We start from the raw sequence: 61,444 nt of genomic DNA on the forward strand, positions 1-61,444 counted from the left end.
ACTATATTCACATACAGCGAATGCGGGGCAAATGTACGGGCCGCGTATGGGGTCTCCCAGGACCTAGACACCTCGGTGTGTAGGTCGGAAAGAGTCGTAGGCTTGCTAGCATCCGACAATTCTCTCTCCTCTGGGAGTTTGGCCCAGCAGGAGAGTATGGAGAGGACTCTTCCATCTTTAAGCCACGTGCTAGGCCAGCCTGTGAGCCCCTGACCCTCGGACCTGAGCCGAGAGGGAGAGGAGAGCGCTCCTCAGAGGAAGAAATACTTGGACTCCCTCGAGAGCTGACTAAGCATGCTGGTAAGCTAAGCAAACAACAAATTGGAATTCACGACTTGCCTATTGGCCGGATTTCACACAGGGTTCAGAGAGTTGACAACGCAAGCGTTCCAAGAGCCTTGCAACGCAGCTCGAAGTTCCCGAATAAGGAATTATACTATCATGTGGTAACCATTTCATCTGGAAAGGTTAAATGAATGTCACTGTTTGTCAAATTTTGAAAAGCTCTTAATATAAGCATTTATTTTTTACATTTTTAAGCCAAAGAACATTAACAGTTTTCTGCTTCAAACAGGTATGTCTGACTTTAACTGCTAAACGTATGGCCAAGAAGAACTGCCTGGTCAAAAATCTTGAAGCAGTGGAGACACTTGGCTCTACCTCCACCATCTGCTCAGACAAGACAGGAACTCTGACTCAGAACCGTATGACTGTGGCACATATGTGGTTTGATAATCAAATTCATGAAGCAGATACCACAGAGAACCAAAGCGGAGCCTCTTTTGACAGAAGCTCTGCTACATGGTCTGCTCTTGCTCGTGTAGCCGGGCTGTGCAACCGTGCAGTCTTCCTGGGCGATCAAGCAAATGTTCCTATCCTTAAGGTGTGCAAAACTATTTAATCTTCTATCATTCTTAGGTCCTTTTCATGAATCTGTTTGAGAAATATTTTTAACCAACTTATCGGATGTTCACTATAGTAATATACTAAAAAAAGAGGCCAATAAATTATTGTTTTATGACAAATATTCCATTATAAATCAAATGACTTCCGCTTTTACAGAGAGAAACTGCTGGTGATGCATCAGAGTCTGCTCTGCTGAAATGTATTGAACTTTGCTGTGGTACAGTGAAGGACATGAGAGACAAATACCCCAAGATTGCTGAGATCCCTTTCAACTCCACCAATAAATACCAAGTACTTATTTTATTCTTTTTGTCTTTTGATGAAAAAGATATTGTAAGACAATTGTAAGTCCTAACATCATCTGATTGTCCCCAGCTTTCAATCCACAAGAACCCAAACTCATCAGAGACAAAACACTTGCTTGTAATGAAGGGAGCTCCTGAGAGAATCCTAGACCGTTGCTCAACAATTATAATTCAAGGAAAAGAGCAACCACTAGATGATGAGATGAAGGATTCTTTCCAAAATGCATATGTGGAACTTGGAGGGCTAGGAGAAAGAGTTTTAGGTGGGTCATACGGTATATTTGTACTATGTCTCTACTTTATTATTTATTTTTTACATTTTCTTTTCTTTGATGCTGTGACATAGAAATGTTCCCACTGAGGGACAAATAAATGTATATCTTATCTTATCTGGTCTTAACGTATTTGCGTTCTTCTGGTATAAAAGGAAACCTGCAGCATACCTGAAAGTATCTTCTCTTGTATGAAGTTTTACTTGTTCTTCTTGTTTCTTGTTTGCTTTTCCATCTCCATTTCAGTTTCCTCCGGTTCATCCAACCGCTAAAAAACATGCCATTAACACAACATTAATAGACTGATTGCTCTATATTGACCTTAAGTGTAAATGTGAGAAATTCTATGTGCTAAATCCAACATGATTCTGACCAGGATAAATCATTTACTGGAGATAGATGTTTTCATTAATCAGTACTAATTAAAAAAATAATTAAATAGTTGATTTCATTAATGGTGTTCTTTTGCAGGTTTCTGCCATTACAGCCTGCCTGATGATCAGTTCCCTGAAGGCTTTGCATTTGATACTGATGAAGTGAACTTCCCCACTGAGAACCTGTGCTTTGTTGGACTCATGGCTATGATTGATCCTCCTCGTGCTGCAGTGCCTGATGCTGTTGGCAAGTGCAGAAGTGCTGGAATTAAGGTGCAGTGTTTTAGATGCTCACATTATCAGTGTATATATTATGTCTACCTAGATGATTAATTTAGTCTAGAAAATCTTAAATCTTTTTGTATTTCCAGGTTATCATGGTTACAGGAGATCACCCAATTACAGCTAAAGCTATTGCCAAAGGTGTGGGTATCATCTCTGAAGGCAATGAGACTGTGGAAGACATTGCTGCTCGTTTAAACATTCCTGTTGGAGATGTCGACGCCAGGTTACTGCAGTTTTTAATGTGTCTTAATAAAATCATATACTGTAAAAAAAAATAAATAATTTTTTTTAATTGGTCAGAAGTTGTTTAGATAACAGTTGAAGCAATGCTTATTTCCAGGGATGCAAAGGCTTGTGTTGTCCATGGTGGCGATTTGAAGGACATGACCGCAGAAAAACTGGATGATATTCTAAGTCATCACACAGAAATTGTGTTTGCCAGAACGTCTCCACAGCAAAAACTGATAATAGTTGAAGGCTGTCAGAGACAGGTACGATAAATACAGCGTAATTAATCTCCTTTTGAAATGTCCAACATTGTTGGTTTGGTTACATCATTTTTACATAATATACCTTTTTTTTTTTTTGATTAAAGGGTGCGATTGTAGCTGTGACTGGTGATGGTGTTAATGATTCTCCTGCTCTGAAGAAGGCTGATATTGGTGTAGCGATGGGTATTGCTGGATCTGATGTCTCCAAACAGGCTGCTGATATGATTCTCCTGGATGACAACTTTGCTTCTATTGTTACTGGAGTAGAGGAAGGTAGGAAAAGCCACCAAACTAACTAAACTAACTAAGTAAGACTAGACTAACTAAGTCTAACCGTGCCATTCTGCAATTTGCTAAAATGCTATTTTGTGTCCAGGTCGTCTGATATTTGACAACCTTAAGAAATCTATTGCATATACTCTGACCAGCAACATTCCTGAGATTTCCCCCTTCCTGCTCTTCATTATTGCAAACATTCCTCTTCCTTTGGGCACTGTCACTATTTTGTGTATTGACCTGGGAACTGACATGGTAAGTCCCCTGTCAAAGTAGAAACAGTATTTGATACAGCCAATATAAGCATATGAAAAAATAGTGAGATAATTGTGACTCTTTTGATTATATTTCAGGTTCCTGCTATTTCTTTGGCATACGAAGCTGCTGAAAGTGATATCATGAAGAGACAGCCCAGAAATGCTAAAACAGACAAACTGGTGAATGAAAGGCTTATTAGTATGGCATATGGTCAAATTGGTAAGAGAGTCATGCATTTACTTATACATTTTTCAATATATAATACAATAAGTGTGCAAAAAGCCAACAGAACATTTTCAGTGGACCTTGACCTTCAGTGGTCCTAAGCCTGTAGCGCTAAAATTGTTACCAACAATATTTGAAGTTAGTGTTTTGATGTAAACTCCTTTACTGCAAAGGCCATAGTTTTCCTGCCCTGTGGATGGGTATGATATTTCATTATATGATACTTGATCATCCAGACTTCATCAGCAGTATTGATTTGTTTTTTAACTTGACAAGTGAACTTTAATCTGACCTGACATATTTTGGTGCATTTGTGATATAGCAGGAATAGCTTTTGAAAAATTTGGTGGTTGTCTTTATTTGTGTTGGGGAAACCCATTCTAGCCCTCACCATCCCTTACACATTTTAATGTCTTTATAGGAATGATGCAGGCTACTGCAGGATTCTTCAGTTACTTTGTGATTCTAGCTGAGAACGGATTCTTACCTGCAGACCTAATAGGAATGCGTGTCAAATGGGATGATAAATATGTCAATGATTTAGAAGACAGCTATGGCCAACAATGGGTATAAAATCCTAAATTTACAGCAATTATTACTGTAAAGAGTTAAAATACAAAATATACCAGCGCACTTAATGTTGTCTTTTCTTCATTATTACTACAGACTTATGAACGAAGAAAAGTTGTGGAGTACACATGCCACACTGCATTCTTTGTGAGCATAGTAATTGTGCAATGGGCTGATCTGATCATTTGTAAGACTAGGAGGAACTCCATCCTACAGCAGGGAATGAAGTATGAACTATGAACAGTTATAGAAAATATTTAGAAAGTTTTAAAATGATATTAAGCAATCATTCAGTTTTGGTGAGTTTACTTAACTCTTTTTATTGTAATCGCTTATAATTTTTTATTATTCTTGTTTAGAAACAAAATATTAATCTTTGGGTTGTTCGAGGAGACTGCTTTGGCAGCTTTCTTATCCTACTGCCCAGGCATGGATGTAGCTCTTAGAATGTATCCAATGAAGTAAGTTTTCTTTACTCATATATATTTATAAGATTATAAGTACAGAATATTTGAGTGTATATGGAAAATACTTCTTTTTCTACAAAGTGACAGTGTAACCAGTTACATAACTTATTATTTATTTAGACCAAGCTGGTGGTTCTGTGCCTTCCCATATTCACTGCTCATCTTTCTTTACGATGAGGCAAGAAGATACCTCCTTAGAAGGAACCCAGGCGGTAAGAACAAATAACCCTTATGGCTATGAAAATTATGTGACCTTGTAACAAATTAATTAATGTGTGTTTCTGGTTTATGGATAAAAAAATCTAATATGCATGTTCTTTATTTTTAGGATGGGTGGAAAAGGAGACATACTACTAAGAAAACACCCTTCACACATATAAAATTCATCATGAATGCAAACTTTCATAGAAATGAAGAAGCATACAAAATATATACTTTTTATATTTTGCATTCATAGTAATATATTACTAATATTTTAATAAAGGCAAACTAACACAGTAAAAATGAGAAAAGGTTGTTTTCATAATGCACAAGCACATCTTCTTCTTCTGCACTGTTCCTCTAATAAACTTGTTTTTAATCCTGTCCATCGTCGTCACTCCCAACGTAAATCTCAACATCTTCAGCTCTGCTACCTCCAGTTCCACCTCCTGTCTTTTACTTAATGCCACTGTCTCTAATCCATACAACATCTCAGGTTTTACCACAGTCCTATTAACTTTCCCTTTCACGCTTGCAGATACTCTTCTATCACACATCACTCCTGCTATCACTCTTCTCCACCCACATCACCCTGCCTGCACTATTCTCTTCACTTTTTTTTCACTCTAACACACTCTTTATTACTTTGCACTGTTGACCCCAGGTACCTGAACTTCTCCACCTCTTTTCTCCCTGCAACCGCATCACTCCACTGCCCTGACTCTCATTCACACACATGTACTCTGCCTTACTCCTACTGACTTTCATTCCCCTTCTCTCCAGCATGTACCTCCATCTCTCCAGGCTCTTCTCAACCAGCTCATTACTCTCACCACAAATCACAATATCATCTGCAAACATCATAGTCCACGGAAACTTCTGTCTGACCTCGTCCGTCAACCTGTCCATCAGCACTGCAACCAGGAATAGGTTAAGCGTGATGCAGTCCAACCTCCACTTTAAACCAGTCTGTTGTTCCTACGGCACACTTAACTGCTGCCGCACCTGACTTCCTCATACAATACCACAACTCCTTTCTCTGCACCCTGTCATATGCGTTCTCTAAATCCACAAACACACAATGCAACTCCTTCTGACCTTCTCTATATTCTACATCAACATTTAGGTATGTCATCTGGTCCTACTGACCTTCGACTCTTCATCCTCTTAATAGCTGCTCTCAGTTCCTTCTTACTAATCCTATTCACTTCCTGCTTCACCATTTGCACATCATCAAACCTTCTCTCTCTCTCATTTTCCTCGTTCATCAGCTGCTTAAAATACTCCCTTTATCTTCTCAACACACTCTCCTCACTAGTCAACACATTTCCATCTCCATCCTTTGTTGCTCTAACTTGCAGCACATCCTTCCCAGCTCGGTCCCTCTGGCTGGCCAATCGATACAAATCTTTTTCTCCTTCCTTATTGTTCAACCTCTCATACAGCTCCTTGTCTGCCTTTTCCCTGGTGTTCGCCACATCCCTCTTTACCTGCTACCACATCTCCTTGTATTCCTGCCTTCTTCTCTCATCACTCTTTACACTACAGTCTTCCTCCTTTAGTTTCCACCATCTTATTATTTTTTCAGTCCTCACTCTCCTACTCCTATTCTTCACCTCTAAAACCACCTGCTGTCTAGCTACACTGTCCTCTGCCAACACCTTACAGTCTCCAATCTCCTTCAGGTTGCATCTCCTACATAGAACATAGTCTACCTGTGTGCACCTTCCTCCACTCTTATACGTCACCCTATGATCCTCCTTCTTCTTAAATATGTGTTCACCACTGCCATTTTCATCCTTTTAGCAAAATATACCACCATCTGCCCTTCCACATTCTCTCCTTAAAACCATACCTACCCATCACCTCCTCATCACCTCTGTTCCCTTCACCTACATGCCCATTACAGTCTTCCCCAATCACCAATCTTTCATTCCTAGGTACACCATCTACCACTTCATCTAATTTACTCCAGAGTTTTTCCTTCTCCTTCATCTCACAACTCACTTGTGGAGCATTAGAACTGATGATTTGATTTGAAATTTGATTTGGCACATGTTTTTACGCTGGATGCCCTTCCTAACGCAACCCATCCCATTTATCCGGGCTTGGGACCGGCACTAAGAGTACACTGGCTTGTGCAAAACCTTCACAGACACTACTGTGAGAGTAGTGCTGAGAAAATAATTCTGCAGAATTATATATATATATATTATATTATTTATTTTTTTTCTAATCTTTATTTGTAGCTTTAGCCTGTGTTGTTTAAAAAAACGTATTGCACTTAGTACAGTGAATAAGCTCAATGACATACAAGCATCAGGTAAGGCTGTATACCAGATTTATCGTATGTGCCATTACATTCTCAACTCAAAATTGGGCAAAAGTAAATGGTTAAAAATGCATTAAAGATAAATGCTTGGTCCCTTTACTGATAAATACCTAGCAGTTAGGTAGCTCTGTTTAAGCTACCAGTAACGTTTTCACATGTAACACATTTGGAACTGCATTGCTGAAAATTACAAAATAAAAACTAAAAGCTGGTTTTGAACTGGACTAAATAAAAAATAATAAAAATAATAAATAAAAAAATTCACTTCGCCGGAGTCCAGTGCACATCATGTAGACTGGTTACAGTAGAAGATTAGCTCGTGGCGGCTCTCCTCCGTTTTGAACTTTTTTCGACGCTAAACTAATTTCACTTTGAGGACAGGATTGTTCGAATGTTTGTAAACTGGGGAGAGTCTGTGTATATAAAACACAATTAAAAGAAACATTATAGAGAAACAGAACAATAATTCCCTAAGCACAGTGAAGCTGGTTGATGTGATGGTCATGAAGCATAACGACAAAGCTAACATCGAAAAAATAAAGATGACTATAAAATCAGCACATTCCCATGTTGATTTCCTGTTAAAAACAGGACAGAGGAAAACACGTCCGATCTCAGTTAAAGTCAGAGTTCTAATTTATCAAAGAGTGTAAAAATTTTACATCTATTCACAATAACAGCTGATATGCACAGGAAATTCGTTTTTATCCCATGGCTGGTGATCAATCTCACATATTATAAACTGCTGTGTTTGTACATGGCCACACTCATTTACATAAAAAAAAACACAATCCAGTTACAAAACCAAAAGAAATCATGTTGCCTTCTTATGATATTGCTTGTTGTGGATGACATGGAGGAGAAAGTTTAAATAGCATATATGTAGAGTGCAAATAGCAGAATACAGCAAAGATGGTTTTTTGGTTTAAAAAATATTGAATATAAATAAATACAAAATGCATTTATAATGTGCAACAATAAATTAAATGCTCCTGCCAGCAATGCTGAAAGAATGATTCCACTTTTCTACCACCAGGGGTTTCTCTATTAACATGCTTAGGGGCACGTAGATCTTAATAATCAATTACTACTTTAACTAATTTTTTTAAATACTAATTACTTACTAAATAATATGAAAATGCCCCAATAAACACCACAATCGGAATAAAAATTCCTAAACTGAATTACTTTGTATTACTGCTGCTATTGATAAGACCCATTACTTAAAGGACAAAATCTGCTTTCTCAAGCTTTAAATAAAAATAGCACAAAAGAAATAATGAAACTTCATGTTAACAGTACATACTGTAGGCTAATGTGCGTATGTCACAGTCATTCCAATTGAAAGCGCATGTAAACACCATATCGGATTAAATAACGTCTCATGATGTAAACAGTCCACCGAAATCTTTCAATCTAAATGATTTTTAGCGGAATGACAAAAAAGAACATGTAAACATGTCTATCTCTTCACTGAAATGGTATTTTCCAATGGCAGTGGACTCTTTCAGCAGGATACTGTGATCTGCATTGTAATAATGTTCAGGTAAAGTTTGAAGAACATGATCAAATGTTCAGTGTTGACTTGGCCTCCAAATTTCCAGTTCTCAATCTAAACTCTGGGATGTGCCCAGTGAGAGCTATACCTCAAATTGGCAACTAAGTTAAAGTTACTGTCATTATTTAGAACAAAATCAAATAGTAACATAATTAAAAACAGGGAGCAACGTAAGAAATAAATAGGAAAAATACAGCAAGTAGGAGACATAAATTAGGAATAGAAAATTGAATAGAAAAGGAAATAAAAAAAATTAATAATGCCACATTTTAAAATAAAGTAATAACAAGGATATTTAAAAAATAGCACCTATCAAATAGAGGTCAAAGGCTATGTTAAATATTTGTATTTTACTGCTGCATTGCATAAAAAAACTACTGGGCCCCTGAGTAAGGCCCTTAACTCTAAATCTGCTCAGCTGTATGAATTAAATATATGTAAGCTGCTCTAGATAAGGGCATCTGAGTAAATGTAATATTTTCAAATTTATTCCACATTAGCAATATCCCCTATTCCTATAGATTCATTATTTAAGTTATTCAGCCAGAACGTTTTAGTCCTTATTTAAAAGTGAATCAGTGACAATAAAGAACACCTTATAACACTAGCCTTATTAAAGGGTAAAGGGGCTTTGTACTTGTCACATGTACATTACAGCACAGTGAAATTCTTTCTACACATATCCCAGTGATGTTAGGAAGCTGGGGCCAGAGTGCAGGGTCAGCCACGATAGAGTGCTACAGGAGCGTGGAGGGTTAAGAGCCTTGCTCATGGACCTAAGAGTGACAGTTTAGTGATACTGGAGCTTAAATCCTCAAACACCTGATCAGTAACCCAGAGATCTGCATGAATTGAATGTTGACTGGGAGAATGGGGGAGGGGTAATAAGGGGTAAAAAGGGGTAACTAGTAATAAGAATAGTTACAGGAGTGATACATGTTGATTCCTTGACTAATTTAGTAATACAGTAGATATAATAATGTTTGTGCAGATATTCAACCCGAGAAAGTCATTTACAATAAATATGACAAAATATAATAATGCATATATTAGTTTTTAATTTTGAAATTGAGACGCAGTGACAGTGAATATTACAAATGAAAACAAGAGCTATAAGTGGTTATAGTGTTAATGTGTGGCTGAAAATTGAAATTCTGGTGAATGATGAAGCCAATGGGAGAAATGCTCTGTTTTTATCAAATATTTTATTATTATTATTATTATTATTATTATTATTATTATTATTATTATTATTATTATTATTATTATTATTATTATTAACAGTTATTATTAATAACTATTATTTTACTTTATTATTATTAGTCTTTTAGTTCAAATTAATTTAATAATTAATGTTTGTTGTTTAGTGCATCAGTGGACATGCTTGCAAAACAGCTTTACAGAAAGTCTTAAGTCTGAAATTTGAACAGTGAGTCAGTCTATGTTAAGTCACAAATCCCTACCACTAAATTATATTAAGTCTAGTACAACATGTAATATTAATTATATTAATATATTAAATGTTGCACTTCCATGAAAGGGCAGAATTAACTGTATAATTTATAACCTTTATGTTAAAGATAACTCTTTAAAGAGACTAAAGTGTAGATCATTATAAATAAAGATAATTATAACTGGATGATTATAAATTATGTATTTTCATTATACATTATATTACTTACAATAAATGGATTATAAAAAGAAAATCTAAAAAAAGATATTCTCATTATCTCGAAGGACAGGAATAAAAAAAATTGCTTGTGTAACCTGTCTCTTTTTCTTCTGTAAGAAAAGACCCCAAACATGTATGTCTCATCTTCACTTTCAGAAGAGATTGTAACAAATTCACACACTGTTCCCACATCTGCAGAGTTACTAATGTACAGTATCAAGGTATATTCAAATCTACTGTAAGAATAATAATGTATATTTGGAAAGATTGCTTCTGACATATGAAAGTGCAAATATTTTAAAATCAAACTTTAAAATTGCCTTTAGAGAAATATTTTGTCCTAAATGTTGTTTTAACTTGATTTAAGTGTGCAGCTATTCAGCCAAAAATGTATTTTATTTAGACAAATGACCTGTATAATAGAATAATAAAACAGTAAAAAATTAAAAATAAATTAATAAATTAATAATAATAATTATAATAATTGTTATTCAATAATTCATTCATTTTCTCCCGCTTATCCGTTTGGGTCGCGGAGGCAGCAGTCTAAGCAGGCCTTCGACTGCTGCCCAATCCTCACAGCACCGTCCCTTACGGTCCCTCCTGCAGGTGGAGAGCCCACAGGAAGGCGGCCCCACGTCACGGACTTTGATATTTCCCTCGTAAGGGACCCCCGGAGCATAGAGTGTTAAGGGCCTTGCTCAAGGGCCCAAGAGTGGCAGCATGGTGATACCGGGGCTCAAACCCCAGACCTTCCGATCGACAACCCAGCGCCTTAACCGCTGGAGCCACCACTCCCCCTTGTTAATATTATTATTATTATTATTATTATTATTATTAATAGTGTGTTGAAGCTGTTTGTTTAAATCCAAGCACTGACCATCTTTCATAGTTATGTCCCAAAACAAGACCCATTGAGAAAATGCAACTATAAGTAGCTTTTTTAAAAATCTATCAATTTAAGGTTAATACCTTACATTGCATAATAAAACAATCTAATCTGCTAAATTGCATAAAATCTAATGTAATCTGCTAAATTGCAATAATTAACTTTATTATTGTTAACATAACTGTAAATATGTTTACATGTTTTAAATAATAAATGACTGTTAAGGAGGCTGTAAATAAAATTAACTGTTAAGGAGCCTGTTCATTGGTAAATGACATCTTGTTGTCAGTAGAAACATATTGTCTATTTTGAATATCTATTTATCTTTTTATCTTATGCTTTTTCCTAGGAACTTATAGACTGAACATTTATGACAAAATTGATCGGTAAGTGAAACACAAATAATAATTCCTTTTCTACTTCCTAAGATAACAAAAAGAAAACTCTTAAAAATATATAGATACGAATTGATATACTGTCTATACAAGAAAAAGATTACAAAAAAACCCTCTAAAATAGAAAATCCAACAAAATTCTTTTAATTCTTTGGCTTACTTGAGAAATTCCAAAGTTTAAAGCTGAAACGTATTAACTATATTTCCTGTAAAAGGCTTTATACCTCGCCAAGACCGGTTTCAACTTTTAATGCACAACTTTAATTACAAATTGTTTCTGTTTATTATTTTATGATTTAAAAATGAAATTCACTCACCACTAAAAGCCTTTGTGCACAGGAACTCTTTCCTCCCATTTTCATGTGTCCCCTGTTAAAGAGGTGTATTAATAATCAGTTTGATGTTAACTGGTGATGCTTTTGTTTTGCTTTGTGTCTATAAAACTGTCCACAAGCAGCTCACCCACGTCTGTGATGTTTATAGTATTGTGTTGTCTCCGCCCTCACTGCACCTGTACCACAGCCACAGAGACGATCATCAGATACAAAACCTTTAACAAAAATACTCAGTATTATTGCATTCATTTTGGTTCTATTATACAGATTTTAGATACAGTTGCCAAAGCAAAAAAACATGCATTTTAATATTTAGTGTGATTTAAACAAAAATGTCATGCACTCAAACAATTAAAGTAACATTTCTGAGCTACTCAGTTGCATCAAGATTATCTCAGAAAGACTTTATTTTTAAATGGAAGAGAGTTTTAGTAAGAGTCAAGTATGACTTTTAATTGTATACATGTGATTTGAAATAAGATTGAATTGTTTCATCACAGAAAACTAACCTTCACATCACAGAAAACTACCCTTCACATCACAGAAAACTACCCTTCACATCACAGAAAACTACCCTTTACATCACAGAAAACTAACCTTTACATCACAGAAAACTACCCTTCACATCACAGAAAACTAACCTTTACATCACAGAAAACTAACCTTCACATCACAGAAAACTACCCTTCACATCACAGAAAACTAACCTTTACATCACAGAAAACTAACCTTCACATCACAGAAAACTAACCTTTACATCACAGAAAACTAACCTTCACATCACAGAAAACTAACCTTCACATCACAGAAAACTAACCTTTACATCACAGAAAACTAACCTTCACATCACAGAAAACTAACCTTTACATCACAGAAAACTAACCTTCACATCACAGAAAACTAACCTTTACATCACAGAAAACTAACCTTCACATCACAGAAAACTACCCTTCACATCACAGAAAACTAACCTTTACATCACAGAAAACTAACCTTCACATCACAGAAAACTAACCTTCACATCACAGAAAACTAACCTTCACATCACAGAAAACTACCCTTCACATCACAGAAAACTAACCTTCACATCACAGAAAACTAACCTTCACATCACAGAAAACTACCCTTCACATCACAGAAAACTAACCTTCACATCACAGAAAACTAACCTTTACATCACAGAAAACTAACCTTTACATCACAGAAAACTAACCTTCACATCACAGAAAACTAACCTTCACATCACAGAAAACTAACCTTCACATCACAGAAAACTAACCTTTACATCACAGAAAACTAACCTTTACATCACAGAAAACTACCCTTCACATCACAGAAAACTAACCTTCACATCACAGAAAACTAACCTTTACATCACAGAAAACTAACCTTCACATCACAGAAAACTAACCTTCACATCACAGAAAACTAACCTTCACATCACAGAAAACTAACCTTCACATGAACACTGAGGAGCATTTTACTTTTAATAAAAAAATAGTAAATCAAATAAATTGTCATCATTATGATGATATTTTGCATTTTAATAATGTAGACTTGCTTTTTCAATGCTTTTTTTTACAACATGTGAATGGTGTATTTTGTAACAGTTTAATAAATGTATATGCAATTTATTGCATTACAAGGCTTGCTTAATTGTGTTGAAGAAACGAAATGTTAGAATGTTTTAAAGCGTTGTCATTGACCACTTAAAATGACCTACCTGCATGAACACCTGGTGTGTCTAAAATACTTAAATGTTTGTACACAAACAGTTCCCCCACCTCTTGCATGTTTAGGGAAGTTTACTGTTGTGATTCACCTGTATTTAAATCTCCGCCCCTTCTGACAGGTAAGATGATGGCTTTGTGACATACATTAGCATGTTTCTCAAAAACATTAATAAATGGCAACATTAAAGTTGTAAAGCAAATTTAGTTATTTTTATTTTGTGCCTTAATGGTTAATGCTATTTATTATCCCACAGATTAATGTTAACTGCAATCAGAGGACAGAATCTCATTCTCTACATTTCAGTAATGAATAATATTCCAATTCTGTTGTTATTTTAATCAAGATCTTTTATTTTTTAAAAGGTCCAAAATTTACAACACTGTTGACAAATGTAATCTACAATAAAAATGAGAGTAAAAAAGTTGATTCAACAAAACTTATATATAAGTATATATAAGTTGTAAAGGTATAAGACTGGGACCTGAACTAGGTAGGCCAATCTATGCCTATTTTTGGAAGTGCACTGGTGCTCTCTGACCAAAGAAGCTAGTCTAGCTGACAATGAGAATAAATAATTAATTTAATCACATCTCAGATGGACATAAAGTAGTTAACAGGAGTTTCTTGTACAATTAATTGTTATTCGTGTAGCAGGTTTGATAATCCCCTACATTTAAAATAAACATTTTATATTTTATACAAACTAAGCCAAACTGTATTATTACCAGCTGTAAGTACTGGTACTCCATGATAGGTTTGGAGGTAACAATTAAAAATATCACCAACTCTTTAATGAGAGAATTCAACACTTGCCATACAACACAGATGCCCCTGATATAACTGGACATTATGTTTTCAAAATCGAAATTCTTTTGGGGTCAAAATTCTCTGCTATTTGAGTTCATTTTACATTTTTAATTCTCTTACAATCTGAACCACAGTTGATGTCTTATTAAACATGGTTAGATTTTTGTTCTTGTTTACGCAGTTGATGTACTTTTTAATACCCCTATAAGAACTAAGTCTTAGTCGGCTTAGTTTATATACTTAGACAATATCTAATTACAAATAGTTTTTTTATATATAGTGGAACCTTGATACTCGCGACCTTGACACTCTCGACCTCAATAGTTTGTGACTTTTCATTTGGAATCTCTACCGGGAGTGGCTCGAAAGTTCGGAAAGTTCAAAAAGTTCGGAAAGTAATATTTCAAAACAGAGTTTGTACTAATAAATTACATTAAAATGTTTGGAAAACTATTTTAATTATTGAATTATTCATTTAAAGTAGTAAATAAAACATTTATGACAAGTAATTCACAATTTTTGTTAAGTTTACAGTAAATAAATAAAATACTATTTAGAATTAAATTAGCTTTTTATCTTGTAAGCTTTGTTGTGGTTAATATTCCTTTTCTAGTTACATACTTAAGCTACATAAGCTGTACTAATGCTGCTTACAAAGATTCTCTGCATAATTATTCTGTGATTTGATGATAAAAACACACCTGACTGCAAAAAAGTAACGATAGAATTCACAGGGAGGAAACAGTAGGTGAGGGTAAATAAGCAACATATGTCAGGGACAGGAAATACTAGACACGATCTTTCTCAAGAATTGTAGTTAAATAAGTTTGCCGACTATTATTTTAACAAATGTCTGGTAAATAATAGAAGTTACCTAAGGATCAAATACTATTTGTGGTTAAGGATCCTGAGCAAACATAGAAAACAAGCTATGAATTTGTATTATTTATTATTGTGAGGAATTTGTCAAAATGTATAAACAAAGTATCATAGCCATTTTTACTTGGTTTACTTTGTAGGAATTAACATTAGAATTGTCTTATGTGCATCAATAATGATTTATAAGCCTCCTTAGCTGGAATTGTCACTATAATGTTTCCTGAGGTCAATAAGACAACAAAATGCAAACAATACAGTACAATTACATAAAATTACTATACAATATAGTAGTGGTTTCTGATTAACCTCAATGAAAAGTGTTTTCAGAACTATGTGATATCATTAAAACCACACTTCCTGTACCTCTTTGTCTGCACACACTATCTCACATAGACCATCTACTCATTGACATTACATTTAAATCTATAACATTTGGCTGATGTTCTTATCCAGAGCAACATACAATTATTATTTTTTTTTAAATACACTGAGCAGGTAAGGGATCAGAGCCTTCATCAGGCTTCCAGTAGTGGTAGCTTGATGGTGCTGAGATTTAAACTCATGACATTCCAATCAAAAGTTTTACCAGTATTCCAGCTTTAATTGTCTTCCTAGGAGTTGAACAATGTTGGAAACAGATTTTCACAAACTTTCATAGGATGATGAGCCCTTTTTTGTGGATTGTACTGAAACAAATACATTTTTACAGTCTTCATTAAGCATAAAAAAGAACTGAAAATAACATCATTCACACACAGAACAAAAAAACATAACTATATATTTTATCTATTCTATTCTCCTATAACCATATCATGCTGTTTACTTGGTCAGACTTTTTTCTTCTTGTATATCTATTGTCGAAAAACTTTGTAGAAGTAGGCATTTATCTTGGGGTTGGCAAAGGAGCAACAAAAGGGCATATGTTAAGTGTGAATCTGTATAATTGAATCTTTGTACATGGATTCAACGGTATGATTGGTACCTTGCATTAATGTTGCTCCCCAAAAACAGTATCCTGTATATTGTTGCAACCTTGTACAGTACTTTGGTCACAATATAGATTTTCTTTGAGGGAGGAGATTCTGACTGAACTGTAGTTTGGTGTCTCATGACCTCGATCAGCCTCTCGCAATAATTAGTCAGCCAGTCATTTTTCATGTCATAAGCTGGCATACGACCCAGCAAATCATCTACAGGTAGATAAGGATTGACACCAAACTGTGTCAATCCTTATTATGCCTGTGAAATACAAACCATGAAAAGTGACCCACTATAAAAGCAGCATCATCCATACTCAGAACGCAATATAAATCTATACATTCCTGTTTAATTTACTTGATTACAAATTGTGTTTACATTGTTTGCAGAATGTTCTTCTCTGTGCTTGTGTATTTAACGTTGCAGTGAGGGGGGAAGGTGGATATTTTCAAAGCCTGACAGCTTGGTGTTCCACCAACAACTTCACCCTCAAATGAACAAATTGCTGCTTTCACTGTATTTAATAATATATGGACAATATACAAAAATTCATCTGCACAAATTTTTCAATTCAATTCAATTCAATAAATGTTATATTTATAAAGCACCATTAACAATGGACATTGTCTCAAAGCAGCTTTACGAGCCAGGGCGATTGTGGCAAGGAAAAACTCCCTGAGATGGCATAAGGAAGAAACCTTGGGAGGAAGCAGACTCAAAAGGGAACCCATCCTAATCTGGGTGGCAACAAATGTCATTTTAATCTTCTGTATTGATGAGTGCTGTAGTGTTACTTTGCCTATTGTCTCATTGACTTATGGTGTTTTTGCACTAAATATTGCGCACATGCACTTTATGCAGTGCTGTTATCCTAGTTCATTTTGTGTAGTTTTTGTTTTGTGTTACATTTTGTTAATTTATGTTGTCTTATGTTTAACACCTAGATCCTGGGGGAATGTAATGACAGAAATGACAATAATTGTAATAACAAAAAAATGTAATTCACTTGACTACACTTCTAGAGTAACTTTGAGAAAGTTCATCTGTCCCCAGTGATATTAACTACTTTTTACTGCTGCACCATTGAGAGCATCCTGACCAACTACATCACAGTGTTGCATGGCAGCTCCACAGTGTGTGGACAGAAAGCTATGAAAAGGGTGGCAAAAACTGCTCAAAGCATCACAGTCACCTAACCGATATTGAGTATATTCACCACAGTAGATGTCTGCACATAGTTCACAACATCTTCAGGAACTCCTTAGATCGCAGTCACAAACTGTTCGACCGCTTTACATCCAGGAGTAGATACAGGAACAAATAAATTAAAACCAGCAGGTTTAGGGACAGCTTTTTTTAAACAACACCCTACATCATTTAAAAGCTTCTTCTTCTTCTTCTTTCGGCTGCTCCCATTAGGGGTCGCCACAGCGGATCATCCGTCTCCATACCACCCTGTCCTCTACATCTGCCTCTTTCACACCAACTACCTGCATGTCTTCCCTCACCACATCCATAAACCTCCTCCTTGGCCTTCCTCTTTTCCTCCTACCTGGTGGCTCCATCCTCAGCATTCTTCTACCAATATAATTCATGTCCCTTCTCTGCACATGTCCAAACCATCTCAATCTCACCTCCCTCACCTTGTCACCAAAACGTCCTACATGTGCTGTCCCTCTAATAAACTAATTTCTAATCTTGTCCATCGTCGTCACTCCCAACAAAAACCTTAACATCTTCAGTTCTGCTACCTCCAGCTCCGCCTCCTGTCTTTTACTCAATGCCACTGTCTCTAATCCATACAACATCGCAGGTCTCACCACAGTCCTATAAACTTTCCCTTGCATTCTTGCAGATACCCTACTATCACAAATCTCTCCTGTCACTCTTCTCCACCCACTCCACCCTGCCAGCATTCTTTTCTTCACTTCTCTAACACACTCTCCATTACTTTGCACTTTTGACCCCAGATACCTAAACTCCTTCACCTTCTCCACCTCTTCTCCCTGTCATTTAAACTACCGTATTTTTCGGACTATAAGCCGCTACTTTTTTCCCACGTTTTGAACCCCTGCGGCTTAAACAACGAAGCGGCTAATTTATGGATTTTTCCTGAGTTTTTCCCAGTTTCACAAACTTCAAGCCAAAAAAATTATCCCCATAACATTAGACCAATGACATTTCCGAACGGAAACAAAAAAACGCACCTCACCTGTGTTCTGAGCTGCACGGCATCGGGAGAAAAACTTTCACCGGTGTTGATTTTTTTAAATGCACGACGATGGCAAAAGATAAACTCCAGAGAGAAATACAGTAGTTGTGAAAGGAAGGAGGAAGACAGTGAACAATGACTTACTTGGTCGGCTACTGTTTAAATACAAGTTGAGTCTGAGTGAAGGGAGAGCTCACTAACTCCAGTTGCAAATGAAATCTTATAAGCACAGACAGGTTTCCAAAACTCGTGCTTTTTTATTTTTCTTGGCAACAGCGTTACGGGTTAGTCAAAGAAACTTAGAAATGAGCATCAGAAAATAATGATCACATAATCCTTAGTCTCTCTCCCACGCACACATACACACACACACACACACACAAAATATTTGTAAAATTCAGTGGGTGGGGCTTATAGTCTGGAAATTACGGTATTCATCATAATCGCAATCATCATGCAGTTATGCTCCACTATGCATATACACTATGTATATCTTAAATACTGTTGTAGAGTTTATATATCTTATATATTGTACACCGAATGTATTAAATCTCAACATTTGCTTACATAGTAAAAAATATATTTGCTACATACCAGAATTTACTAGCAGAAATATGAAATCTCTGGCACCATACACAAGGAGATTGGCACCATCATGAGATAATCCACATTTCAATTTTCTTCTATTTATGGTAGACCCAGATAGTAATTAAAATAGCAATTATATTTAGCAAACTGAACACATTATTTTAAGAATAAAAGCAGATACACAATATAGCAAAAAAAAAAAAAGGTATAAGCCACGTATGCATTTATTAGCTGAAATTATTTAGCATTTCAAAAATGTCCACATTCAAGTCAAGTCAAGTTTATTTGTATAGCGCTTTTCACAACAGACATTGTCTCAAAGCAGCTTTACAGAAAACAACAGTGAAGGTGAATGGTATGCGTTTGTCCCTGATGAGCAAGCCGTGGCAACAGTGGCAAGGAAAAACTCCCTTAGATGATATGAGGAAGAAACCTTGAGAGGAACCAGACTCAAAGGGGAACCCATCCTCATATGGGTGACATCAAGAGTTTGGTCATAAATCTTTCAACAATACAGAACAATTTGTGATTATCATAGATCCAGCATCAGCTTCTCCATGCCAGGGCCTTTAAACACTCGGCATCTACTTCTCCATGATCATCCATAGGTCCAAATTCTTCACGAGGTGGGACGTGACTGGAGCTGGCCAAACCTCAGGATGCCTCGGGATGGGGAGAGAAAGAGAAGCAGTGGAGAGGAATTAGCGTAGCTGCTGTTCATGATATTAACAGCACAAGTTGATAATGTGCATGTAATCATATATTCTGGAGCACAAGGTTATGATGTGATGTGTGTGATGTTTGTTATGTGTAGGCTTTGCTAAAAAGATATGTTTTTAATCTACACTTAAACTGGGAGAGTGTATCTGAACCCCGAACACTGTCAGGAAGACTATTCCAGAGTTTTGGAGCTAAATGTGAAAATGCTCTACCGCCTTTAGTGGACTTTGCTATTCTAGGAACTACTAGAAGCCCAGAGTTTTGAGATCTCAGGGAGCGTGACGGATTGTAGCGTGTTAAAAGACTGGATAGATACATGGGAGCCAAACCATTTAGTGCTTTATAAGTGAGTAGCAGTAGTTTGTAGTCTATTCGAAACTTAACAGGAAGCCAATGTAGGGACGATAAGATTGGGGTTATATGATCGTATTTTCTTGACCTAGTAAGAACTCTTGCTGCGGCATTCTGAACTAACTGAAGCTTGTTTATTAATGATGCAGGACATCCACCTAGTAACGCATTACAGTAGTCTATTCTGGAGGTCATAAACGCATGGACAAGCTTCTCTGCATCAGATATAGATAACATATTTCTTAGCTTAGAAATATTTCTAAGGTGAAAGAAGGCTGTTTTTGTAACTTGATTGATGTGATTATTAAAAGATAAGTTGCTGTCTAAAATAACTCCCAGGTCTTTTACCGTTGAACTAGTAGTTACAGAACAACCGTCTAAATGCAGGCTGAGATGCTGGAGCTTCTGTGTACTATTTTTTGGGCCGATGAGCAAAATCTCAGTTTTATCAGAATTTAATAGCAGAAAGTTATGGGTCATCCAATCTCTTATTTCTTCAACACACTCAGTTATGCGAGCTAATTGAGCTGTATCGCCTGGTTTGGATGAAATATATAGCTGGGTATCATCAGCATAACAATGGAAGCTAATTCCATGCCTTCTAATAATATTTCCTAATGGAAGCATGTATATTGTGAAAAGCAGGGGTCCTAGAACTGACCCTTGTGGCACGCCATAATTTACTAGCATTATCCTGGATAGCTCTCCATTTAAATCTACGAAATGGTAACGATTGGACAGGTAGGATTTAAACCAGCTTAATGCCTGTCCCTGAATACCGATGTAATTCTGTAAGCGATCGAGGAGAAGATCATGATCTATAGTGTCGAACGCAGCACTAAGATCTAGTAAAACTAATAGGGAGATGTAGCCTTAGTCTGAAGCTAAAAACAGGTCATTAGTGATTTTAACTAGAGCAGTTTCTGTGCTATGATGGGGCCTAAAACCTGACTGAAACTCTTCAAAGATATTGTTCTCCTGCAAGTGGTTACATAACTGGGCAGCGACAATCTTTTCTAAAATCTTAGACATAAATGGGAGATTTGAAATTGGTCTGTAATTCGATAGCGTGTTTGGATCCAGATTAGGTTTTTTAATGAGGGGCTTAATAACTGCTAACTTGAGGGATTTAGGGACATGACCTAACGATAGTGAGGAGTTAATAATATTGAGAAGAGGCTCACCAGCTGTATATAACACTTTTTTTCAGTAGTTTAGTGGGAATTGAATCTAACTGACATGTTGTTGATTTAGCTTTCATAATAGCATCATACAGCTCTTCCTGTTCTATACATGTAAAACAGTGTAGTTGTGGGGTTGTAAGTACGATTGTGTCGGGAGATGCTGTCAGAGGTTGAACTGCCACAATTGTTTTTCTAATGTTATCTATTTTTTCAGTGAAGAAATTCATAAAGTCTTCACTACTAAACTGTGATGGAACACATTTTTCAGATCCCTGATTTGTTGTTAATTTAGCGACTGTACTGAAAAGGAACCTGGGATTGTTTTTGTTATTTTCTATGAGTTTGCTCAGGTGTTTAGCTCTAGCAGCTTTTAGCGCCTGTCTGTAGCTAAGCATACTGTCTTTATACGCAATTCTAAATACCTCCAATTTAGTTTTCCTCCATTTTCTCTCCAGATTACGTGTTGTTCTCTTTAGGGCATGCGTATGACTATTATACCAAGGTGCAGGTGCTTGTTCTCGAACCTTTTTTAACCGGATGGGGGCAACAGTGTCTAAAGTGCTAGTGAGGATAAGGTCTATGTTGTTCGCCATCTCATCAAGAGGATCAGCAGTTATGGGTTTAATGTGAAACTGAGATAAATCAGGCAGGTTATTTATGAATCTGTCCTTAGTGGTTGGAATAATAGTCCTACCAAGTCGATACCTTGGTGAAACACGGTTAATCTGCTCTACCGGTAGTGTGTACAGTATGAGATAATGGTCTGTGATGTCATCACTCTGGGGTAAAATATCTATATCAGTGACATCTGCTCCGTAGGATATTATTAAGTCTAGTGTGAGGTTAAAACGGTGGGTTGGTCTGGTGACGTTTTGTTTAACTCCAAAAGAGTTTAGTAAATCGACAAATGATAATCCTAGGGCATCGTTTTCATCATCTACATGAATATTAAAATCTCCTACAAGCAGCACTTTATCAAAGCTGATCAAGAGGTCTGAGAGAAAACAAGCAAACTCATGAAGAAAATCAGCGTAGGGCCCTGGGGGTCTGTACACGGTGACCAGAGCGAGTTTTCTATGCATGTCTGAAAGTGCAACTTTAAGAACGAGCACTTCAAATGATTTAAAGCTGAATCCTAATCTCTGACTAACATTAAGAGAAGCACTATAAATGGTTCCTACACCCCCCCCCCACGACCAGTCTGACGGGGCTCATGCTTATAAACATATCCTGACGGTGTCGACTCGTTTAGACCCATATAATCACCTGGTTTAATCCAGGTCTCAGTGAGACAGAGTGCATCGAGATTATTATCTGTGATCATCTCATTTACAATCAGTGCTTTGGGTGCAAGTGATCTAATGTTTAAAAGACCGAACTTTAGAACTTTGTTGTGTTTGTTTATCTGGCATTTTTCAGTTTTAACTGCAATAAGATTATTTCTGGATTATTTCACCATAATATCATGCTAAATGAAGATTCATTGATTGAGGTAGATGTCTGGTGGATTACTTGTATTGTTCTGGTTTTCCAATTTGGCTGGGATGGACCACACCCACAGCTAATGTCTGAATCATGGCAGCCTTATCAAAAAGTACAATTCTGATTTGAATATCAGTTAAATTCTTTAAAAACTATTTAGGTGGTAATTTGGTGGTAATAGCCTATTGCTAAATAGCACTGAAATTAAATGGCACTCACATAGTCAGGGTTTACCAACAAGAGCAAATACATTTGAATAATTATGCAGATTTTATTTAACTGGCAACGTTATCATTATGTGTGACAAAACACTGAACACTGACTTACATGATGCTCATATGTAAGTCAGGACTGGGATTTATAATGCAAAATCATCAGTGATAAGATCAAATAAAGATTAAGTAAAAAAAAAAAATCTGTGTTCATTACAGTGAATACATTTATGAATAAACCTCTACAGATACACTCTATGGCTAAAAGTTTGTTGCAAGTTTTACTGATTTCATAAGTTTTCCTACATCACCACACTGCTATGCTCCCTTTGCTGGCTTCTTGTAGCTGATTTGTATAAGATTTAAAACACCCAAAATCAAAAGATGAACCAACACCAACCTCACAGCACCCTATACTGCACCATGCACTGGTTCTTTACCAGTGTTTACCTGATCCAACCATCTCTGAAGGTACAGAAAATAAGTGCTTCAAGACATTTCTCTGATCTGGAACTAAGATCATTTGATGTCCAAACAGACTCAGTAGCAGTCTGCAAACAATGTCTAAAGATTTACCTCTTCCAGTGGTTCTTAAATTAGCATCTATTTCTGTTAGTTGCTCTGAATAAGGGCATCTGCCAAATGCTAAAAAATGTTAATACGAATGCAATGCCCCTGTGCACAATGTGAGGTCCATGAAGACATGGCTTGCCAAGTTTGGATTGGAAGGACTCAAGTGGCTTAAACAGAACCCAACTGAAGACCTTTGGAAAGTCCTATTGACCACAGGCTTCCTCGCCTAAACACTGAATGGATCTCCCTAGCCACATATGAATATCTAGTGGAAAGCCTTCCCAGAAAATTGGACATCATTATAACAGCAGCGGGGGATTAAATTCAGAATCAGATGTTTAAAAAGTACATATAAGTTTAATTGTCAGGTAAAAAACCTTTGGACACATAGTGTATGAATGTAGTGCTTGTATGTTACCTATACTCAAGGTAAACCTTATTAAATTTTTACATATAATCCCATAAAATCTCTACTTACAGTATACTAGTTAAAATATAGTCATGCAATATTTAGATGGTCTTGTGCAGAATTTGTTTACGTGATAAATATCAAAATATTCCTAGAAATGCATGTATAATATTGGTGGGTTATATTGGTATGTATTACTATGTCAACACACGTGAAGAGTTTAAATTACCTACCAGTATGGACACTTTGTGTATCTACAATACTTTAACTTTTCCACAAACACTTTCCCAGATGTTTTGGGAAACTGTTTGTTGCCATGGAGGAATTAAAATAACTTACCTCTAGTTATGTTCCAAACTCCTCCCTTTTAGAATGCTGAACAGCTAACATATAAAGGTTTCTCTCCCTGGTTTGTACAGATGCATACTTTTATCAGTTAATAGACATAAACTCAGAATGGGGTTAGGGGTAAGTGTATTATGTACTTTAAATTACATTTTTGCTTTTGTTATATTTTATGCTATATTTTAAACTGGGCATTGCTATTTTTAATTTTAAACTTTTAAACATTTTGTGCAGACAGGAAATGACAGGTACATGCAGGCAGCAAGTTCAGAAGTAGGGGAGAAAAAGAAGAGGAAGGACATAAATGAACTTAAGAAAGAAGTGGATCTGGTATGAATTGTACTTTATGTATTTTTTACAGTTTACAGAACTTAAAAATAATACTTAAAACAATCAATTTAAATATCCTATATGATTGAACAATAGAATAATGAAGTATGTTGGAATGATGATTTTTGTTTTGTTTGATTAATATAAGTTTTAAACATATATATCCTTGCAGGATGATCACAAGTTAACCTTAGATGAATTGCACAATAAATATGGTACTGACATTAACAGGGTAAGTTGAACATACAACTAAACATTTAAAAAGTAGTTTAAATTGTAAAATCTTCATGTTTTATTACCTGTATAAGCTTATAAACAATTTCTTTAATTCAGAATTTTGAATTCACATGTGATTGTGACAGGGATACATATTTTCTGTTTGAGTGTCTGGTCATTTATTTAGAGTTGTAAAATGCTAATACTAGTCAGTTAATTGAGTGTGGATGCATTTTCTTTTTTTATCTAGTAAATATTTAAATATTACATTTTCATATAATATTTAAATATATATTGAAATAATGTTTAGTTAAAAAATAATTATCCTACAAAATAAGTTCTAGAGATGTGTGGAGAAGCCACAACTTTGAATGAATAAAATCACAAGTGTGGAGAGACCACAGCATTAAATAATAAATCAATAAATAATTTAATGATTCCAGAAAACACTACAGTGAGGTCCTGGAATTTGTAGTGTGCCAATTCGTTATTTCCCACCCCCACACACCCCCATTTTCAATTTGATATTTGTAGTTTTCAATCACTTTCAAATCAACTGTGCCATCTTTTTTATTTTGATTAATTTGTGTTTTGACTGAACGTACATTTGGTACAGACATTTGTTTAGTTTTAAGTGAATGCATTTAATAAGATTATTAGTGTGCCATATGAAATGTGTTCAATGATAGATTTGGTCATTTCTGGGGTTTTTAAAAAAAAAAAAAAGATGGTGCTAAGTTTTTAACTAGTATCATTTTTGTCCATAAATTATATATCTAAAAATATGGGTTTTTTTGTGTAAAATACAGGGTGCTACACATTTCACATATCAGTAAAACCCTGTTATTAAAATTGAGCACCAATTCCTCATCATAATACTTTAGAATTACTTTTAAGAATTTAATCTAAGACATAATTAAAACAAATTATACAATGATGAAGATTAAAGCAGTAGAACATTATGCTGTAGGAAAATCTAGCTGCTGTATTTACCCCCTTTTACCTCCCCAATTTTATTTATTTATATATAAATGTAATATATTATAAAATATTTTATTATATTGTAATATATTACATTGTAATATATTGCAATGTATTACAAGGTTCTATTATTAACTTTTTTATGCTAATAAAAGCAGTCTCTTCCAGGATGACAGACATTTCAATTGTCAGTGTAATAAGACATAATATTGTTGTGCTGTGTTAATAAACATTTTTTTATCCCAATAAATTTAACTAAAAACTTAAAAGGATGCATGCATGTATTTATCTTAAAATAAATAGCTAAAACACACAAACTAATATGTTTTTGAAAATTATTATTATTTGTATTTTTGTAAGGGTTTGTCAAGTTCGCGTGCAAAGGAAATTTTTGAACGTGATGGACCAAATGTTCTGACCCCTCCTCCCACTACCCCAGAATGGGTCAAATTCTGTAAACAGCTCTTTGGTGGATTCTGTACACTACTGTGGATTGGATCATTTCTTTGTTTTCTGGCTTTTGCGATTCAGATTACTACTGAGAATGAACCAGAAAATGATAATGTAAGAAACATTACATTTCCTTTATTGTATGTACTTTATTGATATTTTCTAAATACAGGAAAATTCTGAATCAAATAAAAAGATTTACCTTTTTCATAGTTGTACTTGGGTATTGTGCTGGCCACAGTGGTGTTGATTACTGGATGCTTCTCATACTACCAAGAAGCTAAGAGCTCAAAAATCATGGACTCTTTCAAGAATCTTGTTCCCCATGTAAGATACAAACAAACTAAAGAAAGAATACAAAATGTTTATATCTCTGCCTTCATTTAAAGTGCATGTTCCTCATACAGCAAGCACTGGTTGTTCGTGATGGTGAGAAAAAATCCATTAATGCTGAAGAGGTTGTTCTTGGAGATTTAGTGGAAATCAAAGGTGGTGATAGAATTCCCGCTGATCTGCGCATTATTGCTGCTCATGGATGCAAGGTAAGATAAAGTTCTTAAAATATTCCAAAGGAACATACATTTTAAAGGAAATGAATTGCGACCCGTGTTCAAGAGTCTATCCTGATGTCAGGTTATGGTTTGTGTAGAGTTTCTGTGAATGTTCTTCCCATGTTCACATGCTAGTAGGTGGACTGCCAATAATAAAGTGTGAATGATTGTGCAAATGTAAGTAAAAGGGTACTTACCCTATGTATCATAGTTACCATAGAACTATTTTGGGGACAATAACTAAAAAGTAAAGAAGACTACAACATAACCACACTTACATGAGGATAAAGTACTGTACATCTATACATATGCCCATACAGGTGGACAATTCATCTCTCACTGGAGAATCTGAGCCACAAACCCGTACTCCTGATTTTTCAAATGAAAATCCTCTAGAGACAAGAAATATTGTGTTCTTTTCCACAAATTGCCTAGAAGGTACATATTTACATATAGACAAAAGATTCAGTCATTGACTAAACCAAAGATATAGAAAATGTATTTAAATAAAGTTTATTTTCTTCAGGTACAGCAAAAGGTATTGTCATCAACACTGGTGATTGCACAGTCATGGGTCGTATTGCTATTCTTGCCTCAAGTCTTGAGGGTGGAAAGACCCCCATTGCCAAAGAAATTGAACACTTTATTCACATTATTACTGGTGTGGCTGTTTTCCTGGGTGTGTCTTTTTTCATCTTGTCCATTATTCTTGGATATGGATGGCTTGAAGCCGTCATCTTCCTTATTGGAATTATTGTAGCCAATGTACCTGAGGGTCTGCTTGCTACTGTGACTGTAAGTAAAATCTCCATGATGGTCCTATATTAAATGTGCTCAATAACCAAAAAGTGGCCAAAATAACTATAATAATTTTAATTTTTGTTTTCATAGGTGTGTTTAACTCTAACTGCTAAACGTATGGCAAAGAAGAACTGTCTGGTAAAAAATCTTGAAGCAGTAGAAACACTTGGATCCACCTCCACCATCTGCTCAGACAAGACAGGAACTCTTACTCAGAACCGTATGACTGTAGCACACATGTGGTTTGACAACCAGATTCATGAAGCAGATACCACAGAGGACCAAAGTGGAACCTCGTTTGACAAAAGCTCTCCCACTTGGTCCTCTCTTGCTCGGGTGGCTGGCCTGTGCAACCGTGCAGTCTTTCTCGGTGACCAGAGCAAAGTTCCAATTCTTAAGGTATGTGTAATTTTAAAGGTTTTTGGTTTGTTCTTTTGTTTATTATGAATTTATTTTGTTGTTTCTTTTAGTTCCATTGTCACCTTTGGTAATAACTGCTTATTCATATATTGTCTGTGCCTTTAAAAGACTTGTGAAAGGTAATTTATCACTATGCAAGAAACAAGATCACTGAAATAAGTAAACATTTCTCATTTTTGCATTTTCTTTTATTACAGAGAGATACAGCTGGTGATGCATCAGAGTCTGCCTTGTTAAAGTGTATCGAGCTCTGCTGTGGCTCAGTGAAAGAGATGAGAGACAAGTATCTAAAACTTGCTGAGATCCCCTTCAACTCCACCAACAAATACCAGGTGTTTAGATTTAACCTTGAAACAACTTTATATGTGATTATTTGATGCCCAATGTTAATCCTAACAGAAGTGTACCTGTCATACATAAGCTCTCAGTACACAAGAACCCGAACACTACAGAGACTAAGCACATATTAGTAATGAAAGGAGCCCCTGAGAGCATTCTGCACAGGTGCTCAACAATTATGATTCAGGGGAAAGAGCAACCTTTGGATGAAGAGATAAAAGACTCTTTCCAAAATACCTATGTCAAGCTTGGGAGCCTTGGAGAAAGGGTATTAGGTGAGAAAATTAAAAAATACAAAGTGCAAAAGTTTATATTTTAGATATGTATATGTATGCATATATTGTATATACTCGTATGTTTTATACACTATGCTATTTTTTATATTCCAGGTTTCTGCCATTTCCTTCTGCCTGATGAACAGTTCCCTGAGGGCTATGAATTTGACACAGAGGAGGTAAACTTCACTACCGAGAATCTGTGCTTTCTTGGCCTCATGTCTTTGATTGATCCTCCTCGTGCTGCTGTACCTGATGCTGTAGCTAAGTGTAGGAGTGCTGGAATTAAGGTAGGTTATTTAGCTTGTATAAAATTACTATGCAGTTCGTCTTGTAAGAATGCAATTACAGAATTATTTTCTTATATTGAAATACTTGCCTGTGCTTTCAGGTTATCATGGTTACAGGAGATCATCCAATCACAGCTAAAGCCATAGCTAAGGGTGTGGGTATCATATCTGAAGGCAGTGAAACTGTGGAAGACATCGCTGCTCGTCTGAACATCCCTGTTGGAGATGTCAACCACAGGTTACCTGGAACTTTTTTTTTTTTTTTTTGCTCTAATCAATATCTATTATGTTTCTCAATAGTCTTATAAGCTGCATGCTTTGCATTTGCTAGAGTATCAAATATGATTTTAGTAAATATGGGCAAGGAGTGCATTTAACACTGAGTGAAAAAGAACTGTGGCAAAAGCAATTTAACTGACAGTAGAGAACCATTGACAGACAACCCTGAGTATCTATTTAAGAATGCGCTATTGTAGTGGGAAAAACTAGATAATGTGGCGACGCACCTAATGATTGAAGTGACAAGTGTGTGACAAGTGTGTTGATTTTACAGAAGGTGGGATGGAGACAGTTTATTATTTAGGGTCCTGACAGCTTGCAGAAAGAACCAATTCCACACTCTGGTGGACTTGGCTTGGATACTGTAGTGCATACTGCTGGATTACAAAGATTCAAAAAGTTTATAGGAATGCTCAGTCATCATTCAGTTGGCTTTGCTGAGGCAGCATTTGTGGTTTTGTAAACGTCCTGTTTTGTAAACAGAGAGTCAAGAAGCTTTTATTTTCTGATGCGGTACACAGTGAAATGAGACAACATTCCTCCAGAACCTTGGTGCTACATAAAACAACAAGACATGCAGACAACAGACATGCATGATACTCTATTGGGTCTTTACCATCTGTTAAAAAGTCTTTGGGACTAATGGATTCCTAATTCTTTACCAGTGATGTGAGTAGTGAGAACAGGTGATGCAGGTGATGCAGGTGCTGCTGGGATTATTTGGCAAGAGACATGATGCTCTAAAGATAGGTGCCACTGTCACGATAGGAGAGCCATGAATAAGTAGTGATGAGTGGTGCAATCTGGTCTTCTTCAAGTCTACAATCATTACTTTTGTCTTATCAATATTAAGAGACAATTCGCAATTCCAGCTGATACCAGTCCAACAGCTACTAATCCCTCATTATGTACTCTGTCTTCTTGTTGCTGATGATGAGTCCCCCTATTGTGGTATTATCTGTATCAGGGTCAGCATGATGTTCCTAAATCCTCTTGTTTCATCTTCTTTAAGTAATATGTGGTTGTTCTTTAGCTGTCTAAGATATTGTAGAAGGAAAAAGTAAATCCTAGTAGATTTAGCTTTGTGACTATGTTCTGTGAAATCGTTGTATTGAATACCAAGCTGAAGTCAATAAACAGCATTATAACATATGTTTTCTTCATGGTATTGTGGGAAATGCATATTATGTACAGTGTGTAATTTGACACTAGATCTCTTTGCAGAGAGGCAAAGGCCTGTGTGGTCCATGGTGCGGAGTTGAAGGAAATGACAGCAGAGCAGTTAGATGATGTCTTGAAACACCACAATGAGATTGTGTTTGCCCGAACGTCCCCTCAGCAAAAACTGATTATTGTGGAAGGTTGCCAGAGACTGGTATGAATACATTTTAGTATTATTAAAACTATTAATTAATAATATATTAATTACTTTTGTTAAAGTGAGAATTTTACCTTTTGAGTAGTAAAAAAAATATCTTTACATTATTTGTTGACAGGGTGCGATTGTAGCTGTGACTGGTGATGGTGTTAATGATTCTCCTGCTCTGAAGAAGGCTGATATTGGTGTAGCGATGGGTATTGCTGGATCTGATGTCTCTAAACAAGCTGCTGATATGATTCTCCTGGATGACAATTTTGCTTCTATTGTTACTGGAGTCGAAGAAGGTAACAAATGCCTTGTTTTTTAGATTTGGTTACAGTTAAGCCAAATGAGTAACATCAATTTAAACTCTCTCTTTAGGTCGTCTAATCTTTGACAACTTGAAGAAATCAATTGCTTACACCTTAACCAGTAACATTCCTGAGATTTCACCCTTCCTCCTCTTCATCATTGCTGGCATTCCTCTCCCTCTTGGCACTGTCACGATACTTTGTATTGACTTGGGAACTGACATGGTAAAACTTTTATTATTATTATTATTATTATTATTATTGTTGTTGTTGTTGTTGTTGTTGTTGTTGTTGTTGTTGTTGTTGTTGTTGTTGTTGTACTTAGGTTTAGAGGCATGATTCATACGCTTTTTTTTTTAATTTAGACAGTCTCTACTTGCAGCAATAAATGCAACACAATGGCAATGAAAAGGATTCTTGGCAAAGGATTCTTTGAGTCCAGCCAAATTCAACTAAATTTTATATATATATATATATATATATATATATATATATATATATATATATATATATATATATATATATATATATATACTTTAGTTAATTTTTGGCTATATATATATATATATATATATATATATATATATATATATATATATATATATATATATATATATATATACACACACACATATAAATACAAATCAAATATGCGGATCAGTCGAGGCCCGGGTTACTAACGACCACCACAGGTATCGTTAGCCAACAGGGTGCGGTGGAAATTGGGCTACTGTTGGAAATTGGGCTACTGTTGGCCCATGAATGTTATGGGAAAGAGTAGTGGAAGCCAGACTGAGAGAAGAGGTGACCATCTGTGAGCAACAGTATGGTTTTATGCCGAGGAAGAGCACCACAGATGCATTATTTGCTTTGAAAATGTTAGAGAAGTATAGAGAAGGTCAGAAGGAGTTGCATTGTGTGTTTGTGGATTTAGAGAAAGCGTACGACAGGGTGCTGAGAAAGGAGTTGTGGTAATGTGTGAGAAAGTCAGGCGTGTCAGAAAAGTTTGTGAGGGTGGTGCAGGACATGTATAAGGGTAATGTGACAGCAGTAAAGTGTGCAGTAGGAATGACATACTGGTTCAAGGTGGAGGTTGGACTGCATCAAGGATCGGCTCTGAGCCCTTTCCTGTTTGCAGTGGTGATGGACAGGTTGACAGACGAGGTCAGACAGGAGTCTCCATAGACTAAGATGTTTGCGGATGATATTTTTATTTGTGGTGAGAGTATGGAGCAGGCTGAGAATAGCCTTGAGGGGTGGAGGTACGCGGTGGAGAGAAGAGGAATGAAAGTCAATAGGAGTAAAACAGAGTTCATGTGTGTGGAGTGGTGCAGTTGCAGGAAAAAGAGGTGCAGAAGGTGGAGGAGTTTAGGTACCTGGGGTCAACAGTGCAAAGTAATGGAGAGTGTGTTAGAGAAGTGAAGAAAAGAGTGCAGGCAGGGTGGAGTGGGTGTAAAAAAGTGGCAGGAGTGATTTATGATAGAAGGGTATCTATATATAGGACTGTGGTGAGACCTGCGATGTTGTATGGTTTAGAGACAGTAGCATTGAGTAAAAGACAGGCGGTGGAGCTGGGGGTAGCAGAGCTGAAGGTGTTGAGGTTTTTGTTGGGAGTGACGAGAATGGACAGGATTAGAAATTAGTTTATTACAGGGACAGCGCATGTAGGAAGTTTTGGAGACATGGTGAGGTTAAGATGGTTTGGACATGTGCAGAGGAGGGACATGGGGTATATCGGTAGGAGAATGCTGAGGATGGAGCCATCAGGAATGAGGAAAAGAGGAAGACCAAGGAGGAGGTTTATGGCTGTGTTGAGGGAAGACATGCAGGTAGTTGGTTTAAAAAGTTTGGCTCGACTCAAAGAATCACAGACAAGTGTAATCATGTTTAAAAAAAAATGATGTATGTATATATATATATATATATATATATATATATATATATATATATATATATATATATATATACACAGTACAGACCAAACTTTTATATATATTATATATACAGTACAGACCAAAAGTTTATATATATTATATATACAGTACAGACCAAAAGTTTGGACACACCTGCTCATTCAAAGAGTTTTCTTTATTTTCATGACTATGAGTCATGAGTCCCACTGAAGGCATCAAAACTATGAATTAATACATGTGGAATTATATACATAACAAAAAAGTGAACTGAAAATATGTCATATTGTAGGTTCTTCAAAGTAGGCATCAAGAGAATGCCAAGAGTGTGCAAAGCAGTAATCTAAGCAAAAGGTGGCTACTTTGAAGAACCTACAATATGACATATTTTCAGTTGTTTCACACTTTTTTGTTATGTATATAATTCCACATGTGTTAATTCATAGTTTTGATGCCTTCAGTGTGACTCTACAATTTTCATAGTCATGAAAATAAAGAAAACTCTTTGAATGAGAAGGTGTGTCCAAACTTTTGGTCTGTACTGTATATATATACAGTACAATATAACATTTTTTGTAAAAAAAAACACCAAATTTGGATCACAGGAGAACAAGCAAACGAAACCAAAACAAACACATTCGACACCAATATTTAAGCATGTGAGATTGTAATAAAAAAGAGCAGTGCGATTATGTTGTCTAATGTACAATATAAGGTGTTATAGTGTGCAATAACAGGTGCCTGTTGATTCCACATGAAGTGGGTGGGAGCCATTTTATTATTGAATGTCCTGACAACTTTTGGAAAGAAGCTGTTACAAAATCTGCTGACCCTGGCATGGACACTTTAGTGTCTTTAGTGTCAAAGATAAAAAAAAAAAAAAAGGAATTGCAGGGGTTCGACCATCATTTAGTTTATTCTACTGCATTGAATGACATCATATTTAATTGTTGCCTCCAACTTTGTGGTAACAGTTTAGGGGAGAACCATATATAGCGGGAAATTTGAGATATCCCAATACCTTTGTCCACACAGTTCAGAACCGTGGTCAATAGTTTTGAGAAAGACACAAACATAAATTTACACAAAGTCTGCTGCTTCAGTGTTTTTAGATGTTTTTGTTAGATGTTAATATGGTATACTGAAGTATAATTACAAACATTTTTATAAGTGTGAAAGGCTTTCATTGGCAATTACATTAAGTTTATGCAAAGAGTTAATGTTTGCGGTGTTGATCCTTCTTTTTCAATACCTCTACAATTCATTAATGACATGCTGTCAAAAACCTCTGGGTCACATTCTGACTGATGGCAATCAATAAATAATCTTGCATAATCAATGCTTAGAGTTTGTCAGAATTTGTGGGTTTTTTGTTTGTCCACTTGAGGATTAACCCCAAACATGAATGGTCTCAGTATGCTTTACTATTGGTATGACACAGGGCTGATGGTAGCGCTTACCTTTTCTTCTCCTGACAAGCTTTTTTCCAGATGCCCCAAACAATCAGAAAGGGCATTTATCGGAGAAAATGACTTTACACCAGTCCTCAGCAGTCTAATTCCTGTACCTTTTGCAGAGTATCAGTCCCTGAGGTTTTTCCTGAGGAGAAGTAGTTTCTTTGCTGCCCCTTTTGACACCATGCCATCCTCCAAAAGTCTTTACCTCACTGTGCGTGGAGATGCACTCAAACCTGCTGTTAAACCTGTCTGTGAATCATATACATTATTTAGAGTAACCATGGTTAACAGTGGAAAACAATGATTTCAAGCAACACCCACCTCTTAAAGCTTCCAGTCTGTTATTCTAACTTAATCAGCATGACAGCGTGATCTCCAGCCTTATCCTCATCAACACTCTCATTTGTGTTAATGAGAGAATTACTGACATGATGTCAGCTTTTCCTTTTGTTGCAGAGCTAAAATGCAGTGGAAATGTGTTTTTTTAGGCCGATGTTCATTTTCTTGGCAAAGATTTTGCAGTTAATTCAGTTCATCTGATCACTCTTCATAACATCCTGGAGTATATGCAAATTGCAGACATAATATTTGTGTTATTCTCAAAACTTTTGCCCACAGCTGTACCTCAGCAACGTGATTTGTCTAAATTCCTAATAGGGGGTGCTATAACTAACACTTTTCTAAAACTAATCACTTTTGAGCATCAACATCAAATAACATCTTTTTTTTCCCTGAATTTAGTTTTTAATTGCCACCATTGACTGGTTGGCTAGATTTCAGCAGGGATTTAAACATTGTTAGTATTGAGCTCCCATCATGAAACCTGATTGGTTGGTTTGTGTCAGAATCTACTAATACATAAGAGAAGCTCATAAAATATTCTTGCCTTTTCATTTCTTTTTTTAATAAGGTACCTGCTATTTCACTGGCATATGAAAGTGCTGAAAGTGACATCATGAAAAGACAGCCCAGAAATCCACAAAAAGACAAGCTAGTGAATGAGAGACTAATCAGTATGGCCTATGGACAGATTGGTAAGAAACTGTAAAGTATATTAGATTTAAAATAATAAGGATATTTGTCATTTAGACCTGTATAGCACTATTTTTAACTGAATCAACATTCTTTTCTATGTTTAGGAATGATGCAAGCAGCTGCAGGTTTCTTCACTTATTTTGTAATCCTTGCTGAGAATGGATTCCTGCCCTCATACTTAATAGGATTGCGGATTGGATGGGATGATAAATATTTAAATGACCTGGAGGACAGCTATGGCCAACAGTGGGTATGTACTTCAAATAAGAGTTGATTGATTAGAATGCATAAAATGTTCAGATTGCTATATATGCATTGTTTCACTGAAAATACATGTATGTACTGTATATTTTGCAGACATTTGAGAGCAGAAAAATTGTAGAATACACATGCCAGACAGCATTCTTTGTGAGTATTGTGGTAGTGCAGTGGGCTGATTTGATCATCTGCAAGACAAGGATGAATTCCATTCTAAAACAAAAAATGAAGTATGTGACTCTTTTAGGCCGTATCATATTTAATGAAAATTAAAATTTTAAATGACCTGCTAAATACTGACAAATAATAAAATGACTAGTTTTACAAATCCTTTTTTTTTTTTTTTTTAGCAATAAAATCCTTATTTTTGGGCTTTTGGAGGAGACAGCTTTGGCTTCTTTCCTGTCATACTGCCCAGGCATGGATATTGCACTTAGGATGTATCCACTTAAGTAAGTTTGCACTTTTTAATTTAAAGGCATTAAAGGTTTGTTTTACTAACATTTTAATTGTATTTTACAAAGCGAGAACAAGTAAAATAAAAAAAAAATTAAGGAAGTTTTGATTTTTTTCTAGTCACTTTATACCACTCTTTGAAGCAAATTGATTTTCCTGATACAGCAACTGTCGAGGAGTGGGATACATTAAGCAACAACACTCACTTATGGAAAAATGGCATGTGTTAGGAACTTTGAGTGACTTTGTCAAGGGCCAAGGTGTGATGACTCGAGGACTGGGTCAGAACATCTTTAAATCAGCAGGCTTTGTGGTGTGTTCCCCTTATGCAGTGGTCAGAACAAAACTGGTCTAAAAAAAAAGCATAACCTGTGAACCTATGACAGGGTCATGGATGCCCAGTTCTCACTGATGCACATTAAGAGTAAAAGCTGGCCTGTCTCAGAGAAGAGATACTGCAGCAAAAAATTTTGACATGCTGCCTATAATAAAAAGTTTTCATAACACACATTGCATCGTGGTTTGCTGCATATTGTAGCTGCAGACCTTTCAGAGTGTACAGTACATGCTGACCCTGGTCTAATGCTGAAAGCACATACAATGGGCATGTGAGCATCAGTACCGAACTATGGAGAGAAATATATACCTTGGCACACTCATTAAACAGAATATATATATAAAAAAAACCCCATCTTATATTCTATAGGGAAAGCATCAAAACTTACACTAAATGATTTATTATAACTATTTTTTCTGTTTAGACCATCATGGTGGTTATGTGCCTTTCCATATGCCTTCCTCATCTTTATATATGATGAGACTAGAAGATACATACTTAGACGAAACCCTGGAGGTAAGTAGGGGTGTAAATATTATTTTCATTTTGGCACTTTAGAGTCATGAGAAAACACAAGCTGTAATATCCTTGAGTTTATTAAGTGCCATTAACAGTCACTTCCGAGATGAAAATATTTTGTTACCTTTGTATATAGCTTATGGATTAAGATCTATTTTAAAATAGATAATAATACAATACATATTAATAAACATTTTATTATTATAACTAAAAACTTTTATAAAGATAAATGATAACATATATTTTTATCAATAGAGCAAAATGTTTAAAAGTGTTGACTATTTTTGTTTTGTTTTGTTTGTTTTTTTAGGTTGGGTGGAAAAGGAAACATATTATTAAAAGAGGATTTGTCTATTTCTAATTCCAAAGACACACATTAAGCAATCCATAATTAAAATATAATGCATATGATGCATCAAAATTTTTATTTCAGTTACAAACAATAATCTTTAATCAATGCAAATTTCTTACTTTTGGTTTAAAAGAACTGTAAGCAATGGTATTCAAAAGACCAATAAAATCATGTAATGCAAATTGTGTTGTGTTTATTGTGCTTACGTATTGCAACCATCAAACTAAAGACCTGAAAACTGAGCTTGTATGTTTTTTAGTGAACAATTGATCAAAACTCATTAAAATATAAAGTTCTGGACTGTGAGTGACTGCTTAACTATGTTAAGTATGTGCCTACTGTATCTTTTCTAGCTATTTGGTTTTTTTTCCAGCTTTTAAGCTATGTTTTATTCTATTTCTTGAATTAAATAAAAAAAAAAAACAATAAAAGTGACCTTAAAATAAAACACTAATTTTAAAACACTGCATACTGGCTACACAACGCATTATTTTCTTTCTTCCATCCTGCAAATCCCAACAGAACACAAGAACTTGGCTTTTACATGTGAAAAAGCATTTAAAATGTGTTTTAATTGTATACTGCATATTAGTTATAAAAACAAAAAAAAAATTACACATAATTTATTCGTTCATTTTGAGATATATTTTATTGGTAACATTTTTTTTTATTATTATTATTTGGCCACAGTGAGGTATTGTCCAAATGGACATCTTGTTTAGGAATGGGATCTGCTTCTCATTATACTGTTGGGAAATTCCACTACTGGTTTGCCACTCTTTTCCTTGCATGTTTTTTATGTGCAAACACTGTGTGCTATTAAAGACTTGAAGGAATACAGATACATATGGTCACTTATCATTCCTTTGTTAGCACTGGAGATGCAGCTACCAATTATTCTTGTAATCGATTAATCTGAGGGTATTTTTTTATTAATATATATTTTATCAAATTTTTTCGATTAACTGATTAATCTTTTTTAAGCACATTTTTAAATAGATATATTGTTTATAAAACGCTAATTCGGGGTATTTATGTATAAAAGTGTATTTTAAAAAAATGCAACAAACACATACTAAATCTTTAATTTAGTTATTTCAAAGCTTATAGTGGCTGCTTGTTGAGTAGTGCACATGGGATTTCTCTCCCATGCTGGGTTGTTTCTTTCTGTAAAAAACACAACAAAAAAAACAGCATCTGATTATGCAAGGTGAAGCAATTTGTGTCAACCAATATTTGTATTGTATTTTGCAGATGGCAAGTTGACAACCATATTTAAAAAATCTAGATAAAATATAATACAGCACTGTGACAATTTTTGTTTTAAACATACACAGATATTTTGTTAATTTGTGAAGATATAAGCATCTAGAATATATCATAAATTTATATCTACATTTTATATATATTTATACATTTTGTATAATAATTAAATGATATATGCATAAATTAAATATAAAAACATTAAAAACAAGATTTTGAACGTAGTAAAGTCGCAGTACATCACATTTAAAAACACACAGTACAGATCCAGTGCAACAGTTTACACAATAGCAGTTCAGTAAACTATACCATTTTCATCCATGACACCAGTGTGTTTTCTTTTCAAGTGCTTCTGCATTAACTGTGGTAAGCTCTGCTTTGCATAATTTCCAGGTAGAGTTTTCTTTGTTAAATTTAATATAAAAAGCTCCAATTCCTTGCGTTTAATATAAAATGTTCCCATGACTTGTTGACAGGACGCACACTTTTTCCTGCTGCCTGTTGTCCCTGTACTGTTCATCATTTTCCCAGGTGGCTGTGTTATCTTACCATCACCCTAAACCGTAACTTGAGCAGCCCAACTAATCGATAACGGCATTCGGTCCATTTAATTTCTTTATCGATTATTATTGATTTTATCAATTAGTTGTTTGTTGCAGCTCCAGTTCAGTCTCATGTTTAGATGAGCCAACATATCACCACTTCCATATCAATCAAACAACAGACTGATCTGTTGTTGGAATTATATAAAGCAATTAACAACACCAGCAATCAACATCTCCTATGTGCTGATTGTATGTGGATACTGCAGGGTATGTGGAGTACAGTTTCAAAAAGCACTTGTCTACCATAAAAAAATTAAAAAGATGCAAAATAATAAAAAATCATAAAACTATGACAAAAATCTTCTCTACACTTTTATACACGCACATATTTTTATGGTTAATGTCATTTTAATAAGATTTCTGTGACCATGTGGCAAAAAAGTCTTATCCTTATATAATGCTGGATACTGACTCCTACACCTTACTGAACTGTTTATTGATGCACTTTGACTATGCTGGTTAATTGCAATAACTTACATTTGTGGCTATTAAGAATGCACATTTTACATCCACTCGATTTGGGGATGAAAAAACTTAAGGCACCTCATATAGTAACTGTGAGTGGCTTTTCTTCAGGGGTACAAAGTACAAAACCATGTAGTTGAGTTAAAGCTGAGATAAAATGGGGAAGAAATTACTCCAGTACAGGTAAAAGTGCTCCCTTTAAACTTTTACTTAAGTAAAAGTGCCTTCAAATGTACTTAATTATCCAAAGTACTATGATTTATTATGGCTATAATGTTCCAATTATCATTTTTGTCACAAAACCCTTACATAATCAACTCAGTTTATGTAAAAAGACTACAATGGTAATGTTACTCAGCACACTGATCTATTAAGATATCTATTAAAATGATCATGAGCCTAGAACCTTCTTTTCGACTACCTAAAAAATCGAGTGGAGTGTGTGTGTTGTGGCAAGTTACAGTTAGTAGTTTCTTCCACCATTTATTTGTCTCAAAATATTGTGCTTGCTGTTGATTTGACAATGAACTGTATGTTGGTTATCAGTAGATACCACCAAGTAGCAATCAAAACAAGTTCAAAACAGAGCGCATGCTCGACCCTGATTGGTGGCTTGCTGCGTGCTTGACCAGTGAAATGTTTATCCACTCATAAATAAAAACGAATGACTGATTTTGCAATTACGATATTTGACATTGTAATGTAGTGACGTTAAAGTAAAATTCTCCCCAAATTTAAATATTTACGTAAAGTACAGATACATGAAAAAACTACTTAAGGACAGAAATGAATAACATTTACTGTCCACCACTGTCCTTCTACTGCACTGAGAGCAGTGATAAAAACATTGGTGTTGATTATTAACTTCATTTGAAACTTACACATTTGTATAATATCAACGCTATAGCAGTTGATAATCTCCAGATGTCCAGAATGTAGCAGCCATTTTGTTACATTTGAACAAATCACCCGATACATCGCAGTGGCTCCCAAACAAATTTTTGTGGTGATTATAAAATACTTATTTTGACCAATTGAAGACCTTTGAGGTATCAGTAGTTAAGCAAACATCTGCTCTTTAATGATCCACTCCACCCATTTTGACAAAAAGGCTGTAGGCTGTTTGTTGGTACCTTAAATGGTGAAAGCTACAGCAGGTGCCTGTGTTTATGCAATAGCTTTCCAGTTAGTGTTTGGGACTCAGACTCTCAGCCTCAGTGCTTATGTATAAGTTGAAAGCATATTTGTTAAGTCAAGCCTAATAGTTTTTTTTTTTAATATAGGAGCAGATCTGGAGGATTCACAGGCAAAAAAAAATGTTTTGTGAACTGGTATGTTCTGTTCTTCAAATGTACCTGTTTATGTAATATTAAACAATTGTCAATGAACAAAAATTATGATGTCATCACTACTACAACTTATTATATTAGCAGTATTAATAAATGCTTGACATGTTAACTTGGTGAGGTGCGAGGTGCAGAAATTAATACAGGCACACAGTAAAGTAAATGAGATAATGATGTGAGATAGATACAGACTATGGAAATTTGTTGGTCCGTTTACATTCTCAGTGGGTCTTTCATTAAAGGGGTAGCTCAGTGCAAGGCCCCTAACCCTAAACTGCTCAATTGTATGAATGGGATAACTGCAAGTTGTTATGTAAGAGGGCACCTGTCGGGATTTTCCGAGTTTTGCAGCACGCACTCCCAACTTCATAGCGTTTACTTAGAGGTCGGCAGCCATCTTGCCATTTTTCCCGCACCACCCGGTATATAAGGTCATCTAGACTCTGGATTCTGTTCATGTACATGTTCCTGTACCTGTTTCAGTACTTGTTCCTGACCTAAATTATTAAAATAAACAACTGCAACACCCTTTCTCTGCCAGTTGAAAATGACTAATCTATATAAATAAGAACTACCTTTAATTAATGTTAATTTTGTTTATTTCACATCAATATATTATAAATTAATTTATCTATCAATAAACACACTGAGTGTAAATTAAGTAATATTTAACAGTTTCATATAAATTCTGGCTGTGCATTATGTATGATCAAATTGTATTTAAATTAGGCTACTAGAAATGACTGTATTTCCGGTCAGTTTTTGACTGTATTTCTACATTTTGTTTAGTTTGGGGGAACAGTCTCCATATAGTGGCATCTAAGTGAGCTAGCAGATGGTTGGTTTAGCCTGTTGTCTGCTTTCTGCTCTTTGGCACGATTACCTTCAACTTCAATGATTATCTATTGAATTGAATTCCAAGGAGCAGGTGGCAGATGCAAATGCAAAAATTATTTTTACAAAAACAAAAAACAAACACTGCAGAGGAACAGAAATGTGACATCCTCAGCCAGGAAAGGGGGCAGGATGATACTCAGTAAAGCAAGGGGGTTGGAACCAAGTTCTCAGCTGAGCAAGGTGGAAAAGCAACCTCCTCAGTCCAGCAAGGGGGTGGAGCAACCTTAAGAAGAAGACTTAAAAGGGAACCCATTTTCATGTGTGTGACCATTCATTAGTCAATTCATTATAGCTCCTATCTATAAAGCCCACGTGGATATCTAGTAGTTCAGTGACCATCATCTGCTATAAGATACATTGCCACACTACATTTGGATAGGTCCAAGAATATTACAGCATCAGGCATGGTCTCTGCTAATTTACACAAATCTACAAGGTTACTTTTAATAACCTCAATATCATTATCTCCTACCTATTATGTAAAAACTATCTATGATGTTTGCTATGCCTGATGCCCTGGCTTGCAGTATACACCAAGCTAGTGCTGCAGGTGCCCCCAAAGGTAACATGTCTCAAGATCATCTTCTTAAACCACAATTATTTTGGATTTTTCAGTGGTCTTGTCTCATACATGAACTGAACAGAAATGGCATTCCAGGTAACGAGCCTTATTGTTAGTGTCACCATTCATTCTGCTGTTAAAGCTCTAATGCTAAATATCGCAGATTGTTAATTATTTTATTTTCTATCTATTTATTTAGTCTATCACAAAAACGTGGAAAAAAATGTTTGGGTCTTTGGCAAGTATACAGCAGTTTGAACAATTAGAGCACTTGAATTCCAACATTTACTAGATAGAGAGCTAACATGTGCATTTGATATTGAGTGTAGGTTTGAGTCCAAGTCTAATGTTCTTGACTAAACAATATGTTTCATGTGATTTTGCCAGCCTCTCATAAAACAAAAAAAGCAGTGCAGTGAAGAAGGTTTACTCTTTGCTAAAGGATTTGATTATGTTGTTAGCAAGACATAACTGAGAAAAAAAAAACAGTCAATACAAAACAACACAGCCTCATATACAAAATATAACAGAGTCAGTGACTTAGGCATTTGTCATGCATGTGCATTTATGTCCAGTAGCACAGACTAGACTATATTTAATAGGAGTTTTTTGCTTACAAGGTTAATTGCAAAGTGCAAACAGGTTCCCAAATTATAGATTATTCAATAATTAATAACAATGAAGTAATTCACTAGAATGAACACCTTTATCCTTACACAACAAATATTGTGTGTATATTTGTGTAGATGGATAGATATGTGTTTGTGTGTGTGTGGGGATGAAATAAGCTGTATTTCATAAACAATTTTTTTTAAGCAATCTTGGATCGTGTTCCAGTGAACCAACATAACAAAGAAGATTTTAGTAGCTTATTATAAGAATGTTTTATGCTTCTTAAGTCAGTTTTGTGGAAGTATATAGCTTTTAAAATTGACTGGAATATTTACAGTTTTCACAGTGGTTTAACAAAAAATATAGAGTTCTGGGACTTCCTGTCTCAAGTTCTGTGAAAATGTACTTATGTCAACAGAATCATGGAAAAACTAATTCTTTGGCTGAAATGTTAGGAAAATTCTGATAAATATTTTGCCCACATTGTTAATGTGTATGGTATACAGAGGGAAGTTTATCTGTAAACTACAGCATTGTGTGGTGGTAATGTGGTACACAGTATACACCAATTAGCCATAACATGAAAACTTGCCTAATATTGTGTAGGTCCTCGGTGTACCCCCAAAACTGCTCTGACCCTTTGAGGCATAAACTCCATATCTGCCCAAAAACATTAGCAGCAGATGCCTAAAGCCCTGCAAACTGTGAGCCGGTGCCTACATAGATCTAACTTGTTTGTCCAGTAAATCCTACAGATGCTTAATCTGTAAAATTTAGATATTGAGATTATATCTAGAGAATTTGAAATTCTAGGAATCTTGGAATTACTATACCAGACACACAAAAGGATACATTCTGCATGGGAGATTTATACACTGCAGGTAACAGTACACACACTCAGTGATTAAGACTAAGGCGTTATTGATCAGAAGGTTCAAGCCCTGGTATTGCCAAGCTGCTGTTCTTGGAGACCTAAACCCTCTGTGCTTCAGGATGTAACATTTCTGACCCTGCTCTCTGTCCCCAGCTTCCTAACAATGTTGGAAAATGTGACAAAATAACAATGTAATCCCTAAAAAAATTTATTAACAGAATTTGTCCCTGAGCAGAAAGTCATTATTGTATACATTTTATATAAAATATATTTGTAGCTATAGAAAAAAGCATTGAAAACACAAAAGGAAACTGTGCCCTTTGTTATAAAATGCATTGATCACTTGTTCAGGTAAAGGGTTTAAATGCACCTCAGCTAAAGATAATCAATTTGTCTGTCAAATTTCCACACATTACTATATATTTCATTTGGCAAGGCAATCAGAGAAATCCAGAATTCCAGTGGGTCTACATACCGCAAGTTGACTTTCACGCTAAACAGTATGAAAGAATTCAGAAACTAATGTAATGACTTCTAGAATCATTTGATTTACTAAACTTTCTTTTGGCTTCTCTCATTAGGGGTCGCCACAGCGGATCATCCGCATGTTTGATTTGGCACATGTTTTTACTCTGGATGCCCTTCCTAACACAACCCTCCCCATTTATCCAGGCCTGGAACCGGCACTAAGAGTGGCTGGGGTTGGTTCCCTGACCGGGGATTGAACCCGGGCCACAGCTGTGAGAGTGCCACATCCTAACCACTAGACCACCAGGGTCCCCGAATCGTTTGATTTACTAATTGTCCTAATTAGGATTCTATGAGGAGCACCTGAAGCTGTAAGCGGTTCTAAGTTTAGAGATGGTGCCTTTAATGATGATAACATGGGAATTCCAAGCACCTCAGCCAAGACTTGAAGAAGTCTAGTTGCCTCTTAGGAAATTTTAAACACTCATTTGTACTTTAAAATAGTACAAACTATTTTAAATCTGAATCTTGGAACAACACAAACACAGTATCTTTCAGAAAGGAGAAACACATTTCAAGGAATTATTTTTAAATTAGAATTCTATGTCTGTTCTAATTTTTATTCATTAATAATTATCATATCATAAATATATTTTAAATTCTTGGCTTTATTATGGCTAATGTTGATCTTCTCTGGCTTGCTCATTAGGAATAAACATATAGAGATACATTTCTTAATTAAATATATTGAATTGAACTGAACTGAATTGATTTATATTGAATTGAATATACATTTTGTTTAAAAAAAACACAGATTAACTTTTTTCTTATTTAAAACTTAAAAAAATATCTGCTGTTGCTCGTAGTTAAGGGATACCTGTGTTTTACAAATTCATTTAGACTACAGTAACAGGAAGAACGTGTTTAGGAATAATTCAAGCGTCACCTACCTGTATAGAAACAATGTGTATTACTAATAATTTTCCAGAAACATCTAAGATGTTGAGGGAATAATTTTGTTTTTGTTTTGATTTGTTTTCATGTAGACAAATTACCTACCCCTATATCCAGTTTTACGCAAACCACACCCACCAGACAGGATAAAGTAAGGAGTATAAAGATCTATGAAACTGATTTGGTGATGCAGGACCTCTGATGCATCTGTAGGGCACAGTCTAGAGGACTGTAGGGAGGAGGACAGCTGCTACATCTTAATAAAAAAGAATAAAATGGGATTAGGAGTGAGTTACTGATTTTAATGTTTTGTTTTGTATTTAGTTCTTATAGCCTCCTAAAGGGTTATTTTGAAAATATTTGTTGGATAAGTTTTTGAATCCATAATGTGCTTTAAACTAGCACAAGCTCTTTATGATACCTGATGATAACCCACTAATGATATCTTAATAAAATTAAAAAGTTTCCACAGAAAGACATTAAGTATGTCTTTAAAATAAAGAATGTTATATACTTTTCTCTTACTTTGATGTTTATTTTTATACAGAGGGGAAATGATAAATACAAGGTGGCTGCTGAAAAGGACAGTAAAGAAAAAAACAAGGAGGATCTGAAGAAAGAACTTGATTTGGTAAGACATATATTACCTTTAACATATTTTACATGATTTGTATGATGTTTTATAGGTTTTATATTTACGGTGTACTGCTCATTTATAGAATGATCACAAGCTGTCTTGTGATGAACTCCACCAGAAATATGGCACGGATCTCAATAGGGTATGCAAAAAAATTATTATTATTATAGTATATCAAATAAACATTTTATTAAGAAAGATAAGCACAGCAAAAATAAATTGTACACAAAACTTGTATTATTGTAAGGGTTTGTCCAGTGCCCGTGCAAACGAGATCCTGGAACGTGATGGACTCAATGCTCTGACGCCTCCTCCTACAACCCCAGAATGGATTAAGTTCTGCAGACAGCTCTTTGGTGGATTTTGTACATTGTTGTGGATTGGAGCTTTTCTTTGTTTTTTGGCTTTTACTGTTCAGATGTCTACAGAGACTGATCCAACAAATGATAATGTAAGGTGTTTTGTTTCATTTTAAATATATAAGCTTGTATGGTGTAGTTACAACATGTACTGTAAATATTGTACTAATTTCTGCTGTTTCCTTCAGCTGTACTTGGGTATTGTTCTGGCTGCAGTGGTGTTGATCACTGGATGTTTTTCATATTACCAAGAGGCTAAAAGCTCAAGAATCATGGATTCCTTCAAGAATCTTGTGCCACAGGTATTCAAATAGTGATATGCAATATTATTGGAAATGTAATAATGTCTGACATAATTAAATTTTATACACAGCAAGCTCTAGTAATCCGTGATGGTGAAAAGAAGGACATCAAAGCTGAGAATGTAGTTGTTGGTGACCTGGTTGAGATCAAGGGTGGAGATCGAATCCCTGCTGATCTGCGTATAATCTCTGCACATGGATGTAAGGTAAGACTCCCAACATCCTAAGAAAAAAGCACAGCAAATACTTGAGGAAAGATTCAAATTATTATTGTATTTAATTTTCATATAATTTGTATCATTTCATTCTTTCATTAAAGTTGCATATTGCATTTCTCAAGTATTTATATGTGAAAAAAACAAAAAAAAACAGTGAACTGTGTAATGTTTGTAGGTTGATAATTCATCTCTCACTGGAGAATCTGAACCCCAACCTCGTTCTCCTGAGTTCTCCCATGATAATCCACTGGAGACAAGGAATATTGCATTCTTTTCAACAAACTGTGTTGAAGGTAAAATATTTTTTTTTTTAAGTATAACTAAAACTATATATACTAATATAATAAAATATAATTAACACAGCTTCTGAAATGGCAAGAACTACAAAAATTTATCCTACATGATTTAAAGCCACTGAATATGCAGGAAACTATGTTTCCTGTCATGGTTTCTTCTTCATGTTGTCTTTAAAGATGTAGTGTGACAATGTGCATTGCGTAAAATATTAAACTTGAAAATAAATGCATTCCACATTACTTATATTTACAAATTATTTTAATAAATTAATTAATTTAATTGATTAGCCAATTTTAATCACATATTGCTCTTAATGTGCAATTCCTCTTAAGGTTCTGCCACAGGTATTGTCATTAACACTGGTGATCGTACTGTGATGGGTCGAATTGCTAGCCTGGCCTCAAGCCTTGAGGTGGGAAAGACCCCAATTGCCATTGAAATAGAGCACTTTATTCACATCATCACTGCTGTGGCTGTGTTTTTGGGTGTCACATTTTGCACCCTATCTCTCATTCTTGGCTATGGCTGGTTGGAAGCTGTCATCTTTCTTATTGGAATCATTGTTGCTAATGTGCCTGAGGGTCTGCTTGCTACAGTAACTGTAAGTTTAATATTATGTATGTTAAATTTTTGTTTAACTATTATGTATTTTAAGAGATAGAATAAAAATTAGATAAATGTGATTTAATACTGTGATTAAAAAAAACACACTTTAAGTTAATTCTTTCACATCGCAGGTGTGTCTGACTTTAACTGCCAAACGTATGGCAAAGAAGAACTGCCTGGTCAAAAATCTTGAAGCAGTGGAGACACTTGGTTCTACCTCCACCATCTGCTCAGACAAGACAGGAACTCTGACACAGAACCGTATGACTGTGGCGCATATGTGGTTTGATAATCAGATTCATGAAGCAGATACCACAGAGGACCAAAGTGGAGCCACTTTTGACAGAAGCTCTGCTACATGGTCTGCTCTTGCTCGTGTAGCCGGGCTGTGCAACCGTGCAGTCTTCCTGGGCGATCAAGCCAATGTTCCTATCCTTAAGGTGGAAATTATAATTGTTTAAATTTTTTATTAAAGCAGCATTAAAAAACATTTGTTTGCAGTGGCTGCAGTAATCAAAGGTGAACTAATATTTAGAGCACAGCAATAAATCCCATAATAACTTAAAATAATATTGTAACCTTCTAAAACTTAAGAGTAGCAATACATGGTATAAGGAAATTTATAGGAAAAGTGAAACTGCTTAGTTAATGATGAGAAACTGATAAGAAAACAGAGTTTGTGTTTTAAAAGGAACAGAGATTAAGCTCACAGAGGCTCTGAGGAAAATCATTCAAAAACTTGGGATCTTTGTCAATAGTTCCCCTTACAGAAAAAAAATTACTTATACATTGAATTATGCATTTTTCATAACTAAGTAGAGCTTTCTTTTGGCCCACTGGAGCTAGTAACCATTGGTTTTCATGGCCATCAGTTCAAAGAGCATGACTGAGTTAAATTCCTAAGTGATGGTGTATTCAAATTACTGGAACTTTCATTAATTTTAACTGTATGCTATTGTGAACCATTACAGAGAAATACTGCAGGAGACGCATCAGAATCTGCCCTGCTGAAGTGTATTGAGCTCTGCTGTGGTTCAGTGAATGATATAAGAGCTAAATACCCCAAATTGGCTGAGATACCTTTCAACTCCACCAACAAATACCAGGTGAGGGTTTTTTTGCAAGCTGGTTTGTTTGATTATGGTTTGTCCATAGTATTAACAGCATACAATTTGTGTTTTGTTAGCTTTCAATCCACAAGAACCCAAACGCCTCAGAAACCAAGCACCTACTTTTAATGAAAGGCGCACCTGAAAGGATTCTAGACCGTTGCTCAACTATTATAATTGAAGGAAAAGAGCAACCACTTGATGATGAAATGAAGGATGAATTCCAGAATGCATATATGAAGCTAGGAGGCCTTGGAGAAAGAGTTCTAGGTATGTTGTATTAGCGCATTTATTAATACATGACCCTGTATGACAGACCCACCAAAACAAATGAATTACTGCTAAAGTGATTTCTGGTATCTGTTCTTTGTACATTGATTACTCAGTTAGCTGTATTGCAGTACATGGCTGTGCATTTGGTACCTCGGCCTTCAGTGGGGACTTTCCCTGACTTTATCCACCTCTTAATACCACCACTATCAGGTCACAATTATAGAAACCATCAATACTATACAAACACGCAATATAACAACGTGTGGCATTATATAGAGAGAGAGGCATTTCACTTATGGAGGGTGAAAACCATTTTACTAAAGCAAGAAACACTCATATTCACTGGTCTGGAAGTGGAGAACAAATCCTTTCCCGGGCTGGGACAAGCCTAAAAAAGTCTAACTCAAATGTATTAATTTGTGCAGCACTACACACGTGTTTTGCCAGTCGAACTTGGCTGTAACAGTTTCCCTCCGACCAACCAGAGGACGCAAAAATGTGGACGCTAAAAAAAAACTTTGCAGACCCTGGGCAGATTAGATTGACAAAGCAGCACATAGAGGCTGAAATCTGATTGAACAAATCTAACAAATCTAACATCCACATACACCTGCTGGAAGCAGTGCAGCCAAGAGGAAAGCTACGAAATGAAGAGAATAAACTGTTGGGAATATATTGATACAATTTAATGAAACAAACAGCAGAGAAAAAAATAGCAGAGAACGCTTTGCTGGCCCTGACCACCTGCCACTGCTGTACTGTATGAGGGACTGTTCATTATAGATCCAACACCAACTCCTCCATGCCAGAGCCATTAAAAGTCCAATGTCAAAACTCATACATGAAGTGGGATTCAAATGGGGTTGGTACATCTCTAGATAGTTCAGGGTGTCAACTATTCTCTTCCATTATCTTCATGAGGTGGGACACAACCGTAGCTGGCGCAACCTCAGAATGCTTTAGGATAGGTAGAAAAAGAGAAGCAGTGGAGAGGAATTAGCATAGCTGCTGTTCATAATATTAACAAGCAAGTTGATAATGTGCATTTTATCAGATGTACTGGTGCACAAGGTTATGATATGTGATATGTGTTGATTTCACTAAAAATACACGTCTTTAATCTGCACTTAAACTGGGAGAGTAAGTCTGAGTCCCGAACCCTGGCAGAACGGTCATTCCAAAGTTAAGGAGCTAAATATGAAAATGCTCCACCACCTTTAGTGAACTTCTAAAAGTCCAGAGTTTTGAAATCTCAAAGAGCGTGATGGATTGTAGTGTGTTAGAGGACTGGATAGATACATTGGTGCCAAACCATTTAGGGCTTTGTTAGTAGCAATAGTTTGTATTCGATTCAAAACAAGTGGATTTAAACCAACTTAATGGCTGTCCCTGAATGCCGATGTAATTCTGTGCATGATCCAGGTGAAGATCATGATCTACAGTGTCGAATGCAGCACTAAGATCTAGTAAAACTAACAAAGAGATCTAGCCTTGGTCTGAAGCTAAAAACAGCTCATTGGTGATTTTAACTAGTGCAGTTTCTGTGCTATGATGTGGCCTAAAACCTGACTAAAATGCTTCAAAGATATTGTTCCCTTGTAAGAAGTACATAACAAGACACTATCTTTTCTAAAATCTTAGATATAAACAGAAGGTTTGAAATGGGTCTGTAATTTTTGGCCTCCACAATTGTTTCTAATACTTTAAATATTTTTTCAGTGAGGAAATTCATAAATTCCTCACTACTAAACTGTAATGGAATACTCTTTTCAGATATCTGATTGGTAGTAAATTTAGCCACTGTGATAAAAATTAACCTGGGATTGTTTTGGTTGTTTTCTGTGATTTTGCTCAGGTGCTCGGCCCTTGCAGTGTTTAGCGCCTGTCTGTAGCTGAGAATACAATTGCGTATAATTGCGTATAAACGCAATTGTTAAAATCTCTAATTTAGTTTCTTCAGATTACAGGCTGCTCTTTTGAGCGCATGTGTATGACTATTATACCACTGTGCAGGTGTTTTTTCTTTAATCTTTTTTAATCGGATGGGGGCAATGGTGTCTAATGTGCGGGTAAGGATAGTGTCTATATTGTTAGCCATTTCATCAAGATTATTAGCATTTAGGGGTAAGTAAGATGTTGAGATAGATCAGGCAGGTTACCTATAAATCTGTCCTTAGTGGTCAGAACAATAGTCCTCCCAAGTCGATAACGTGGTGAGACACGGCTAATCTGCACTACCGGTAGTGTGTACAGTATGAGGTAGTGTGTACCTCATACTGTACTGTGTACAGTAGTGTGTACAGTATGAGGTAATGGTCTGTGATGTCATCACTCTGCAGTAGAATATTTAAATCAATAATGTCTGTGCTATGGGATATTATTAAGTCTATTGTTTGATTTAAACGATGAGTCGGCCTAGTGATGTTTAGTTTAACCCCAAAGAAGTTTAGTGAGTCCACAAGTGATTTACTGAGTCCTAGGGAACCATACACATCATCTACATGAATATTAAAATCTCCTACCAGCAGCATGTTATCAAAATTGATTAAGTGGTCCGAACGAAAATTTGCAAACTCTTGAAGAAAATCAACGTAGGGCCCAGGTGGTCTGTACATGGTGGCCAGCGCGAGAGATAGTAGGGGTTTGTCTGAAAGTACAACATTAAGAACGAGCACTTCAAATGATTTAAACCTAAATCCTTATCTCCACCTAACATTAAGAACGGTGCTAAAAATGGTTGCTACACCACCCCCACAAATTGTCTGATGGGGCTCATGCTTATAAGCATATCCTGATGATGTAGACTCATTTAGACCCATATAATAATTTCGTTTAATCCAGGTCTCGGTAAAACAGAGTGCATCGGGATTATTGTGATCTAATGTTTAGAAATTCAAACTTTAGAACCTAATAGAAGATAATAAAATATCCAGAAATAAGATTATTTCTGGATCTTGTAGTGTGTTTTTTCTTGAACTTACTATGCTGAAATTGGTTTCTATAAAATTGGGTATATTTGTACTTGCAGCTATTTGGTTTGTTGTACAACAGCTATCAAAATTGTGAATTGCATAATGTCTTACCAATTAGATGGTGTGCAGCATGCTAGAGTTGTTGTCTGATAAGACTGCTGCTCCAATTCTGTTGGGTGAAAAGATCATTTTTTTATTTTACTAATTCAGTTCATGAAGAATTTACCCTTTTTTCAATTTTACAGGATTCTGCCATTTCAATCTTCCTGATGATCAGTTCCCCGTAGGCTTTTCATTTGACACAGAAACAGTAAATTTCCCCACTGAGAACCTGTGCTTTCTTGGTCTCATGTCCATGATTGATCCTCCTCGTGCTGCTGTACCTGATGCTGTAGCTAAGTGCAGGAGTGCTGGAATCAAGGTAAGTTATTTAGTTCAAGCTAAGCTTCTTGATCCTTAAAAATGTGATTAGATGATCATTGGCAGATATTTTAAATATTTACCCATATGTCCAGGTTATCATGGTTACAGGAGATCATCCAATTACAGCTAAAGCCATTGCTAAGGGTGTGGGTATCATATCTGAAGGCAGTGAAACTGTGGAAGACATCGCTGCTCGTCTGAACATTTCCATTGAAGAAGTCAACAGAAGGTAAAGCAGAATGTTTTATACATATTATTTTATAATATATATATATATATATATATATATATATATATATACAGTATTTATGTTATATTATTATTAATAGTAGTATTACTTTTAAAAGTTAACAGCTAAATAACCTTATATTTAGAGAGGCAAAGGCCTGTGTTGTTCATGGTGGAGAGTTGAAGGACATGACACCAGAGCAGTTGGATGACATCCTTAAAAACCACACTGAGATTGTGTTTGCCAGAACATCTCCCCAGCAAAAACTGATTATTGTAGAAGGCTTTCAGCGGCAGGTACCATAAAACCATTTTCTGGCAATAGTTTTATAGTTTTATAATTTATAGGCTGTTATAAAATGTTTGTTTACCTGCATAGTTTTATAGGTATTTTCTCTTACTTTTTAAAGGGTGCGATTGTAGCTGTGACTGGTGATGGTGTTAATGATTCTCCTGCTCTGAAGAAGGCTGATATTGGTGTAGCGATGGGTATTGCTGGATCTGATGTCTCTAAACAGGCTGCTGATATGATTCTCCTGGATGACAACTTTGCTTCTATTGTTACTGGCGTAGAAGAAGGTACATGGTGGCACTTAAATTTAATTTCATTATTGTCTGAATATTTCAGTTCTTCTAATTCCAGTATAATTCTCTTTCCAGGCCGACTGATCTTTGACAACTTGAAGAAATCTATTGCATACACGTTGACAAGTAAAATCCCTGAGATGTCACCCTTCCTCTTCTTTGTCATTGCTGGCATTCCTCTGGCTCTGGGCACAGTCACTATTTTGTGTATTGATCTTGGAACCGATATGGTAATTCATCATTTGTAAACCATAATGTTGTCATTTTAAATGACATCATATGTAACTGTGGGGTAAACTTTTACAGGTGCCTGCTATTTCTTTGGCTTATGAGGCTGCTGAGAGTGATATCATGAAGCGGCAACCCAGAAATGCCAAAACAGACAAATTGGTGAATGAAAGGCTCATCAGTATGGCTTATGGCCAGATTGGTAAGAATGTGCTTATTACACAAAACACAGTCTTTAGAAACATTTATTTGTATTGTATTTCTTTTGGGAAAAAAAAGAAGTAACTCGGTTATCATTTCTCTTGTTTACTAGGTATGATGCAGGCAGCAGCAGGGTTCTTTACCTACTTTGTTGTCTTTGCTGAGAATGGATTCCTGCCTCTGTCTCTGATAGGACTGCGTATAGACTGGGACAATAAAGATTATAATGACCTGGTGGATTGCTATGGCCAGCAATGGGTATATATTATAAAGATATAAATGAATAACAACAAAATCAATAAACATATTAGGTGTTTCTAAGTCACTTTATATCTATTTTTCCAGACATACGAGAGCAGAAAGATTCTGGAGTACACATGCCACACTGCATTCTTTGTCAGTATAGTTGTCGTGCAGGTGGCAGACTTGGTCATTTGTAAGACCAGGGTTAATTCCATTGTGCAGCAGGGCATGAAGTATGTAAATAAATGACTCACTTTTAGACAACAAAATCCTATGACATGCAGTCAGGAATAATGTGTATGTTTCTTCCCCAAGGAAAAACAAAGTCCTCATCTTTGGTATTTTTGAAGAGACCGCACTGGCGGCCTTCTTATCCTACTGTCCAGGAATGGATGTTGCTCTTAGAATGTATCCACTGAAGTAAGTCCTCTCTAACATTCTTGCCTCCAAATGAAAAAGAACTCCTTAAAATCTGAAAAAAGGATCTGTGTAAAACTGCAGTTTGATTCTCTGTGTTTACCTTCACAGACCATGGTGGCTGTTATGTGCTATACCATATTCACTCCTCATTTTCTTCTATGATGAAGCAAGAAGATACCTTCTAAGGCGAAATCCAGGCGGTATGTTGCATTGTATAATGTACAAATCTTACCGTATTTTCCGGACTATAAGCCGCAAATTTTTTCCCACGTTTTGAACCCCGCGGCTTAAACAACGAAGCAGCTTATTTATGAATTTTTCCTGGGTTTTTCCCGCCAAAAAACTTCAAGCCAAAAAACTGAACCCCATAACATTAGACCAATGAAATTTCCGAACGGAAACGAAAAAACGCACCTCACCTGTGTTCTGAGCTGCACGGCATCGGGAGAAAAGCTTTCACCGATGGTGATTTTTAAACGCACAACGATGCAAAAAGTTAAACTCCAGAGAGAAATAGTTGTGAAAGGAAGGAGAAAGACAGTGAACAATGACTTTCTTGGTCGGCTACTGTTTAGATACAAGTCGTTGTAAGGCATTGAGTCTGGGTGAAGGTAGAGCTCGCTAACTCCAGTTGCAACAGAAATCATATAAGCACAGACAGGTTTCCAAAACTGGTGCTTTTTTATTTTTCTTGGCAACAGCGTTATGGGTTAGTCAAAGAAACTTAGAAATGAGCATCAGAAAATAATGAGCACATAATCCTCAGTCTCCACGCGCACATTAGTGATGTCCGGTTCGTGAACGAATCGTTCATTTGAACCGGTTCTTTTTAGTGAACCGGTCGAACCGGTTCACCAAATCAGACTGAATCGTTCAAAACAGTTTGCGTCTCAAATCAGCACTAATCAACAAAATTACTCAAGTTACTCACTTTTGAATGTGTATGACCGTCTATCCGACTCAAAATAAATCAATATCCATAAGAATGGGGTTCTTCTCTAGTTTCTCCAACAGTACACACATTAAACTGAAACATGCTGCTGAACAAATGATCATCACTGAGCATGCGCATACCTGCCAATTCCGAGCAGCACACATACTGCTGTTCTCGAGTCACCAGTACTGTATCAGGAACCGTTTCTTTTGGACACGTCCGACATACTACTGATACCAACGAATTGTTGATACTGAGCATGCGCGACCTACCGAGCAGTACGTGTGCTGTTTGACATTAATACACACACACACACACACACACACACACACACACACACACACACACAACACTTACACTTTTTGGACTCCGAATAAGATGCGTTCGACATACTGTAAAGGCTGGTGCTGCGCTGCTGATATATGAGCACAGGTGAACTGAGGACTTAAATGAAAGTTTATTTACTAACAACTTAAAACATCAACATTTTGCACATCAGTGCCTGTTTTGGGTGATTTAGTGCAAAATGTAAATGTAAGGAACATTTCTAAGATGATGATGATAATTTAATTTAAACAGATAAGCTATATGCCCTTATGCAATAGACATGACTTTATTTAAATGTGTTTAGTGTGTATGTTCATCCGCCGAGATGATATTTGGATATGCATGACGTCATGACGTAAGGACGTAAAAGAACTGGTTTCTTTGAAACGAACTGTCCGAAAGAACTGATTCGCAAAAAAGAATCGGGACTTCCCATCACTAGCGCACACACACGCGGTAATACCGGAAGAATGCAGTGACGTGCTGTTCCCAAAATACCGCTCTGCTCTTAAAGGAGCCACAACGTATTTCACCCCTGTTACACCGTGTAACAGACACTGTCTTTTGGTAAAGCCTGTGTAAAGTTCATTAGTTTCAGTGTAGACCTGCGGCTTATTCACAGGTGCGGCTTATTTATGTTAAAAATAAAAATATTTGTAAAATTCAGTTTATATAAGGCTTATATAAGGGTGCATTTTATAGTCCAGAAATTACGGTAATTCTTGATTTAACATGATCAACTGGCAGGTATTGTAGATGTGTATCCAAATCACAACACTGTGCTGGGTTCATATATAAGAGCAAAGTTTCATGTTGTAATATGAATAATCCATCATTCTGGATGGAATGTTATATATGTTATGCATATTCAAGTGTATTTCTTTTTGTTTCTTTTCTTAGGCTGGGTGGAAAAGGAGACCTATTATTAAAGCACCCCGTCATACCAACCATCACCTGCTGCCCACACAATGTTCCAACCATTTCATTTCATCCATACAGCTCAATGGGCATTACATTGTGTAAAATAAACATATTTCATCAGTGAGATGTGTTGATTTTTATTTAAAAAGTAGTATTGCCGACAGATTTAGATTCGATTTAGAAGTTAGAATACTGGATTTATATACAAACATAAAATAAATGTTGCACAGTACAAAAATAACATTACTAGCCTTGCAGTCTAAATATTTTGAATGATGTTGTTAAGGCAACAGAAAACAAAACATAACTTTTTAAAAATATATTTTAGCTTAAAATATTAAATTAAACACTGTCATGTTTAATGTACTGGTAAATACATTATAGGGGTGGCACGGTACATGTAAAAACACCCGAACCGTTCGGTTCGCTTGTCTCGGGTTCGGTTCGTGTGTGCATCGCACGGTGTGCGCAATGTAGCCCCGTGCTCAGTTTCGCCTCAGACAGTTTCACGTGAACATACATATAGACAGTAAAATTTGAGTAAGAAGTGCTGCAGAAATGGCAAGTGGAGGAGATAATGAAGGCTGCACAGAGTTGGCGGATGCGCCCGCGTCGCTCAAATCCGGTGTGTGGGAACATTTTGGATTTCATGTTACTTACGATGACAACGGAAATAAAACAGTAGATAGAACTGCGACTGTGTGCAAGCATTGTGCAAAATGCATTCAATATGCTAATGGCAACACTTCTAATATGACAGTTTATTTGAGAAGACATCACGCCAATGTGTCGATAAGCACAAACAGGAGAGAGCCGGTTAGGAAACAACTTCTACTGTCTGCAGCATTTAAGCAGCCTCTCAGTGATCAGTCAGACAGGGCAATAGCCATAACTAAAGCATTGGGAATGTTTATAGCAAAAGATATGCAACCGTGCAGCGTGATTGAGTGTGAAGGATTTAGTCAGCTGATAAATGTACTCGAGCCGCGGTTTAATATTCACTCTCGCCAACACTTTTTTTTTTTGCCAAATAAACAAAAAGCATGTCATCATCAATGTCTTCTCTCTTGCTGTATCAAAAGCTCACCTAGCTTTTACTCAGAGTTGGTCCCAATAATGTGCTTAAAGTCAGGTCATATTCAGTTAGTGCATGATTACATTACAAACATGTTAATACTGTAGCCTATATTGTGGATAATTAAGCTAATAAGTTGTATATCAAATGCTGAAGGAAATTTCTGGAGTGTTGAAGATTAAAAGAAAAAATAACAAAAAGAACCGTACAGAACCGAAAACCGTGACCCTAAAACCGTGATACGAACCGAACTGTGGGTTTTGTGAACCGTGCCACCCCTAATACATTAAACAAGGTTTAAACAAGGTTAAACAAGGCAAGTGGAATTTTGGTAAAGAAATGTAAATTTCTTGGAATTGTAAATTTTTTGGAATTTTGTTAAAGACTAATGCAGACCTGCTGATCATTGTTTGTTTCACCCACATTTGGAAAAAATTTTTTGGCTTAAGTAATAAATATTAGTAATAAATATTATTTATGCAATTCATAAACATATGTCCCAGCTATTCACTACCATGGCTTATTTTTGTTTTGATAGTCTTAGGCAATCTTGACAGATAATTTAATATTTTATTAATATGAAAAAAGTTAATAAAAGTAAAAAGTGTTAATACTTAATAAATTAACAAAATGGAAAGCAAATGGACAAAAGATCCAATCCAAATCAAATAAATATTTGGTGTGACTAACCTTTCCTGCAAAACAGCATCAAATGTTCGAGGTACACTTGCACATAGTTTCTGAAGGAACTTGGCAGAAGAACTTGGAGAACTAACCACAGATTGTCTGTGGATGCTGACTGCCTCAAATCCTTCTGTCTCTACATATAATCCCAGACAGACTCAATATTATTGAGTTAAGGGTTACTGGGGCCAAACCATAATTCCAGAACTACACTAAAGTTCTTAATGACATTGACTGTATGTTTGAGGTTGTTGTCCTGCAGAACAATTGGGACTAATTACACACCTTCTGATGGTATTGGATGATGGATAAGTATTTGCCTGTTATTCTTAACACTGAAGAAACGTCTCTAGGTTACGTATGTAAACCTAGTTCCCTGAGGGAACGAGACAAGAACCAAAAAAGCCTCTTGACTTGACTTGACATTGCGTCGAAACACTTTGGAAAGCACCCAAGTGTTTATGCTCTGAGATAATGTGTGTCAGTCAAAAATTAGACGCTGGCCGTCACTGGAGGGAAGACGTCATGACGAGGAATTTCCCTTCAGGGAACTATGGTTACATACGTAACCTAGAGACTTTACTTTTCATTAACTCAAGCTGCCCTAAAACCTGTCCCTGACTAGTGTGTATAAGCACAGCTAGGTGGAAGGACAAAAGGGCCAGGAGTGGCACTGCAGTCCAGGCTATAGAACTGAACAAAGGTCAGCAGGTGGACCAGCCTGCAGCATCGCAAATGTCTTGGAGGGGTACTCCAGAGGACCAAGCCTTTAAGGCAGCCACACTAAGGGTGGAGTGAGCTCTGACCCCAAAAGTAGCGGGGAGACCAGAAGACCCCAGGGACCCGTCATGTGGGCGTAGGTGTCTGGTGCGCTTACCGGACACAGCCTGTTCAATTTCTCCTGGTCTGCCTGAACGGAGGATAGAATGACTGTAACCTTACAGGTCGTGGGAGCACCAAGGGCAACTTGGGGTAAAAAAGGGACTGGAACACCTGGAGTAAACTCCAGGAAGCAGGTGGCCACAAAATAGGCCTGCAGGTCTCCTACTCTCTTGAGAGAGCAACTGGCCAACAAGAAAGAGGTCTTGATGAAAAGATGTCTCCAAGATGCCTCTGCTAGAGGCTCAAAAGGGGGCTCAGAGAGAGCACTGGACCAACTGGGCAGTGGACTAGATCTAGCTGGTGGTGCTCAAACCACAAGGTTGTGGCATACAACCTCCTCATGGAGGGAGCTCTGAAGTGGAGAATGGTTCAATTCAATTCAATAAATTTTTTTTTGTATAAATTTATTTGTATTTATATTAAGCTGTTTTGTATTGTCTCAAAGCAGCTTTACACAGAAAATGTGGTGATTAAAAGTGAATATGCTCTTTATAAGTAAGTTTGTCCCTGATGAGCAAACCGGGGCAACGGCAAGGAAAAACTCCCCAAGATGGCATAAGGAAGAAAACTTGAGAGGAACCAGACTCAAGAGGGAATCTATCCTCATCTGGGTGTCCCCGATTGTCCATTTATTACAGATCAACTATGGTTGGGTGTGCAGTGATGGGGATCAGATGCAAACTGTAGTCCTGAGTCAGTGTAGCAGACTGTTGACATTAACTACAGTCTAAATCCTCAGAGTTCCTGTTTTTACTCCGTAATTTCATGGATCCCCATGGCATCAATGAGAAACCATCCCCTGCTGCACAGAGTGGCCTCCAATCGAGCATGGTCTCTATCACCTCGTTGGAGAGACCGGAGGCTTGGAGACAGGGTCCCTTGTAGTGTGTGAGTAGCGATGCTCTGTTTTCTGAACCTGTGTGTCGGGAGGTGTCGGGAGGAGCTGGGTTGATCCTGGGGCTGCACCCACCGAGCATCCCCACAAGAGCGGGAGAACCGCCACCGACTGTTCCTTGGCTTTCTGAAACCTGTCAACGACCGTATTCATGAAGTTGCAGAATAGGCCAGTCAGCACTAGAGGGGCTTCTAGGAGAACAGCCCATTATAGTCATAGGTGCCTTTCAGCAGATACAAGGGTGGCAAAAGACCGGCCAACGGCATAGCGGTCTCTTTAGTGGCCCTCAGAGCCAAGTCTGCCTTACGCACACTGACTCCTGGTGAGTTTACCATGAACTTAGATCCACATGCAGCTCCAGTAGCTCACTCACCAAGGCGGATTCCTCTAGTTCAGTGGTGGGCAATTAATTATCCCAAAGGGGCTAGATTAAAGCTTTAGATTAGCTGCTTCTGGGAAGAATACGTTATGATAAGCCTATGAAAATGTAGGTAAAAATAAAAATAGTAAAATTGACAATCCTTATATCATTATTTCATTTTATTTTGATTGCAACATACTTTTAACCTTCACAAAAACAATACTGAACTTGGATACAATACTGCAGGGGCGTAGATTCGTTCCCCTCAGTTTTTTAGTGGAGAGTTGTGTTTGCGACATGTTGAGGTTTTGATGGAGCAATGTATATAAATGCAGAGTGATTTAAAATTCAAAGAGACAAGATAGTCTATACACTTATCACGTCATCATCACGCGCCCTAGTACTGTAGCTCGAGTCGCATCCGCGGTCTCGCGTGCGAGCCAACATTCGGTTCCGATGAGCGCAAAACGGCAAAAAAAGTTTTACTCCTTTTTTACAAAAAAGTCAAGCAGTGTAAGTTGGCATATGGTATCCGAATTGTGTTACACACTGTTTAGTAGCTCTGCCTTTTGCTCTTGTTGAATAATTAACACGTTTTAAAGGATAATAAGGAAAAATAGCTGCTTGGACAAACGTTCACTTTTTTCTGTGTATTTTCCTTAAACTCTTTTATAACGTCTTTTGTTTTAACAAGTCTGTTATCAAAACCCTTCAAATAAGAATAAAGATCATGTTGAAATGAGATTTTACAGCATGTTTAACTCTGTGTGTCACGGTATGTACACGGAGAGACGAGGACACGAATAGTAACATTAAAGATGTGATTTAATAATAAGGAGCAGGTAAATCACACATACAGATAACCGACACTGAGTGAAGACAGTGGTGAGTATAAATAGAGTCCGGGTGAACAGACAGGTGAAGACCGGAAACAAACATGGTGGATGACGGGGTGCAAAGGATGATGGGTAATGTAGTCCGGTGACTGAGGGTAGATGACAGGGGA

The 61,444-nt window shown here is 36.2% G+C and overlaps 4 protein-coding genes across 4 annotated transcripts in view; 3 read left to right on the plus strand and 1 right to left on the minus strand.

Moving 5' to 3' along the window:
• Positions 1–4,933, plus strand: part of LOC310715682 (sodium/potassium-transporting ATPase subunit alpha-1) — a 12,289-nt gene extending 7,356 nt beyond the window's left edge. The window contains exons 10-23 of the mRNA XM_083522291.1: positions 575–883; positions 1,063–1,197; positions 1,282–1,474; positions 1,955–2,130; positions 2,229–2,365; positions 2,483–2,633; positions 2,738–2,906; positions 3,010–3,164; positions 3,263–3,386; positions 3,814–3,959; positions 4,059–4,189; positions 4,322–4,423; positions 4,550–4,641; positions 4,758–4,933. Coding sequence (XP_083378417.1) covers positions 575–883; positions 1,063–1,197; positions 1,282–1,474; positions 1,955–2,130; positions 2,229–2,365; positions 2,483–2,633; positions 2,738–2,906; positions 3,010–3,164; positions 3,263–3,386; positions 3,814–3,959; positions 4,059–4,189; positions 4,322–4,423; positions 4,550–4,641; positions 4,758–4,786 — 2,049 coding nt within the window. The 3' untranslated portion in view covers positions 4,787–4,933. The remainder of the gene's footprint in view (positions 1–574; positions 884–1,062; positions 1,198–1,281; positions 1,475–1,954; positions 2,131–2,228; positions 2,366–2,482; positions 2,634–2,737; positions 2,907–3,009; positions 3,165–3,262; positions 3,387–3,813; positions 3,960–4,058; positions 4,190–4,321; positions 4,424–4,549; positions 4,642–4,757) is intronic.
• The window catches only part of LOC310715754 (chloride intracellular channel protein 5), a 161,418-nt gene extending 155,749 nt beyond the window's left edge, over positions 1–5,669 (minus strand). Inside the window, exon 1 of the mRNA XM_083522433.1 lies at positions 5,662–5,669. The gene's annotated coding sequence lies outside the window, so the exon portion shown is untranslated. The remainder of the gene's footprint in view (positions 1–5,661) is intronic.
• An 18,647-nt stretch (positions 5,670–24,316) lies between these two features.
• LOC310715683 (sodium/potassium-transporting ATPase subunit alpha-1-like) lies at positions 24,317–37,394 on the plus strand. Its single transcript, XM_083522292.1, has 22 exons — positions 24,317–24,408; positions 24,520–24,615; positions 24,788–24,847; positions 26,173–26,376; positions 26,476–26,589; positions 26,670–26,804; positions 27,134–27,251; positions 27,340–27,608; positions 27,705–28,013; positions 28,232–28,366; positions 28,456–28,648; positions 28,763–28,938; positions 29,040–29,176; positions 30,442–30,592; positions 30,714–30,882; positions 30,959–31,113; positions 35,166–35,289; positions 35,395–35,540; positions 35,648–35,778; positions 35,899–36,000; positions 36,766–36,857; positions 37,171–37,394. Exons 1-22 carry the CDS (start codon positions 24,397–24,399, stop codon positions 37,197–37,199), a joined length of 3,057 nt encoding a protein of 1,018 aa, XP_083378418.1. The 5' UTR covers positions 24,317–24,396; the 3' UTR covers positions 37,200–37,394.
• A 7,999-nt stretch (positions 37,395–45,393) lies between these two features.
• LOC310715684 (sodium/potassium-transporting ATPase subunit alpha-1-like) lies at positions 45,394–56,665 on the plus strand. The gene is made up of 22 exons (XM_083522293.1): positions 45,394–45,545; positions 45,806–45,889; positions 45,978–46,037; positions 46,143–46,346; positions 46,443–46,556; positions 46,628–46,762; positions 46,950–47,067; positions 47,404–47,672; positions 47,809–48,117; positions 48,649–48,783; positions 48,864–49,056; positions 52,277–52,452; positions 52,547–52,683; positions 52,829–52,979; positions 53,093–53,261; positions 53,343–53,497; positions 53,574–53,697; positions 53,809–53,954; positions 54,042–54,172; positions 54,255–54,359; positions 54,468–54,559; positions 56,521–56,665. The coding sequence occupies exons 1-22, from the start codon at positions 45,534–45,536 to the stop codon at positions 56,547–56,549; spliced, it is 3,048 nt and encodes a 1,015-aa protein (XP_083378419.1). The 5' UTR covers positions 45,394–45,533; the 3' UTR covers positions 56,550–56,665.
• Positions 56,666–61,444: the final 4,779 nt, after the last annotated feature.

The sequence above is a fragment of the Silurus aristotelis genome, assembly GCF_946808225.1.
Source record: "Silurus aristotelis genome assembly, chromosome: 20".
Lineage (NCBI taxonomy): Eukaryota > Metazoa > Chordata > Actinopteri > Siluriformes > Siluridae > Silurus > Silurus aristotelis.

What these genes read in the sequence shown, in the direction of transcription:
- LOC310715684 (XM_083522293.1), top strand. An exon ending in TCAAGAATCTTGTGCCACAG is followed by an intron (nt 46,557 to 46,627) that starts GTATTCAAATAG and finishes TTTTATACACAG; the next exon opens with CAAGCTCTAGTAATCCGTGA. An exon ending in GTCTGCTTGCTACAGTAACT is followed by an intron (nt 47,673 to 47,808) that starts GTAAGTTTAATA and finishes TTCACATCGCAG; the next exon opens with GTGTGTCTGACTTTAACTGC.
- LOC310715683 (XM_083522292.1), top strand. An exon ending in ATGGTACTGACATTAACAGG is followed by an intron (nt 24,848 to 26,172) that starts GTAAGTTGAACA and finishes TATTTTTGTAAG; the next exon opens with GGTTTGTCAAGTTCGCGTGC. An exon ending in TCAAGAATCTTGTTCCCCAT is followed by an intron (nt 26,590 to 26,669) that starts GTAAGATACAAA and finishes TTCCTCATACAG; the next exon opens with CAAGCACTGGTTGTTCGTGA.